This window comes from Mercenaria mercenaria, chromosome 6, assembly GCF_021730395.1.
Source record: "Mercenaria mercenaria strain notata chromosome 6, MADL_Memer_1, whole genome shotgun sequence".
NCBI lineage: Eukaryota > Metazoa > Mollusca > Bivalvia > Venerida > Veneridae > Mercenaria > Mercenaria mercenaria.
In genome coordinates, this window is record NC_069366.1 from 26,722,401 (window position 1) to 26,794,489 (window position 72,089).

General features: G+C 35.5%; 1 protein-coding gene across 1 annotated transcript; it reads right to left on the reverse strand.

Annotated features, from left to right (window-relative positions):
- Positions 1–16,932: 16,932 nt before the first annotated feature.
- LOC123549343 (probable E3 ubiquitin-protein ligase MID2) lies at positions 16,933–40,743 on the reverse strand. The gene is made up of 7 exons (XM_053546724.1): positions 38,923–40,743; positions 30,158–30,328; positions 26,757–27,322; positions 25,354–25,449; positions 24,395–24,558; positions 23,832–23,966; positions 16,933–19,756 (listed from the first exon to the last, which is right to left on the reverse strand). Exons 1-7 carry the CDS (start codon positions 38,936–38,938, stop codon positions 19,195–19,197), a joined length of 1,710 nt encoding a protein of 569 aa, XP_053402699.1. The 5' UTR covers positions 38,939–40,743; the 3' UTR covers positions 16,933–19,194.
- Between the last annotated feature and the right edge of the window lie 31,346 nt (positions 40,744–72,089).

The following is a 72,089-nucleotide window of genomic DNA, read 5'->3' on the forward strand; positions in this document are numbered from 1 at the left end:
AAAATGAAAAATATATGCATTTCGAGTTTTTGGGACTTAAGCAAATTGCTTAACTCCCTGTTTAAGAATAAACTTTTTAAAGATGTTGTCGGTTAAATGTTAAGAAATGTTTTTTCTTTACAGACGTTCTTTTTCACAAAAAAGGGAAAAAGGAAAAATAAAGCCCATGTGCAAAATTCGACAATGTTCCAGAAAAAAAAGCAGTATGGGTTGAGAAGTTTTTCGTGAAATTATGAAAAAGAACTTGCACGTGAATTTATTGGTTTGATTAAAAAAAAGTAAAAGAAAAGGTTTTTGTTGCACGTGGTTCTGCCGGCGAATTTTCTGAAGTACCTCCGCCGACAAGATCAAACTGTTTAGCTCAGTTAATAAAATCCTTTTACACCACGCTACGGCCCCCCCGACTTCACACGAAAATTTCGTATATAAATTTTGACTGTGTCTAATTTTAGGTTTTTCCCAAATGTGTTCGGATTGCTTTGATACGCCCGTATAAAATGAAAAATTTGTTTTAGTGCAGGGGCCCGTTTGTATTTGGCCCGGGTGTTTTTTTAAATTTTAAATTTGAAATGCACTTTAAAGGTTTATTTCAAGGGTTTTTATGTTTTTTTTAGAATGAGGGGTTCCCCGTACGCGTGTTTTTTTGGGAAATAAATATGTCTTGAATTTATTTTCCAGTCGTGTGCGCCCCGGGGCCCAAAAAACTTCCTGGGGTAACGAGTCGACGGGGAAACGGGCCCCCATCCTCCCTCCTGTTTTGCTCAAATTTGCGGAAAAAATTTCGGTTTTTGAGCATTTTTTTTCCCACCTTTTTTTTCGTCTGATCACTGCTTTAAAATATACATGTGTTTTAGGGCATCTACGAGTAATGCAGTAAGGCGCGCAAGGTGTTATTTTGCGCCTTTTTTTCCTCAAAAATTTTGGGGTCCTGAAAAAGGAGTTTTACCCCTTTTTTCATAGAAACCAGAACCGGCTAAAAAAATCTCTTATACAGTTTAAAAATTTTAATAATCCGCCAAAATTTACCTGGGAATTCTAATTTGGATTTTTAGCTTTTTTCGATGGGATCAAAGCTTTTGTGGAATTTTCAAAAATCTGTCCCTTGCCCCCATTTTCGACCTCCCTCTTTTAGAAAAGGAAAAGAAACGAATCTTCCCGGATCCCACCGACTTGCAAAATAAGATGGGGTCGTTACTGGTTCTCTATTCACACCTGAAGGAATTCGGGGTGAATGTGGCGATCATTTGGTGAAAATTTTTATTTTGATTACTGGACTAAAATTTCGCTAGTTTGAGTCAAATCAAACTCATGAGTGGTTCTGGGTTTTTATGAAATAAAAGGGGCGAAGTGACTAGGGGGGTTAGGGCATTCCCCTCGCAAACGCATTTAAAATTTCACCCCCTCAGGCTCGCGTCTGACTTTGTGAGTTTGAGGCAAAGACATTTTTAAAAACAATTTTTTTAATTTATAGTTTCGTTTTTTAAAAAGACTTGTCCAGCCTTTGGGGAAAACCTAAAAATAGTTAAATAAGTTTTGCGAGGTAAGCGAGCGTTAAAAATGGCTAAAATGATGGTGTTTTCCCCAATATACTTACAAATTTTCTCGACTATTTTTTGGGGGAAAAGGTTTCGCCGGTGGCCCCTCTTACACCCGAAACCCGCCCTTGAAAATTTCTGGGGTGCATTGAATGCGAAAATTTTTCCCAAGGGAAAATTTTAGTTTTGCCAAAGGGAAAAAACAAGTAGTTTAAACTTGTCCCGACCCCCCCCTCCTTTATATCAAAAAAATTTTTTTGGGAAACCCAAAAAAATCTATAATTATCATTTTATATTTTAAAAATATCTTGATTATGTTTATATATTCAAATTTAAAGGTGCATGCCGGGGTGAGCCGTAGCGTAGTGGATTAAAACCCACTCTTTCTTGGCCCAAAACAGCATGAAATCTGTCGTCGGGAAATTCGGTTGATCGTCGGGAAAAACCCTATGTTTTTTGGTCACCCCTTTTGTCATTTTGCATGCCCCCTAATCATTTTTTTTCAAATTATGTTTTCTTAATTTTGCGGTTAGGAACTTTTTTCTTTTTGCGCAAGCTTGTAAAAGCCTTATTCATTACTTTTTCTCTACCATATATACATTCTTTAAAATAGGAAGTTCTTACTGTAAACAAAAGGAACGCATCAAAAATAGATTGTTATTAAAAAATGAAAAGTTTGTTTGAAAAGTTTTAAAAATTTTTCGCTGTACACAAAGAGAAAATTCTTTACCATGAGAAAATTTTATCATGCAAATTTTTATCACAACCAAAAAGTTTGTTCAAAATTTCTTATTTAACTCACCCGAACTTTCTAAACATTCTAGGTTGCAAAACTGTGAAATAAAATTATTAAATGGTGGGGCGGCTTTCAAAATCGGGTGGTTTTGTGATTGAAAAATTCTTGTCACTTACGAAACACTCACAAAAAAATTTTCTTTTACTTTTTTTAATCACGGCAGTCCAAATTTTTCCTATTTATCGGTCTAAAATTTTGCACTAAATTCGCTGGTGTGAAGTGAAAAAATTTAAAAAATAAATTTTGTTTTATTTCTGATCTCATGTTTTTTAAAACCATACTGTATTTTTTGCCGGGGAATGTCAAAACTATTTCCCCCCGGCTTTTGACCTGGGCAATGTTCTGCTTTGACCAAAAGCTTTTGTAAATACATATGTTAGACGGTCAGTCTGAAAATATATGCTTATAGGGTTTGTGACTTCGCCTAAGTATGTGTAGCGAAATTATGAAGAAAAATCTTGCATGAAAATAGAAGTATTAGTTTGATTAAAAGAAACGAGCAAAAGGATGAGTGTCAAATTAGCACAGTGGTTCTGCCGGCGGATTAACCGAAGTACCTCCGCACGACAGAGATCAAGCTGCTTTTGTCTCAGTTGAAGTAAGATTCAGTTTTATCCACCATGCTACGGCTCACCCCGACATTGCACAACGAATATTTTGTATATAAATGTGATTGTGTCTATTTTTAGGTGTTATCGATTGTGTTCGGATTACTTTGGATGGAGATGAAAATCGTTAGGTTTTACGGCCTCCCATTGCTTAGAAACCGAAATGAAATCCAGTCATTTCTGCAGAGACTCCGAACGACCCTGCAGAAATGAACGATCGATGCTCACACTGTGTATATATCTCTGTTTCACATACACGAGCGGCAGGTTCGCGGGTGAATGCTGGACAATCTTTGGGTGATTTTTTTATTTCAGTTCTCATTGCTGTAGATTTAAAAAACATTTGCAGATATATTTTGAGTTAAAGTCATACTTTAAAGCAGTTAAACTCGGGAGTGGATCCAGGTTTTTGATTTAGAAATGAAGGTGCGGAGTGACTAGGAGGTGCAGGGGCATGCGCACTCGCAAACTTTTTGGCAATTATACCTCACCTCAATCGGTGCAGTCTGACGTTTCGTTGAGAATTTGAGCACAATGTCTTTTTTAAAAATCTGTCTGAAAAAGCAATTTCGCTAATTTTATAGCTTTCTAGAACAACTTCTCCCAGCACTTTCGCAATCCTAAATACTAATAAAATAAAGTTTTTGCGAGGTAAGCGAGCGTAAAAATGACTGATATCTAAATAGAACGCTATCAAAAGGTTTTAGGGTGAAGGGATACGCGATAGCTTAGCCACCACCCCTCTCCACCGGAAACCGCCCTTGAAACTTTCACCTGTATTGATTTCATGGTTTGTATATGAATGGCGAAAATTATTCTTAAGGACAAATTCTGAGACACACGACCAATGAAAATTACAGGTAGCCTAGTACTATATGCCAGACCCAAGCCGGAAATGTTGAACTACAAATTTGTTAAATGACCAAGAATTCCGAATCAGTCCTGTCTATTTGATAATTTCTAAAAATAGCCTTTCATTAATGTTATATATTCAAAATGTATTGTGCAATGCCGGGGTGAGCCGTGGCGTAGTGGATAAACCTACTCTTTCATCTGAGCCTAAAGCAGCATGGACTCTGCCGTCGGGAATACTTCGGTTGATCCGTCGGTAGAACCACTATGTTAATTTGATACTCACCCTTTTATTATTTTATATGCCCTCGCATCATTTATTTCTCTAAAACTTAATGTTTTCTTACGCGGAGCGGATAGAGAACATTTTTCATAATGGGCCAAACTTGTCAAAACCTATATTTATTACTTGTTCTCGTCACCACTATATACATTCTTGGACACTGAAGATCTGTATCTTACTCTATAAACAAAGAAAACGGCATCAGAAATAGATGTGTCAAAAAAATGAAAAGTTTATTTTAAATGATTTATAAATGTTTTCGCATGTACAAAGATGAAACATTCTATGAATGAGAAAATAGTTCATATCTGCAACTTTGCTGTCGTAACCGAAGCAGTCGTTTAAGTTCACAGATTTAACATTAGCTCCGACATTGTTCTAACCGAAAAACATGCATCATTTCTAGGTTGCAGACCCGATTTATTTAACTCATATAAATGTGTTTGACGGCCTCCAAGTTCGAACGGTTTTCTGCCAGAGATGAGCATCATACCATGTCACGATTACCGAGACATTATCACAAGACTATACATCTATCCTAATTCTATCACATGACGCCAGTCCATATTTTGCGCTATTGGCTGGTCTACAGTTCAGTGGAGTAATGTGAAAACTTGAACAAAATAATTTTTATGAAAGGTATTTCTGATGTCATGTTATTAAACTCTTATTGAATTGGTTTTTCCGGCGAATAGTCAAAACTATTTGCCGACAGTCTTTCGGTCGGACCTCGGACAATAGTTCTAACTATTGACCAACAAACCATTCAATAAGTGTATAATATTAGAATTGCCAAACCTGAAAAATAAATGCATTACTGATTTTACAGCAACTTTGCCTAACACACTATGTTTAAGAAACAAATTTAATACGGATGTTATGCAGTTATAATGTTCGAAGTCAGTGTTTTTAATTTACAAACGTTCATTATTTCAAAAGAAAAAAGGAAGGAAAAAATAAAGACCCATGTGCGGGATTCGAACCAATGCTACACACACATATAAAATGTATAGCGAACGTTTAATCGTGAAATCATGAAGCAAAATCTTGCATGAAAATAGAAGTATTAGTTTGATTAAAAGAAACGAGCAAAAGGATGAGTGTCAAATTAGCACAGTGGTTCTGCCGGCGGATTAACCGAAGTACCTCCGCACGACAGAGATCAAGCTGCTTTTGTCTCAGTTGAAGTAAGATTCAGTTTTATCCACCATGCTACGGCTCACCCCGACATTGCACAACGAATATTTTGTATATAAATGTGATTGTGTCTATTTTTAGGTGTTATCGATTGTGTTCGGATTACTTTGGATGGAGATGAAAATCGTTAGGTTTTACGGCCTCCCATTGCTTAGAAACCGAAATGAAATCCAGTCATTTCTGCAGAGACTCCGAACGACCCTGCAGAAATGAACGATCGATGCTCACACTGTGTATATATCTCTGTTTCACATACACGAGCGGCAGGTTCGCGGGTGAATGCTGGACAATCTTTGGGTGATTTTTTTATTTCAGTTCTCATTGCTGTAGATTTAAAAAAACATTTGCAGATATATTTTGAGTTAAAGTCATACTTTAAAGCAGTTAAACTCGGGAGTGGATCCAGGTTTTTGATTTAGAAATGAAGGTGCGGAGGACTAGAGGTCAGGGGCATGCGCCCTCGCAAACTTTTTGGCAATATACTCACTCAATCGGTGCAGTCTGACGTTTCGTTGAGAATTTGAGCACAATGTCTTTTTTAAAAATCTGTCTGAAAAAGCAATTTCGCTAATTTTATAGCTTTCTAGAACAACTTCTCCCAGCACTTTCGCAATCCTAAATACTAATAAAATAAAGTTTTGCGAGGTAAGCGGCGTAAAAATGACTGATATCTAATAGACGCTATCAAAAGGTTTTAGGGGAAGGGATACCGATAGCTTAGCCACCACCCCTCTCCACGGAAACCGCCCTTGAAACTTTACCTGTATTGATTTCAGGTTTGTATATGATGGCGAAAATTTTTCTTAAGGACAATTCTGAGACACAGACCAATGAAATTCAGGTAGCCTAGTACTATATGCCAGCCCAAGCCGGAAATGTTGAACTACAAATTGTTAATACAAGAATTCCGAATCAGTCTGTCTATTTGATAATTTCTAAAAATAGCCTTTCATTATGTTATATATTCAAAATGTATTGTGCAATGCCGGTGAGCCGTGGCGTAGTGGATAACTACTCTTTCATCTGAGCCAAAGCAGCATGGACTCTGCCGTCGGGAATACTTCGTTGATCCGTCGGTAGAACCACTATGTTAATTGATACTCACCCTTTTTATTTTATATGCCCTCGCATCATTTATTTCTCTAAAACTTAATGTTTTCTTACGCGGAGCGGATAGAGAACATTTTTCATAATGGGCCAAACTTGTCAAAACCTATATTTATTACTTGTTCTCGTCACCACTATATACATTCTTGGACACTGAAGACCTGTATCTTACTCTATAAACAAAGAAAACGGCATCAGAAATAAGATGTGTCAATAAAAAAATGAAAAGTTTATTTAAATGATTTATAAATGTTTTCTGCATGTACAAGACTGAACATTCTACTGAAATGAGAAAATTCATATCTGCAACTTTGCTGTCAGTAACCGAAGCAGTCGGTTTAAGTTCACAGATTTAACATTAGCTCCGACATTGTTCTAACCGAAAAACATGCATCATTTCTAGGTTGCAGACCCGATTTATTTAACTCATATAAATGTGTTTGACGGCCTCCAAGTTCGAACGGTTTTCTGCCAGAGATGAGCATCATACCATGTCACGATTACCGAGACATTATCACAAGACTATACATCTATCCTAATTCTATCACATGACGCCAGTCCATATTTTGCGCTATTGGCTGGTCTACAGTTCAGTGGAGTAATGTGAAAACTTGAACAAAATAATTTTTATGAAAGGTATTTCTGATGTCATGTTATTAAACTCTTATTGAATTGGTTTTTCCGGCGAATAGTCAAAACTATTTGCCGACAGTCTTTCGGTCGGACCTCGGACAATAGTTCTAACTATTGACAACAAACCATCATAGTGTAAATATTAGATTGCCAACCTGAAAAATAATGCATTACTGTTTTTACAGCAACTTTGCCTAACACACTTGTTTAGAAACAAATTTAATACGGATGTTATGCAGTTATAATGTCGAATCAGTGTTTTAATTTACAAACGTTCATTATTTCAGAAGAAAAAAGGAAGGAAAAAATAAAGACCCATGTGCGGGATTCGAACCAATGCTACACACACATATAAAATGTATAGCGAACGTTTAATCGTGAAATCATGAAGCAAAATCTTGCATGAAAATAGAAGTATTAGTTTGATTAAAAGAAACGAGCAAAAGGATGAGTGTCAAATTAGCACAGTGGTTCTGCCGGCGGATTAACCGAAGTACCTCCGCACGACAGAGATCAAGCTGCTTTTGTCTCAGTTGAAGTAAGATTCAGTTTTATCCACCATGCTACGGCTCACCCCGACATTGCACAACGAATATTTTGTATATAAATGTGATTGTGTCTATTTTTAGGTGTTATCGATTGTGTTCGGATTACTTTGGATGGAGATGAAAATCGTTAGGTTTACGGCCTCCCATTGCTTAGAAACCAATGAAATCATCATTTCTGCAGAGACTCCGAACGACCCTGCAGAAATGAACGATCGTGCTCACACTGTTATATATCTCTGTTTCACATACACGAGCGGCAGGTTCGCGGGTGAATGCTGGACAATCTTTGGGTGATTTTTTTATTTCAGTTCTCATTGCTGTAGATTTAAAAAAACATTTGCAGATATATTTTGAGTTAAAGTCATACTTTAAAGCAGTTAAACTCGGGAGTGGATCCAGGTTTTTGATTTAGAAATGAAGGTGCGGAGTGACTAGGAGGTGCAGGGGCATGCGCACTCGCAAACTTTTTGGCAATTATACCTCACCTCAATCGGTGCAGTCTGACGTTTCGTTGAGAATTTGAGCACAATGTCTTTTTTAAAAATCTGTCTGAAAAAGCAATTTCGCTAATTTTATAGCTTTCTAGAACAACTTCTCCCAGCACTTTCGCAATCCTAAATACTAATAAAATAAAGTTTTTGCGAGGTAAGCGAGCGTAAAAATGACTGATATCTAAATAGAACGCTATCAAAAGGTTTTAGGGTGAAGGGATACGCGATAGCTTAGCCACCACCCCTCTCCACCGGAAACCGCCCTTGAAACTTTCACCTGTATTGATTTCATGGTTTGTATATGAATGGCGAAAATTATTCTTAAGGACAAATTCTGAGACACACGACCAATGAAAATTACAGGTAGCCTAGTACTATATGCCAGACCCAAGCCGGAAATGTTGAACTACAAATTTGTTAAATGACCAAGAATTCCGAATCAGTCCTGTCTATTTGATAATTTCTAAAAATAGCCTTTCATTAATGTTATATATTCAAAATGTATTGTGCAATGCCGGGGTGAGCCGTGGCGTAGTGGATAAACCTACTCTTTCATCTGAGCCTAAAGCAGCATGGACTCTGCCGTCGGGAATACTTCGGTTGATCCGTCGGTAGAACCACTATGTTAATTTGATACTCACCCTTTTATTATTTTATATGCCCTCGCATCATTTATTTCTCTAAAACTTAATGTTTTCTTACGCGGAGCGGATAGAGAACATTTTTCATAATGGGCCAAACTTGTCAAAACCTATATTTATTACTTGTTCTCGTCACCACTATATACATTCTTGGACACTGAAGATCTGTATCTTACTCTATAAACAAAGAAAACGGCATCAGAAATAAGATGTGTCAATAAAAAAATGAAAAGTTTATTTTAAATGATTTATAAATGTTTTCTGCATGTACAAAGACTGAAACATTCTACTGAAATGAGAAAATAGTTCATATCTGCCAACTTTGCTGTCAGTAACCGAAGCAGTCGGTTTAAGTTCACAGATTTAACATTAGCTCCGACATTGTTCTAACCGAAAAACATGCATCATTTCTAGGTTGCAGACCCGATTTATTTAACTCATATAAATGTGTTTGACGGCCTCCAAGTTCGAACGGTTTTCTGCCAGAGATGAGCATCATACCATGTCACGATTACCGAGACATTATCACAAGACTATACATCTATCCTAATTCTATCACATGACGCCAGTCCATATTTTGCGCTATTGGCTGGTCTACAGTTCAGTGGAGTAATGTGAAAACTTGAACAAAATAATTTTTATGAAAGGTATTTCTGATGTCATGTTATTAAACTCTTATTGAATTGGTTTTTCCGGCGAATAGTCAAAACTATTTGCCGACAGTCTTTCGGTCGGACCTCGGACAATAGTTCTAACTATTGACCAACAAACCATTCAATAAGTGTATAATATTAGAATTGCCAAACCTGAAAAATAAATGCATTACTGATTTTACAGCAACTTTGCCTAACACACTATGTTTAAGAAACAAATTTAATACGGATGTTATGCAGTTATAATGTTCGAAGTCAGTGTTTTTAATTTACAAACGTTCATTATTTCAAAAGAAAAAAGGAAGGAAAAAATAAAGACCCATGTGCGGGATTCGAACCAATGCTACACACACATATAAAATGTATAGCGAACGTTTAATCGTGAAATCATGAAGCAAAATCTTGCATGAAAATAGAAGTATTAGTTTGATTAAAAGAAACGAGCAAAAGGATGAGTGTCAAATTAGCACAGTGGTTCTGCCGGCGGATTAACCGAAGTACCTCCGCACGACAGAGATCAAGCTGCTTTTGTCTCAGTTGAAGTAAGATTCAGTTTTATCCACCATGCTACGGCTCACCCCGACATTGCACAACGAATATTTTGTATATAAATAGTGTGTTTAATGATTGCGTAGCCACGAGTGAAAATGGCTTTTTTTTGATGCTCACGAGAAAAATCAACAGAAAGCATAACACAAATGACGTCATCCTAACGACGTCATCGTCATTATGGTCCCCGGTATTCATAACGCTCGGTATACAATTTGACTTCAGTCGCGGCGGAGGACCGGAATTAGTTCGGCAAAAACAGTGAAAAATAAAAATGATAATCTACTGTTTCAAAACTGTGGATTATCACTTTTATTTCACTGAGAAAACTCTATAATTCACTGGAAAACATAAAATAAACTAGTGTAATTATCATTTTTATGTAATGGCTTTATTTCACTCCCGCGACGTCACTGTAATCCGAATATATTTCCCTAGTTTTCAATGTAACATTCTGTGTAAGTTTGCACAAATATGTCCTTTTTTATTACTCACAAACATTACCATGCTGATGAAATACGCCCATACTAAGTATATTAAATGTTGACCCGGGTCATTCATCAGAAGAGACCAAATGGTTCCCATGCTGATTCCAAAGGGGTCTGGCACGTGTGGGCCACTTTAATACAGCATAATAAATAGTCCTAAGCCACTGGGTCAATGCATATATCACAGTTACATATGCTTTGACCCATAGCTTAGGACTGCTTATCACGCCGTATTAAGATGATACCCCTTTGGCTGATTCCTAGTAGATCTACAGCGGGCGGACAGTGGTCTTATACAGTCATCCGGTGCATGCACATCGCTAGAAGGAACAGGATGCATTGAAAGAAAAAGATCATAACTATATTGGATTCCGAAGTCAAAGGCCTGACAGAAGCCAGAGGGAGTGACTTTTATACCTACTTTTAGAGATCATTACAATTTACAAATTAACTAGATCCAGTAAATTATCACCTCCAATCCACCCCACACAATATGTTTACCATTCTTATTTCCAAGAAAAAAAGGAGCTGTCAGAAGACTGCATCGTTCGACCACTTCAAAAGGTTTACCCGCGAACGAAATTTATGAACACCAAAAGTAACAAGAGCTGTCACAAGGTCACAGGAGACTGCGCGCACGACTATTTCGATGCTGGATAGTGAAACTGGGCACATCTGGGGAAGCTGGAGATGTCAATGGAGTGTTTAATGGTGGATGAAGATACTCGGCACAATAGCTTGATTCTGTGTCAAAAATATGAAGTTATAAGAGAGATAAAGATAAAGTGTATCAAAACACTAAATAAGTACAGTCGAACTTCGATGGCTCGAACTCGAGTGTCCAGTGGAAATTAGTTCGAGTTTTCCGTTGTTCGAGCCATCCAAATGGCGGCCATTTTGAATTCGGGAATTCGAGGGCATGATATGTTACAAATTTTACGTCGTAATATATTGTCATATTGTACCTAAATATGTGTATGATGTGATAATAAATAAAAAACAAACGCTGCAATATGCTTTATTATTTATTTACAAACATGACATAGATACGAAAATAAAACACAGATAAAACACTAATATAATTATAAGAATTTGGTGAAGACAGCATCAAATAAGAAAGACATGAATAGCAAACATTTATGAATCATAGTTCAGTACAAATATTATCAAATATATTGCTTTCCAGTAGCCGACTTAGCTATCCGCCCGTTTCCAGGTCCTTTACTAAGTTGTTCAGACATGCTAAGCCGACGCTAATTACATAAGCGTGTGAAAATTACGCACGCGCCGGTTAAAGGGGAAGCTTGGCGAATGTAAGGCATAGGTGTGAAAAACTTTGTAAACACAAGCCATTCCGGCGACAAATTTTCTGTTCGACAGAATAGGTGTAATTATCACTGTAATTAAGCCAAGGGGGCCACCAAATGTGTTCGAGAGTTCGAATTTTCGAAGTTCGAGCGATCCGAGGTAGAACTATATAGAATAAAGAAGGAATAAATTCGGGACCGGTCGAAGAGTTCGAGCGATCCCGGGTGTTCGAAAGATCCGAGTTCGAGCCATTGAAGTTCAACTGTATAATTCTAAGCAAAAAGGGGGCATAATTTATAAAATATTGGTGCAAGAGTTATACACCTTGTGTCATATGTGGATGATGATGTGGAACAACTACTTTCAGTTTAAATCAAATCCATTTAGTAATAATTAAGATAGAGTGAAAGTGCATCAAAACTTTAACCTGAAATTCTAAGAAAAAAAGGGGGATAATTCATGAAATACTGATGTGAGAGTTATGGCCCTTGTGCCATATGATGTGGGTGATGATGAGGAATAACTATTTTAAGTTGGAAACAAATCCATCAAGTAATTACAGAGATAAGGAGAAGAAAAAGTGTAATTTTTTTATCCAAGGTGGTGACGCAGAAGGACGCCGACGCCGGGTTGAATGGGATAGCTCTACATATACTTCGTATAGTCAAGCTAAAAAGTGGAATAACGTTTAGAAAAAGCCAATCTGACTAAAGTACATATCCTATAACGCTACGCATAGGATCTGAGAACGACCTATTCATTGCCTCGTTCTGACGACCCTTTCGCTAACCAATCAGAGCCTAACTTACAACATCTTGCAAATCTACCTGTAGCCTTGACTTTTGATATTTACAATTCTTATATCATAATGTATCAGATAGCCGGTTAGCTCAGTCGGTAGGCCACTTGCTTTGGAAGATAGAGGTCCCGGGTTCGAGCCCTGAAAATGATTGCACATTTTTCTTACTCTTTGACATTCGAACAAGTCGTCTGATTGGATAAAATAAAAATAGCAATACTGGAAATCCAAAATATACAGAAGACGAATGTGAATGTGTCGTTTTCAGATCTTCGTTTAGAAGATCAAGTACTTAAGTCAGATTGAGAAAAAGCAAAATAAGAGTTATAGAACCAGAATATTGCAAGTCAGACAATAAGACTGAAAAGCAGCAATTCCCACTGGAGGATACTGCGACATCAGCATACAAACAAAAATATAATAAAATAGCTAAGTAGAGAAAGGAGGGAACATTGTCAAAATGCAAAACAGTTACAGAACCTGTGCACTACATGTCAAATCTTTGCAGTGAGCAAGTGTGTGAAGTTTTCAATTCATTCCCACTGGTGATTTATGGTGAGATACAAGCTTACATACAAAAACATAACCCAAAATAGCTTAGTCAAAAATAGGATAAAACCTTATCAAAATGCATAACAGAATTATGGAACCTGTTCACTGTTTTTACATAATCACCATAAATGATTTAATTAAGTTTTAATTCATTGCAGCTAGTGAGTACCAAGATACATGTACCAGTCTACTGCAGAAATTTAACCAAATTAAGATGTGGATGCAGATGAAAAGGTGAGCTACATTAGCTCTACCTATTCTTCAAATAGTCCAGCTAATGAAAGTAACTGTGACCTTTAACAGTGACCTTGACATTTCAGCTTATAGTCTTGGTTTTATACATGACACATTGTATTATTCAGACAATAATTTGCACTAAGTAATGTTAAAGTCACTAAACGGATGGCAGAGTTATGGCAGTTATCATAGACCCCATTAACCTTAGACCTTCAAGTGTGTCCTTGACCTTCGAGGTACAGGCATAGTACACTACATCATTTTGTATATCAAGTTTCATTTGAACTGAATGGAAACTGGAAGTTCAGTATATAAGAGAGTGCGAGGAACGGCAGAATGGAAGACAGAGGAACAATTCAAGCACTATATGCCTTCATAAATATAAGAGAAAAGAAAACTCATCAGAAACTAAACAAGAGTTGTCACAGGAGACAGCGCGCTCAACTATTTCATGCTAGATAGTAAAACTGGGCACATCTGAGAAAACTGGAGCTGTCACTGAGTGTTTAATAACTCCAATAGCCTAGTGGATGAAGATATTGCACAATTACTCGAGTCTGTGTCAAAAATATAAAGTAATAAGAGAGGTAAAGACAAAGTGTATTATAACACTATATAAGTATAATTCTATGTTGAAAAAGGGCATAATTCATAAAATATTGGTGCAAGAGCTATGCAGTTTGTGTCATATGATGTGGGTGATGATGTGGAACAATTACTTCAAGTTCAAATGCATTTCGTAATAACATAGTGAAAATGCATCAAAATTAACCTTAAATTCTATGTAAAAGGGGGCATAATTCATGAAAAAATAGCACCAGAGTTATGCACCATTTGTCATATGATGCGGGTGATAAGGCAGAACAACTATTTCAAGTTTGAATCAAATCCATTTAGTAATAACTGAGATAGAGTGAAAGTGTATCAAAACATTAACCTGAAATTCTAAGTAAAAAGGGGGGATAATTCATGACATATTAGTGCAAAAGTTATGACCCTTGTGTCATATGATGTGAGTAATGATTTTGAACAAATATTTTAAGTTTGAATCAAATCAATTTAGGGATAACTGAGATAGAGTGGAAGTGCATCAAAACTTTAACCTGAAATTCAAAGTAAAAAGGTGGACAATTGATATATGGCCCATTTTCTGTCCAGTTTGCCAGGAACCTACATATTGTAAGAATACTAAATTCAGTTTGAATCAAATCAATTTAGGAATAAATGAGATAGAGTGAAAGTGTATCAAAACTTTAACCTGAAATTCTAAGTAAAAAGAGTGGGTTGGTGAGGGGGTTACTTCATAAAACAAGAGCACCGCCTTGCGGGTGCTGACGCTCATCTGATTTTTTTTGTGTAATAGAAATATTGTCCTACCCACGATTTTCTAAGTATAAAATGGGCCATCATTCTTGCAAAAAGCAGGATAGAGTTATGTTTCTTGATGTACAGTGTCCACTTATGATGGTGAAAAACTGTTGCAAGTTTTAAAGCAATAGCTTTGATAGTTTATGAGAAAAGTCAACTTAAACATAATACTCAACCAAGAAAATGATTTTCTAAGTCCAAAAGGGGCAATAATTATTGCAAAAAGCAGGATGGAGTTATGTTGCTTGCTATACAGGGTCAGCTTATGATGGTGAACAAGTGTTGCAAGTTTCAAAGCAATAGCTTTGATAGTTTAAGAGAAAAAGTTGACCTAAACATAAAACTTAACCAAGAAATCTGATATTTTCTAAGTCCAAAAGGGGCCATAAATCTTGCAAAAAGCAGGATGGAGTTATGTTCCTTGCTGTACAGGGTCAGCTTATGATGGTGAACAAGTGTTGCAAGTTTTAAAGCAATAGCTTTGATAGTTTAGGATAAAAGCTGACCTAAACATAAAACTTAACCAAGAAAACTGATTTTCTAAGTCCAAAAGGGGCAATAAATCTTGCAAAAAGCAAGATGGAGTTATGTTTCTTGATGTACAGGGTCTGCTTATGATGGTGAACAAGTATTCCAAGTTTCAAAGCAATAGCTTTGATAGTTTAGGAGAAAAGTTGACCTAAACATAAAACTTAACCAAGAAATCTGATATTTTCTAAGTACAAAAGGGGCCATAAATCTTGCAAAAAGCAAGATGGAGTGATGTTTCTTGCTATACAGGGTCAGCTTATGATGGTGAACAAGTATTCCAAGTTTCAAAGCAATAGCTTTGATAGTTTAGGAGAAAAGCTGACCTAAACATAAAACTTAACCAGGCAACGCCGACGCCGACGCCGATAACCGCTCAAGTGATGACAATAACTCATCATTTTTTTTCAAAAAATCAGATGAGCTAACAAGAGCACCGCCTTGCGGGTGCTGACGCTCATCTGATTTTTTTTAGTGTAATAGAAATATTGTCCTACCCATGATTTTCTAAGTCTAAAAAGGGCCATCATTCTTGCAAAAAGCAGGATAGAGTTATGTTTCTTGATGTACAGTGTCCACTTATGATGGTGAAAAACTGTTGCAAGTTTTAAAGCAATTGCTTTGATAGTTTATGAGAAAAGTTGACTTAAACATAATACTCAACCAAGAAAATGATTTTCTAAGTCCAAAAGGGGCAATAATTATTGCAAAAAGCAGGATGGAGTTATGTTGCTTGCTGTACAGGGTCAGCTTATGATGGTGAACAAGTGTTGCAAGTTTCAAAGCAATAGCTTTGATAGTTTAAGAGAAAAAGTTGACCTAAACATAAAACTTAACCAAGAAATCTGATATTTTCTAAGTCCAAAAGGGGCCATAAATCTTGCAAAAAGCAGGACAGAGTTATGTTTCTTGCTGTACAGGGTCAACTTATGATGGTGAACAAGTGTTGCAAGTTTCAAAGCAATAGCTTTGATAGTTTAGGATAAAAGCTGACCTAAACATAAAACTTAACCAAAAAAAACTGATTTTCTAAGTCCAAAAGGGGCAATAAATCTTGCAAAAAGCAAGATGGAGTTATGTTTCTTGATGTACAGGGTCAGCTTATGATGGTGAACAAGTATTCCAAGTTTCAAAGCAATAGCTTTGATAGTTTAGGAGAAAAGTTGACCTAAACATAAAACTTAACCAAGAAATCTGATATTTTCTAAGTACAAAAGGGGCCATAAATCTTGCAAAAAGCAAGATGGAGTTATGTTTCTTGCTATACAGGGTCAGCTTATGATGGTGAACAAGTATTCCAAGTTTCAAAGCAATAGCTTTGATAGTTTAGGAGAAAAGCTGACCTAAACATAAAACTTAACCAGGCAACGCCGACGCCGACGCCGACAACCGCTCAAGTGATGACAATAACTCATCATTTTTTTTCAAAAAATCAGATGAGCTAAAAATGGTGCCAGAGTTATGACCCTTATGCCATATGATGTGGGTGATGATGAAGAACAACTATTTTAAGATTGAATGAAATCCATCAAGTAATAACAAAGATAAAAAGAAAGACGGAAAGTGCATCAAACTTTAACCAAAATGCGGACGCGGAATGACTCTGACGATGAGTCGTGTAGGATAGCTCTCCATACTTCGTATAGTCGAGCTAAAAAGGAAAACAACTCCTTAGTACTCGCATAAAGGAAATGTAATTTAGGAGCTTGTATAAATATAGGACTTGATTCTGTCTTATAAATCATAAAGAAAATGTGTCTTCAACTTTGTACATATTTATTCACAAAAATGCATACAGGCCAAATGAAAAAAGAACAAGTATAAATATAGCACAAATGAATACTGTAAACCAGATATATCTGCAAGGATAAAAGTTTGTTATGATATATACTTTTACTGATTTGTGTTGTATAGTAATCACACTATATGACCAACTAGTGACAATATAGGGCATTTTATAACAAGAATAACTTCTGCAAGTTTTTACCTATTGGTGATTACAAATGGTTACAGAATATAGTTAAAAAAATCAGTGCAAAAATTCCCCACTTTACAGTATCTGACAGAAACAAGAATTTGGCAGTTCAAAAACAGTCAAGGCAGAATGCCATCTTAGATATCATGTGACATAATGTTATACAGTAAAAGAGATTAACATGTAAATTCCACGGAACCTGTTTCTAATACCATTACTAGTACAATCATGTAGCAGATTGTCTGTTTTAATTATATTACTATACCAATTTCATTACTGCGAAATCATTAATATTCGTGGGGGACTAATTTTCGTGGATTTCGTGGTTGAGTCAATCCACAAAATTTAATCCCAACGAACAAATAAAATTCCCATTCTTTTTATGTTCAAAAGTTGAAAGCCACGAATTCATATCCCCAGGAAATTGCCATTTTGAACAAAACCACGAAATTTCATGCCCATGAAATTAAATGATTTTACAGTATGTTACACGAATATGTTACACAAACTCAATAACATATCTAAATCTGTGGAACTATGTAGAATAAGAAAAGTTTTTGTCTTGATCTGGAGTGATAGTTTCTTTAAATGTAATAGTCTTACTAAACCAATTATAGCATATGCATGCTGACCTCCCAGAAATAGTAGAGTGCAAGTGAAAAACTGTAGAAAACTGAAGAAAAAAACCCTGCTAATTTTGTTTTACAAATTTCTCACTTAAATGTTCCTCTCCATTTTGAAACCTCATACCTAATGCTTTTAAATACTAAATGTACCAACTATCATATAGACTGTTTTGAAATGTAAGGCTGTAAGTCTGAAGAAATTATATAGCACTTACAGCCTTATATTTCTAAGGCATCGATATATTTATTGAGCTGAAGTTATTAAGGAACTTTGAAATATGAGCCATGTCATGAGAAAACCAACATAGTGGTTTGCGTCCACGCAGACTGGTCAGGATCCATGCTGTTCGCTTTCAAAGCCTATTGCAATTAGAGAAACTGTTAGCGAACAGCATGGATCCTGACCAGACTGCGCGAACGCGCAGGCTGATCTGGATCCATGCTGGTCGCAAAGCCACTATGTTGGTTTTCTCATGGCACGGCTCATATGTCTTTTGCACAACCATTTATAATAATGAAAGGTCATATCTGCTACTTATCACCTTGTTTTTTACCATATAATTTTTGTATCTAACAGCATATAATATACCATTTTACAAGTTCGTAAATGGCAGATACAAACTTTTTTTCAATAGATATTTCTCAAACTGACAAAAAAATCCCTAAACTTTTTATCTTAAAGAAATGCCATTTTCAATTCAAAATACAAGTCCAACAAGCACGACTCTATGTTACACCTTTTTGTACCTTTTTTTGAAAATCAGAAAATTAATATAAATTGTAAGATTAACGGAACTTCCTTGGTTCTCTGCAGAGATATTTAAACAGCAGAAAGATAATTAATGTGTTTATTATCAATATATGACCATTTAAATAGAAGTAAAAAGGCTAATTTTCGAATTAAAAGCCATGATAGTTCATCTGAAAATAATTTGTTAACCACATTTCAGACAATGGAAACTAAAAAAATTATTTCTGGAAAAAAATCTGTGGTAAAATGATATCTAAATGTTGTCACAGCTAATTTCAGACTCTGTATTGCCCTAACTAGTACATAAATAATAATAACTAACATAATAATTACTGTGAAAAACATGAAGCACTGACTCCCTCATTTCTGTGTTTATTTCTTGCCTTACAGTTTAAATAAGTTGTCTCCCTTTACATGTAGATAAACCATATTCATTCAAAACTGACATAGACTGTTGCGGTGAATTAAAATGAGTTATCCAAAATTGGCGGAGAATGTCCCCATTTTTTTGATGCCATATTCGAAACATTCTTAGGTATTTCACCCCATAAACACTTAATAATTAACGAGGTAAGACACCGATTCTAACAGGAAAACAAGAACAGTTATAATCTCATGACTTAGCAAGAACATTTTTGACTATCAGTGAAAAAAAACAAGACATTGCACTTAAACATAAGTTGGAAATTGCATCTTCACCCTTTGGCTGACAGTAAAAACAGGAAATACTTCTTTCCTAGAAAACTGGTCAACTAGAATTTTCTTCCCATGTAGTGTGTCACCCCATGATGCATCTGTGATTGTATATGCAAGTAAAATTCCCTCTGATTGGTCTATTGTGCAGTAGATTGTCACAGATAGAGGTAAACCATCCAATGGCATTAGTTGTTCTATTTTACCATTGTGTGAATACACAAGATTCCCACCAGTGCAAACTATACCATGGGATAAACTGTTCAATCCAACTTGATCCTTTAAGCTTAGTTTATCGAAAGAGATTCCAACTCCAAATATATATCCATTTTTCAAATCTCCCATCTGACTTGCATTCTTTTCCACTGTCACTGACCACATGGCATTAAAGCTAAGCGGTTCAGCTGTAAAACTTGAAGAGTTGAAGCCCCATGTAGTTAAGCACTTGTTGCCGACCCTTGGAGCATCTTTTCCCGGTGAGGCAGGTGATTTTATCACTGGAATAATGCTCTGACACTGTTCAGCCTCGTCAGCTGTAATGAAATATCATTTCAGGATTAATAATTCATTAACCCTTACCCTGCTAAATTTCTAAAATGAACTTGTCTGTCTTTCAATTTGGACAGTACCATTAGCTGTTAAAAGGGGTGCTTACTAAAAAGATACTGACTGAATAGCGAACAGTGCAGATCTTGATCAGACTGCACAGATGTGCAGGCTGATCAAGACCTACACTGGTCGCAAAGGCAGATTCAATCGTGTCCACCATGATACGGGTTAATACTACAATCTAAATTACAAAATCATAATAATTGATCTTAATGACACAACAATAGTGAAACACTGCAAAATCATTAAACTATGTGGCCATTTCATTTTGTGGTTTTGTCAAAAACAATTATATTAAAGAGAGGTGAAAACTGGAAATTTCAAAGACAAAATACACAGAAAATGGCATTAGGAAATCCCTGAAACCCCCACAAATAACAGCTTTGACAACTCATGAAATTATATGTGACAATGACACTGTATCTTGTTCAGTATGTAAAACTGAATATGCCGAGGCGTGCCATGAGAAAACCAACATAGTGGCTTTGCGACCAGCATGGATCCAGACCAGCCTGTGCATCTGCGCAGTCTGGTCAGTATCCATACTGTTTGCTTTCAAAGCCTATTGCAATTAGAGAAACTGTTAACGAACAGCATGGATCCTGACCAGACTCCGCGGATGCGCAGGCTGGTCTGGATCCATGCTGGTCGCAAAGCCACTATGTTGGTTTTCTCATGGTGTGGCTCAAATCAGATGTTTAAGTTTTCTTTTTCTCAAGATTCATACAATTCTGAATAGTTGAGTTGAATAACTGTTGCCGTGGAAACATTCTGTCAGTATTTATTTTAAGAAAGATACCAAATTCATTTCATAGAAATATTTTGTGCCAATCAATACAACTGAGTTTTAAGAATAAGAGTAACACATCTGATTATAACGAAAAATATCTATTAATCTTAATTATAATTAACTGTATCCTTGAAGCCCATGCTTGCAAAATGGAAAATGAACTGGTCTTTGTTTACAGGTGGTCATACAAAACAGGTAAAAAAACTGCATATATGTTTTAACCCTTAACATGCTAAATTTCTATAATGAACCTGTCCATTTTTCAATTTGGACAGTACCGTTAACTCTTAGAAGGGGTGCTTACTAAAAAGGTACGGACTGAATGGCAAACAGTACAGATCTTCCATGCATTCTGATCATTCTATACTGATCGCAAAGAAAGAATCAATCGTGTCTATCATGAAAAGGGTTAACAGAAAGAATAAATCAAGCTTTTGATACAAGTTTTACATCTGTGTCCTTTGTTTTGAGGTAGTGTTAATAAACATGTATAATAAATGAGCCGTGCCATGAGAAAACCAACGTAATGGGTTTGCGACCAGCATGGATCCAGCCCACCCTGGATCTGGCGGGTCTGGTCAGGATCCTGTTTTCCCAAATGGTTTCTCTAATTGAGTAGGTTTTAAAAAGCGAACAGCAGGATCCTGACCAGATGCGGGAGGAGGCTGGTCTGGTAGCGGGTCGCAAACCCACTATGTTGGTTTTTCATGGCCAGTCAAATACCTAGAAACAAACACTATTTCCATCCCTGCATATTTAAGAAGGACAGGGAGGAAGTTTTAAACTCCCCCAACCCCCCGCTTCTTATGTCCTGTTGGCAACTTTGTTGACATAACTCCTGGAAAACCTGTTTATTGTTTGAACCCTAGGAATAAGCAAATGTATGAACCCAGGAATTGAATTTAAAAAAAGAAAAGAGATACGAGTGTCTTGGGCCCCCCAAATGTGCCTTTTTTGGGTTTTCCCCAAATTTAAAGTCTTAATAAATAGTTAAGGTAAATTTTCTTTTCCCTCCCCAACACTGTGCTGTGGCCCAAATTCGAAAGTGTAGCTTGGAAATGTAAAAGTGGCACTAGATCAATTTCAAGGACAAATTCTTGGTCCCAAAATATGCTGGCCAAGTTGCAGGCTGTTTTTGGAAATTTGAAGTAGGTCATGGCAATTTAAGGTCAAAGGTTTTTTCGGACACAAAACTATGCAAGGGGGTCCAAATTTGAGGCGTACTTGGAAATGTGAAAGTTGGTCACTAGGCCAAAAAGGTAAAATTACACTTCAGAACAAATTTTTTGCATGTAGCCCAAATTTTAAAACCCTGTAACTTAAAAAAATGTGAAAGTAGGCACTAGGCAATGTAAAGGTCAAATTTTTGTTCCGGTACAAACCCCGTGTGGTCAAAATTTTGAAACCGTAGTACAGAAATGTGAAAGTAGGTCACTGGTAATTTTAAGGGCAAAGTTCTTTTCGGACACAAAACTAGCAAGTTGTCAAAATTTGAAGGCTGTAGCCCGGAAAAATGTGAAAGTAGGAATAGGTCAAATAAAGGTAAAATTTTTTATTTCTAAAAACCAAAAAACTATGCATGTGGTCCAATTTTGAAGCCTGTACCTTCAAAAATGTAAAAGTAGGTACTAGGTCAATGTAAAGGCAAGGGTTTTTTGGGTACACAAAACTATGCCTAAGGCCCAAATTTGACGGCTGTAGCTGAGAAATGGGGAAAGTGTTCACTAGGTCAAAAATAAAAGGTAAAATTTCATTCAGAACACGAAAATATGCATGGGGTCAAATTTGGGCCTTCCCTTCAAAAATGGGAAGAGGCATGGTCAATGTAAAGGGTCAAGGTTTTTCAGTGCACAAAATATGATTGGTCCAAATTGAAGGCTGTGCTACAGAAGTGAAGTAGGTCACTAGGTCAAAATAAAGGTAAATTTTGCAAGGTTCATTTTGCCACTAAAAACCCCATAATGGGGTCAAATCGATTTTGTAGGTTATTGACAAAAAGATTTTAAAAAAGCTTTTCCCTTTAAAAGTCTATATAAACCCAATGTGACCCCCAGGGCGGGGCCATATTGACCTAGGGGGTAATTTTAAACAAATTGGGTTTGGGAACCACTAGATGATGCTACATTCAAATCCCAAAGCCTAGTCTTTGTGGGTTTTGGGCAAGAAATTTTTAAATTTTCCCTATATAAGTTATGTAAACCCTGTGACCCCCCGGGGCGGGCCCTATTTGACCAGGGGGTAATTTTAAAAATCTTAGGAAAATCACTAAATGAGTCCCTAAAAAATACAAAGCCTAGGTCCCGGGTTTTTAACAAGGGTTTTCAAAGTTTTTTTTCCCATATAAGTCCAATAAACCAGTGCCCCCCGGGGGGGCCTATTAGACCGGGGGAAAACTTTGAATCATCTTGGGAGAGGACCCCTAGATGATGTTCTACCCAAAAATCAAAGCCTGGGTCTTGGGTTTTTGGACAAGAAGATTTTCAAAGTTTTTCCCTATATAATCTATGTAAATTATAGAAATAAACAAAGGGCTATAACTCATTCAAAAATTGTTGAACCAGTCTGATTTTCAGCGGGACACAACTAGGGTACCAATACATCATTCTGACAAAGTTTGGTCAAAATCCCCTTGGTAGTTTCTGAGGAGATGCGATAACGAGAAATTGTTAACGGAAGGACGGACGGACGGAATGACGGACGGACGGACGGAAGGACGACGGACCACGGACGCAGAGTGATTTGAATAGCCCACCATCTGATGATGGTGGGCTAAAAATCACAGACTAAATGCTAAATAGATTATTCTCAACAATATAATGAATAAACTCTAAACCAATCATAAAATGATGTCTTTAATTCTTAATTGGCTTAAACAGAGCAGCCCTCCTATGTACCGTAGCTAGCCTAATTATAGAAAATTTCTTTACAATAAGTAAATAATTCAGTGTTTTCATGACTTTGTGATTATAACCCATACCTACAAAGCTGGAAAATTCTTAAATATGTGCTTGTCACTTAACATTTTGGCAACTGTCAAATAACATAATTACAGTCACTACTTTCAACAGGTTCTAGGTAAAGACGACAATAAACCACTTTTTTAAATCTGTCGAGGTCTAAGTTTCAAGTTTTTGTCAGAAGTTATGAAGAAGAAGAGAAAACTCCCTTAAGTTTTATTAATTTCATTTAGCCAAATCCAGTACTAGCTAAATACCTGTCTGACACTGCCTCTTGTTTCTGTACCAGTGGTGCCACATCTGAGGCTCTCATTAGTAAACCCTTGGTATGATCCTCATCCAGGAGCTTCTTACAGGACTCCATCAGGTTTTCCATAGTCTTCAACTGTTGTCTGTAAAACCAAGTATTCAGTATTAACATATGTTTTGGCCCATGGCATACTTATTGAAGTATAATATATATGATGGTGGGATGAACAATTAGTATAGTATTTAATTTGTTTTACTGACACATAAAACCTTTTTCAAGACATTACACTGATTCTTAATGTGAAATATCTTGGAATATAGCCTACAGCCCCTCTAGAATATCAAGATTTTCCTCTTCAGAGATACAATTAACCCTTTACGCTAGCAGATATTCAATGAATGAATAATATGTCATGATTTCGCATAAAATTTTAAGGTAGAGATACTAACCCCTTTCCCTAAAAGTTAAAAAAAAATCAGTCTGTTCAGTTTACAACTTCTGAAATTTATTACCTAGTTTGTATTACTTGAATATTAATCAAGTGTATCAGTTTAAAGAATATATTCTCACCTATTTTCCTCAATCTGTGTTCTTAGTTTAGCTAGTATTTTTGACTTGCTCTCAGACAAACGGTGAAGTGTGGCATGACGATGTTGACGTAGACTGGATGTGATGTCATCTATCAGTCTCTGATATTGCAGATCAATTTTTTGACTAGCTTGTGCATGTATACTCTGAAACAATAGGTAAAAGAATATATAAATGTATTTTGAAATCGTTTTATTTACGTGTGATGAAATTTTGTGGTTCTGAACAAAATGGCTATCTTACATGGATTGTGGAGATACACTTAATGGGATATTTTTACTACGGGATATTTATTTGAAATCACAAAAGTTAAGTGTATGATGAGGCCTAGATTAGTAGTTCATTTCTGGGAGACACAGTGGTACAGGAGTCCTTTGATACAGAAACAGAAATTAACATCCAGATAACATTTAAAATCCCTACACCCTAGAAAGATTTTACAAGTGTACATTTACATTTTTTCTTTCAGAACCCAAGTCAGTGAAGTCCTTTACTTATAGAAGATTGACAAACTATGTCAGTAATTTATAATTTACAATTTACCAAAACTCTACATTACTCGCGAGATACAATTTCATGTTTATCTCAAATTGTGTCGCCTGAATTCTGCTACCTCTTCTGTATATACCTATTTTTCAGTGTACATTTTACACTTACTAAAAATTTTGCCATTCAATAGTCAAAACTAATCCCCTTGCAGTCCAAAGGACAAATGGTAAATAGCTCTGACTGTAACTAGTAAGTCATTCAGTGTTTTAATACATGACATCAAAAATAAAATTCAGAGTTACATTTCTTTAATTTTAACTTTACCCCTGCAAATTTATTTGACAGGTCAATAGCGCGAACTACTGACTGTCGATTTATATATGGAATCATGTAACAAAGTGTATTAAGAACCTTTCACCAATACAGAAAATAATATAGAAGTTTAATAATACCTCAATATCCTCGGAGATTTCTGCCATTTTAGCACTTTGGTCTGACAGAGTGGCCACCATGTTTTCCAGCCTCTCCTTGGTATGTGATACTGTCTCCTATAATCAATTGACATGTACATGTAACAAACATATAATATCAACTTAATAACCATACTTTCACAATAATTTATATGGTCTGTCAAACTGCTCTCTTTCAATATTAATCTCAAATTTGTTTTTGCAATTTTCTCAGTAATAACCAAAATTTGAAATATATGATTACAGGTCTTACTGGTTCTGTGTGCAAAATGTTAACTTTCAGAGTCATTACTTACTTACTCCCTTTTAACACAAGTGTGTGAAAAGCATTTTTATCTGATGGCCAGATACATTCCTAACAACTATATTATAAGAAAATTAGAAATTAATGGAAGTATGTGTTATTCTGATTTACCCCAAATGGCTCTCTGATTGTAGCTGGATGTTTCAACTTAGCTTATTTCAGAGCATAAACTCAGATATTCCATTAACTAAAAGCTTTTTTTGATAGAAAAATATCTGGAAAGTATTCAGTTGATTATAAAATTGTGACTATGCTTGTTTATGTTTAAGTATCATTTTTAGGATCTTAAGATGTTCATTTCAATGAGGCATTTGATGGTGGGGGAAGACCCCAGGTGCCGCATCAGGTATTGTTCCAGGCATGGGCAGCCACCTTGGTAGAACTCTCAATCTTGCACAAGCCAGGTCGATGGTTTCCTCACATGAAGAATTCAACACCCTGAGTGAGGCTCAAACCGACATCAGTGACGGGCAATTGATTCAAAGTCAGCATCCTTAACCTATTGGACATGGGAACCCCTTTTAATTAAAATAATCACAGAGGTTTTTTTATAACTGAGAATACATATACATTTTAATAAAATAATCAAGAGGTTTTTAACTGAGAAAAGTTTTAAGTCATAATTAGGAAGGTGTTTACCTTGGCGCTGTCGCCTTTGCGACCAGTGCAGACCAAGATCAGCCTGCACATCCGTGCAGTGTGATCATGGTCTGCACTGTTCGCTATTCAGTCAGTAAGTTTTCAGTAAACACCCCTTCAAATGATAAATGGTACTGCCCAAATTGAATGATGGACCAGTCCATTAAAGAAATTTAGCAGGCATATTAACAATTCCTGCTGTAAAAGCATGGGGTTCAGAAATTGAGAAAAAAAATTATAGGGTGGTCTTCACATCTGATAACCATCTATTACTATATATAAGTACATCAAAAAGTTATAGGTAACAAAATTCATATGCTTGGACAAGTTAATGTACCTAAAATCCAAATATGAATTTAATGATATTCAAAAGATCATTAATTTTTATGTTTGTCAGTATTTATTTTTTTATCATGTGCTTACAGTCATACACATAACCTACCTTGGTTTGAACTAATGCTGTATCCAGTGATAGGATTTTGTGTTGTGAATGTTTTCCCACGCCCTCACATACACACAAATGACAAACCAAAAGTTGGCACTTATCACAGAAAATTGCTGCAACCTCCGCCTCGTGATCACAACAAAATGCCTGTTTTCCCGAAGAACTGTCTTTAACCGGTTTTCTCAGTTTGTGATGCGCTAGAGGTCCACGTTTTGGATGAAAATTGTCTAGGCATGATTGACAATATGCAACGCAGCACTGTTCACAGTACCATGACGCTTTTTTACCTGAGTTTTCCTCACAAAGGCCACACATTTCTAATACATCTTCACTGAAAACAATGTTTTCAACCTCAGGTGAAAGAGGGCTTGCACACTGACTAGGTGAGCTAGGTGATGGAAAATCTAACGTGAGGTCGAGACTTTTACGCGACCTTGTCATATTCTGACTCTGTATCTCCTGATATCGAAACACAATATTTTCAAGCGCTAAATTTCGAGGAAGTTTTCCAACTTTAGTTCTGCTGACTGGATGAGATTTCCGACATGATGGACAGTCTAGCCCTGAAAAAAGACACAATAAGACATTTCTTACAATTTACAAGGAACATATGAATAGCTTTGAAATTTTTCAACCCTTACACAGCTGTCAGTCAGCAGGGTTTTATTTTGGTTCATTTTAGACCTTAATCGACATAATTTAGGTCATATGGTGACTTTTCCAGCTTCTGATGGCAGGGGAAGAGCCCAGGTGCCCCTCCGAGCTTTCTTCCAGGCATGGGTGGGAACCTGGGTAGAACCACCACCTTCCACAAGCAAGCTAGCATAATGCTTTCCTCACACAAAGAATTCTACACTCCAAATGAAGGTTCAAACCTGCATCAGTTAGGGGCACATTATTCATAGTCAGTGACCTTAACCACTCAGCCAAGGAGACCTAGATGTACATGAGAGCAAGCATTTCATGTAATAATGTAAAACTTTGTAAACAGGTAGTTTTGAAATTTTCCTTAATTACAGAGTCATTAAATAAAACCAACTCAAGAAAGTGTCACAATAAAAATTCCTGCAATTTTTTTATATTTGAAGAGAATTTTTTCATATTTGAAGAGTAATAACTCACATCTGCATTTTGCATAATCAGTTAGGCTTTCATGAAGCACAATGTTACATGTTTAGTGAATCAAATGATAAAACAATCTGTATAAATGTGGACACTTAGATGACATGGGACTGAACAGGCAGACTGCCATGGATGCAATTTCAATTTTTGCTTCAATTTTTAGACTTTATGTTCTTGCACATTTTCTTATAGATTTAACAATCATGGTGTACGTGTGTCCTTGAACAAATATCGGAAGTTGTAATTGTCTGACCAACTATCTGTATTGTTTGTTTGTATTAACCTTAAACATCAGACAGTTCAAATATTTACAACTGTGAAATTATATCAATACTACATTAAAGTTTGTACACTGAAAATATTTGCTATTTTAACAATATTGTATTAATCCTATCTAAACAATTAGATTTTAACTGTTAAAGGCGCATGTGAATGACAGAGATGTACATCATAACTTGCGTCACAAAAAGTCACCTTGGCAGCGAAATTTCAATTTATATGAAATAATGTATCACAGGATAATCAATAAGAATCTATCACTATTACATACGCATTTCTATTCCCCTTTAAGTTACAATAGAACGGGAAACGTCAATATTTTTCTATATACTGAATTTCATATCGGGTGCATGACGTAATTAAATTTGTATCGTTGCATTAATTCTTTTATTTAGTTCAGTATTGTCAATTTTATTCAGGCTATTGAACAAATTTATAATATTTATATATATTATAATACATTTATACGTGTAGATATATATGTAATTAAAAGGATATTATCTTTGCATCAAGAAATATGTACTCGCTTTTCAGCGGAATAATATTGTGCTCCTTTCCGCTGCAGAACATGTGCACATAATTATGTAGCCTATAACTATGTGATAATCTGTACAATTTAAAACATACAAAATGGCCAAGCTTGATTATTTACCATGCACCAGCCTGTATTTTTGAATAAATGTTGGTTCCATTTTTTGAATTTAAGGTAATGGACCCATAATGAATATCGGCAATTTATCTTACATAAGGTAGGTATTCTCCAAATGCTGCTAAGGCATTTATCGACTGCTAATGTAGCTCAATTGATCAACCAGACTGAGAATACTGATCTTCGTTACCGCAAAATTGCAATTGCATGAAACTGCCAATATTCATTATGTGTCCATTACCTTAAGCTCATTTAACACACACCTTGACATTATCAGGATCTTATGTGACTGCACGTGTAAGACAGGGTTTTCCCAAACCCAAGGGCCAGCAATGAGTGGAAAACCGAGTCTTTTCCCCCCCACAGTCCCGAGGGTTGGAAAACACCTGTCTTACTCGGGCAGTCACGTTAGAACATTTTTCTTGCTTACTGTTGATATAATTGCAATAGTTTCAAGATGTTATAAACTGTCATAATATGGCATCAAATGAAGTCAATATGCGCACATGTGGCTTGCCTTTTCCCTAGAGGAAATATAAGATTGATCACCTATGCAAATAATCTTGTCTATTCCTGCTAGGTTGGCAAGAATTAAAATACTCCAATCTAACCAGGCCCAAAGTAAGATTTTTTAAACCTACTCTCCCATAGTTGGGATTAAATTTTACAACAAGTTCTTTTTCAACAAGTTTGGCATAAAATGCATATGACAAATGTTAATATTGTTAAAAAGACAAGGGTGTTGGTATTTTCCATTATTCCAAAAGTTTTGTGACAGTTTACTCCCTAAAACTGCACAATATATTTGGTTATTTATTAGGATACCTTGCACAAGTATTATGCCAATAAGTTTATACTGCTGATCCACATTATATGGATTTTTAAGAGAAAAAATGTTTCGCTTAACCTTTAGCATGCTAGATAAATTGTCGTCTGCTGGAAATGTCGTCTGCTAAAATTGTAAAGTTCATTCAATTTGCTCCAAAATTGGAAGAAATATTGTCAGAGTAGCAAACAGCTTGGAACCTGATCAGACGCCGATTTAATCGGCGTCTGATCTGGTTCCAAGCTGTTTGCATAGGCTGTTAAATTCGCCTGCAGCAGGCTAAGGGTTAAACTTTGTAGATGAGTTGCTTTAAATGAAGACTAACTAATAGAAAGAGTAGGGATTCACGAGAATAACCTCATTATTTGAGTGGCCCCTACGCTTTCTGTTTATTGTATCATGGTTTACCTGCAGTGTCATTATAACTGTTAACTTCTATCTGTAATATTTTTCAACTGAGGAGAAGCAATTCGCTATAAGCCCTACTCTAACTGATACAAGTATAATTTATCAATGTACTACCATCTTTTCCAGACTTGTATCTGTTGTCAACAATATCCTGTAGGCATTTTTTACAGATGCTGTGAGAGCAAGGCAGGAGGAGGGGGTCAGCATACAGTTCTAGACATACTGGACATGTCAGCTCCTCTTCCATTGTAGTCGAGTGATGGCTATGACTTTTAACACTCAAGTCTGAAAAGATAAGAACAAGACAAAATTAATAAAATAAAAAAAATTCCAGTTAAAGTATCCTTAAATGATAATTGTCATGAAAATTATACTGTATCTTGTTGCAGATGACATCTTTCAGACATTATCTTTCGCGTGATGTAGTTTCTTTCCTTATTTCTCCTTACAACATTAATGATACCACTACCCTGCTCATCACACAGGTACCAGCATACTACTGAAGTGTTATTTTTCCTGTGGTTATTCTTAAAACGAAAGATGGAACTATTTTCATTCCACTACCCTACTTGTACTCATTCCAACTGTTCTTGTTAAGGTAGCGGACCTGTAATGACAATCGGTAATTTCTGTGCACTTGGAAATTGCCATTCATCAATAGGTCCCGGTTACCTTAAATAAAATAATGAACCCCTATAAAATAATGTATACCTCTTGTACTTCCATATTTCCAAAAGAGTTGACATGCAAACACATGATGTTATACTCAACGATTAATACATCAATTCTGAACAGCACTGCATCCCTTCCTACTCAATCCAAGAAATGTGGCATTTCCCTTTTTATTTACAAGTATATACATTACAAATAAGTGAAAAACCTCATGGTTTTTATGTACCAATTAGTTCTCTAAGACTCCACTTCTACTACTAACAAAACTGATATCAAAATTACACTATAAATCATACACAACAGATGCTTATAGAAATGACACTGATCCAGTGGCAATATAATAGCAGTAACAAATCAGATGCCAATAGTTCATGAAACACAGGTGAAAGCCTGTTTTATATAATTATTGGTAAATCGACATATGAGCTGGGCCATGGGAAAACCAACATAGTGGCTTTGCGACCAGCATGGATCCAGACCAGCCTGCGCATCCGCGCAGTCCTGTCAGGATCCATGCTGTTCGCTAACAGTTTCTCTAATTCCAATAGGCTTTGAAAGCAAATAGCATGGATCCTGACCAGACTGCGCAGATGCGCAGGCTGGTCTGGATCCATGCTGGTCGCAAAGCCACTATGTTGGTTTTCCCATGGCGCGGCTCATATTTTGCTTTCATGCTTTAATATTTTCATTTACCCAGGAGGACTTGCAACCTTTAATAGCTTTCAGACAAAGTGTTTACATTTACATAAATTAAACACTCACCCTACCATTGGGAATGTACTGATGCTGTTGCCCTGGAGAAGTTAATTATTCAAAAGAGATTTGTCTATCTAGAAATAAAAGAAATAATGCCCTAGATGTTTGCTAATGAGATTTTTCCTTAAATATAGGTGTTACATTTTGCTAGTCAGACTCTGTCTCTTATATATATAGGTGATTGCTAGGCAGACTCCTGCCTTGTATGTAGGTGTTTGCTAGGTCAGACTTAGAATATTTCAAATACACTTTGGTGTGTTTTTATATAGTTTTCAAATACAGTTGTTTGCTAGCCAGGCTATATCTTAAACATAGGTGTTAGTTGCTAGTCAGATTATATCTGAAAGACAGGTGTTTGCTAGTCAGACTACATTTCAAATAAAGTTTTGGTTTTTAGATTCTGCCTAAAATATTGGTGATTGCTTGTCAGATTCTGTCTGGCTCATCAGATTCTGCCTTAAATATTGGTATTTGCTTGTCAGATTCTGCCTTAAATACATGTCAGAGTTATGGGACTTGACCTAGTGAGGTTTAGTGACCTAGAAAAAGAAAGAGTAAGTTTCAAAGCTATATGCCTTTAACATATGCACTTGCATGCAAAACTTTAACCATGGTGTGACGCCGACGCCAACCCCAGGGTGAGTTAAGAATAGCTTTACTATTCTTTGAATAGTCAAGCTAAAAATGGGCGGAGAATGTAAAATGATCACAATTATATCATTCCAATTTGTGATTTTAAAAACATTTCAACCCGACTGTAATTAACATAATTTTCTAAATGTATGCCAAAGTTCAAAACTATATCTGCACTCATTGTAAAGATATTATTATTATAACATTTTTGTTGTGTCACAAGATTTGTTAAGCTAACTGTAACAGACGTTTTAACTACCAGTAATTACTTATTTGCTGAGTCTTTGAACAAAATGTGTCAATATACATACAAGAGGGCCATGATGGCCCTATATCGCTCACCTGTTATCATTGCACTTGAGGACAAGAAGGTCCTCAGAAAAAATATCTAAGTCCAAAGGACAGGAACAACAAAGGAAAGAAATTTAACCAAAAAGAAAAACAAAATTCTTACAAGGTACAGATATGTCAAAATACACCTAAAAATTGGAGGTACCATCCATGTTGTACCACAGAAAAGTGGTCTCGGTTTTTCCCTACGGCCAATAATAAAAAAGTTACTAAAAATAGACTATTTATAGTAACGTAAAAGGGAAGTAATTCAAAAGAAAATTATTGTAAGTTAACAAAAGAAGGATCTGCCAAATAAATCTGTTGACATAAATGAAATTTCAGATCAGTATCTTCATTAGTTACGGAGATATACCCATTTTAATTTGAAATAAAGGGAGGTAATTTGACATAAAATCAGTCCATAGTTATCTACCCTGATTGGCTCGGTCCAACTAATGACAATAATGAAATTCCAAATAAGTCCTGTTGGTACTTACTGATATAAATCCATTTTGATTACAATCAGGGAGGTAATCAGATATAAAATATCTCTGGAAACCACGATTGGATCTGATTTGTCATGGAATCCAAGATTTATTGTTGTTGAAGATATTTTGGAAGTTTGTATCAAATAAAACCATAAATGAAGTCTCTATATGGCTGCAAAAGCCAAAATAGCCAATTTTGGACATTTAAGGGGCCATAACTCTGGAATCCATGATGGAACCTGGCCAGTTTAAGAAAGGAACCAAGATCTTGTGGTGATACAAGTTGTGTGCAAGTTTGGTTAAAATCAAATCATAAATGAAGCTGCTATTGTGCAGACAAGGGCAAAATAGCTAATTCTGGTCCATTCAGGGGCCATAACACTGGAACCCATACTGGAATCTGGACAGTTTAAGAAAGGAACCAAGATCTTATGGTGATACAAGTTGTGTGCCAGTTTGGTAAAAATCAAATCATAAATAAAAATGTTATTGTGCAGACAAGGTCAAAATAGCTGATTTTGGCCCTTTCAGCGGCCATAACTCTGGTACCCACAATGGGATTTGGCCAGTTCAAGAAAGGAACTGAGATCTTATGGTGATAGAAGTTGTGTGCAAGTTTGATTAAAATAAAATCATAAATGAAACCACTATCGTGCAGACAAGAAATTGTTGATGGACGGACGGACGGACGGACGCACGCACGTACAAATGACAGACGAAGGGTGATCACAAAAGCTCACCTTATCACTATGAGACAGGTGAGCTAAAAATAAAAAATTATATATCAAAAGGTAATTGTTTAAGAACTTTTAATTAAATTTAAAGAAGGTGCTTACATGTATACATGTATAAAACTTTCAACCCTTTACTTAGGATATTGGCGATGGCTGTATTGATACAGCACCAGACTGGTGTTATATGAACATTATCTGTATCAATTATTCAATTTTTTTCAGCAGTAGAATAACCACAGCACAATAAACCTACTGATTGTACCATAGATATATATATATGGGTTATGCATGAATATATGAGCTGTGCCATGGGAAAACCAACATAGTGGGTTTGCGACCAGCATGGATCCAGACCAGCCTGCGCATCTGCGCAGTCTGATCAGGATCCATGCTGTTTGCTTTTACAGCCTATTGCATGGAATTGGAAAAATTGTTAGCGAACAGGATGGATCCTGACCAGACTGCGCGGATGCGCAGGCTGGTCTGGATCCATGCTGGTCGCAAACCCACTATGTTGGTTTTCTCATGGCGTGGCTCAAATATGAATATTAGGCATAGTTTTAGCTGAACTGTCACAAAGTCTGAAAAGTAAGTACATCACGGTTGCACTGCATTTTGAGCTTTTTAGAAGTTTCACTGTTTAAGTTTGAACATACCTTTTTGAAATGTGGTAATAATATTATACCCTAAATCCAGGGAGAGGAACTATACAAGTTTTCTTACGTTCTAATCCCTTTCGTATTTGTATATTATATATATACTTGTAAAAGTTTGACGTGGTGTTGATTTTGAAATAAATAGGTTTAAACTAAATCCACTGATAGAAATCTTTTAAATCATACATTAAGTATTTTGTAATTCTGAAAAGCATAAAATAATCTATTTAAAGAATCTTCATCATTAAGTTTTGGCAAATTACGAAAAAATGTAAATGTTGTATTGAATTAAGCCGCTATATGAATGAATGTCATAGACTCTCCGGTGTTGTATTTAAAATCAATGTTCTCTGAAAGTAAAAATCATTTATTTCTTCAAAAAAGTAACTTCACAGTGTAATTTCACTCTTTACAGAACACAACTGAGTCATTTCATTGTATATGTGTTTAAAGTTTGCCGATTTTGAGCGAATTAGGAACACTATGCTCATTTCCTCTTTGAGAACATGACTGTTACCAATTCAAACTCTACAAAACTCAAATGAATGTAACACCCCTCTACCTAAAAACAGAAGAGTTTCCCTCCAACTTAAACTTGTATACAAGAAAGTTTTTCACATACTTAAATATTTAATTTTGATAGAGACAGACCGATTGCAAAAAGTTACCATTCAATTAATTCCTCTATAAGAAATCCTTTGGAACTCCTCTCCATATATATATACAGACAGTAACAGTTCTGCTCTGTAAGGAATCAGTGCAATATTTTAACCAAAATATGATCAATAATTAAATACCTATATAACCAATATCTACAATCTTGTCTATATTTGAACAATGGACATTTAATCTATATTTCAAAATTACAATTCATATTTCATTTTGGACTATTTAATGTATACAAAAGCAATATATTATAAAATGAAGAACATGGAGATCAAAAATTCGAGTCCAAGTGAAAAAGGAATTTTGGCTGTGGTCACATGACTCAATGGTCTGAGTCCACGAATCATGTCCACTTACATACCGTACTTTATCTTCACTAGAACCTAAATAAACTAAATCAGAAAAAAATGGGGATCACAGGGGGACAGGATGATACCTAGCGTTTTTATTTTAAAGTCCAAAATTTCAAGCCTATTCACAGTAGTAACAGATACAATGTAAATAGTGCTTCCAAACTTACTACTTCAATTACTTCCCTTTGTATAAACAAATGCCCTTAAACAAATATCCTGCTATGGCTGTCTGAATTAAAATGAGTTTTTTTTTATTTACATTTATTTCTTTCATTTTAGTACCTACATAATATCTGTATTTCTTTGCTAAAATAGAAGTTTTCACATAGCACACATTATCTCCCTTGGCTGCCAGGGGTCATTCCTGACATGAAATTAGACAAAAATTTCTCTGTGTCATGAAAATCTGTTTTAATACTGATAAAAAATCTTTTGTTGTATTATTGTTGCTATGTATATATTTTCATGTGTGAAGGATTATGACAAATTTCCTTCTGCATTTACTTTTATTGCTGCAATTGTAAATTATCTCTATTAGATATGTAAAATTTTGACCCACAAGACGGCCACTAGTTTTGTCATGGGAAATAAGTATTACAACAAGAGCTGTCACAGGAGACAGCACGCTCGACTATTTCGATGCTGGATAGTGAAACTGGGCACATCTGAGGAAGCTGGATTGTTTAATGACTCCAATGGTGGATGAAGATATTGCACAATAGCATGAGTCTGTGACAAAAATATTAAGAAATAAGAGAGATAAAGATAAAGTGTATCAAAACACAATAAATCAGTATAATTCTAAGCAAAAAGGTGGCATAATTCATAAAATATTGATGCAAGAGTTATGCACCTTGTGTCATATGATGTAGGTGATGATGTTGAACAACTACGGTACTTAAAGTCTGAATCAAACCCATCTAGTAATAACTAAGATATAGTGAAAATGCATCAAAATTTACCTTAAATTCTAAGTAAAAGGGGGTATAATTCATGAACAATTGGTGCAAGAGTTATGAACCTTGTGTCATATGATATGGGTGATAAGGTGGAACAACTATTTATGTTTAAATAAAATCCATTTAGTAATAACTGAGACAGAGTGAAAGTGCATCAAAACTTTAACCTGAAATTCTAAGTAAAAGTGGGAAAATTCATTAAATATTGGTACCAGAGTTATGGACCTTGTGTCATATGATATAGGTGATGATGAGGAATATTTATTTTAAGTTTGAAAAAAATCCATCAAGTAATTACAGAGATAAAGAGAAAGTGCATCAAAACTTTAACCAAGGTGAGGACGTGGAAGGACGCCGACGCTGGGTCGAGTAGGACAGCTCTCCATACTTCGTATAGTCGAGCTAAAAATCAGCACAGAAAACCAATGTTAATGCAAACAGGCCCTTGAATCACAAGCAAAACAAAATTAATGATTACTCAACTCCTTTAACCCTTAGCCTGCTGGCAGCAAGTTTGCCTTTGCAACCAGTGCAGACCATGATCAGCCTGCACGTCCATGCAGGCTGATCATGGTCTGCACATTTGCTATTCAGTCAGTAAATTTTCAGTGAACACCCCTTCAAATAATAAATGGTATTGCCCAAACTGAATGATGGACAAATCCATTTTAGAAATTTAGCAGGGTAGAGGTTAATTTTTATAAATCACCTGTCCATACTTAAATGTGCTATATAACTGGGCTATATTCAACAGAGTTTGCATCACACAAAAATTTAAAAATATAATTGTAAGAATTAATTTCTGACAGTATGTAATCAAACACTTATTGAATGCCTTGCCCATACTAACCCTTGACACTTCACCGGCAAGTATGATGTTCTTATTTTCAATGAAAAGTTAAACATTATTAAGAGTCCTTAATCCTCCACAAGTGAGGTAGTTGTAAGCTACTTACACAGAACACAGAAATCCAGAAACAGGAGGCAACTGAACAATTTACTATTTATATTCTAAATGTTATAATTTCCATTTTACACGTCCATCTCCTGATGCAATTACTAAACAGCTACAATCAATATTTTTCATCAAAATCAGCAGCGAAACAAAGAGATCAATTATGGTCTAGGGTTTTAAATTAACTCTAGACCCCCAGATCAAAGGTCCATTAAGCAAAGTACGACACCAATTACTATATATGGCTGTGCTTGTATACTTGTACGTAGATTTAATCAAACTTATATCTTTCAGATCTTGTTGTCGAGATGAAAAATGTACATGCATAAAAGAAATATATGATTACACTTACTTGACCATAAAATGTACATTCATGTGAAAGTTCCAAAAGGCTTTTAATTTTAAGTTAAAAACAAATAAAGCAGCTGTCAGAATTGATGCTATGCATTACTACATGGTAAGATAGGCACTGCTTTCAATACTACACATGAACTAACGGTTAGAACCATAAAGGGAGGTAATAAAAACAATGGATTCAGTTATATTGTTGGCTATACTAATCAGTATAAATATTTGAAACAAACGCTGTCATTATTGGTGACAAATGCCCCCGAAGCATGCCCAAGAATGCTACAGTTGTCTGCGTAAAATATGCCAGAATAGTTTAGGTATGAATCATTTTGTGACCTTGACCTTTACCTGAGAGACCCGGGTCATAAGTGCGACGCATCTTCTCAATATGGTTAACATTTGTGTCAAATTATTTTCAAATCCCTTGATAAATGGACCAGAAATATTTTCTTTCAAGACAAACGTCACACAAGTTTTTGGAACCTTAAACTTGTGTATGTTTGCATTTACCCTCGCCAATACCAAACCATATGGGTGAAAGCAAGGCTGAGCTGGTTATAAATGGATGTTATATTCTGTGTGAATGACCGAACATGCTAAACAGCTTATCCACCCTGACACCTGACAAATGTTTGTCGGGACCTCGTGAACCTTTGATGATCTACCATGCCACATGAACAAAGGAAACAATCTTCATAAAATAGCCATAAAACAATCTGGGACATACTAAAGTACAACAACCCCTGTAATCAAATTTGAAGGAGTACAAAACAAACAAAGTTTCCTTGTTGAACAACAAATATGAAATATTATATGAATGATATTTATTGCAAAGAATGGGTCATGGGTTCAAATTTGCATCTTTTTGGCAAGCAATTTCTTTAATACACAGATTCATTTAACATAACACGCTAGAATGTGTCTGTAGGACATGGGCTCACCTATTTTCAATTTTCATGAATTCACATCTTAATTATTTGTATGGGAAATCTTTACATGAAGTGTAACTTGAGTGTATTTTTTCTGGAAAAAGCTTCAATAAGCATTAGTTTGCTTTCACCTAAATCCTATTCATTTTTGTTGTGTACAATATTTTTTTCATGTTACATATAGCTGTATATAGACTAATAAAATATGTTTAAATCAATTTTAAGATCATCTTTTTTTTTAAATTTTACAATGTTTTTTATAGATCTTAAGCAAGACTGAGTTTATCCTTAAATTTCAGATTCTGAGATAACAAAAATCTGAACAATGCAACAAACAATCGAAGTACATGAAGACTTCTATAAAATTTGAATTAAAGAGCAACAAAGTACTAACTATGCACATTCCCCATTCTTGAGATCAGCCAGCCAGTATGCTTATCAGCAGTCAGAGCAGATCTTGGCGTTTCTCCATTATAGGTCTGTGATTATACAAGAACATCCAAAAACAAACTCTTTTTTTGTTTCTCCTTCTTCTATGCTACTATACTCGGCCGGTATTAAATTTAACACATCAATCTTAGCAGTTGTGTCCCTCTGGCATCCATTCTCTTTCTATGAAATTTTGTTATTGTTGCTGTTTTTCTACAACAGTCAAATTTTATTGATGCTAGTAAAACTAAAAGTTACCTGGAAACTTGTCTGATAATTTGTTTGGAAACTGACAACATGTATTCTGATAATTCACTTTTTGTCGAAAAATATACCTTGTCATTACACAATAGAAATCGAGGTCCACCTGTGTCGGCCCGGTGTTATCATTCTTTTACACAAAAGTAAATATTTCATTTCCGGATATCGTTGAATTAAAAGTTTGAGGAAAATAGAGTTTGTTTTTCCATCAGTACTAATTCAAACAAATCAAAAGCAGGTCTACGCTATTGCTGAAGATCATGGTTTTAATGCCTTGATCAATATCTCTCTATTTAAAATGCTGGCAACGTTCCTGCAAAATTACTCTCCTTGATATAAAAGTGTTCCTTCTACAAATGATAGATGTAATTGTAATAACTATTGAAATATAATAACACTTAATATTTCACTGGAAATAATGGAGAAAATATAACTGGAAATAATTCCTATCACTGGAAATTATCATTCAATATTTAACTGAAATATTCCTTCTATGTCTTGGCTTCTGGAAGTCTTCTAAGTGTCTGTAAACATGTCACTGTGGATATATCCAGGTAGCATAACAATGTGGAAGATATCCCTGCTGGAAATGAATTGTTTCTGGAAATCCTCCTACATCTGTCACATGTTTCTGACACTGGTTCATTACATCATTACTAAATTGTTCTGCAATATTTCCCCTAGTAAAGATTTGTCTGCTTGTATAGACATCATAAAATCCATCATCTACATATTTCACATTTGCAGTTCACATCAACTATATCATTCTGTAGATCCTTGATAGCACTGGTCTAATGTGATGTGAGGAAAAATCCATCCATTTGTCATACCTTGACAGCACTGGTATAATGTCAAGTGAGGAAAAATCCATCCACTTGTCGTACCTTGACAGCACTGGTATAATATCATGTGAAGAAAATCTACCCTTGTATATAGTGTGTTGGTTTAATATAATACCAGGAAAAATCCATCAACTTGTCAAGATTTATACTCTATCTTTATGTAGTATTAACCTAACACTCTTAACTTACACTAGGAACACTGCTGACCTATCCGATATCAATAAAAGTTCATGTTATTTGTAAGAGTTACCATGTCCAACTCATTAAATATCAAACTTGGTAGCAAAACACATAAATATAACAACTTATATGATGTTACTGCCTAAACGAATCTTGATCATGTCTAGCCCTGTCTCCTCATCCATTTCCATATTGATATTTTGCATGAGAAGACTTCCACATGTTGCAAGCAAACTCTGAAGCATCTCAAATTCTGTTTCTGTACAGTCCATAAATATTTATATTTATCCTGTATTTATCTTGAAATTTTGCAGCATTCTGTCTTAATAATGTAATAATGCCACCTAGATAGTCTGAGTCTTGAAGAAAATAGAGATACAATAATATCTGAAAATGACAGATTTCATTTTCCTCAAGAAGTCCGCTGATAACTATACAATAACAACACGGCTCAACTTTCAAGCCATATTTAACAATGGTGGAGTACCATATAAGGCTTAAAAAAAATTCTTTGTTTCCGGTAACATGCTCAAAAAAATTAAGGTAGGTATGTCGGAAAAACATTTTTTTTTGTGGGGGGGGGGGGGGGGGGGGGGGGGGGTGATTTTTTTTTTATTAAGGGAGATTTTTCGGAAATTATTTTTGTGTCAAACAAGAGCATCACCTTGCAGGTGCAGACGCTCATCTGATTTTTTTTTCTCTGTATATCGTCCTACCATGATTTTCTTATCCAAAAAGGGCCATAATTTTTGCAAAAAGCAATGTAGAGTTATGGTACTTGTTGTGCAGAGTAAGCTTTTAACAGCAAATGACTGCTTCAAGTTTTATAGCAATAGATTTGACCGTTAAAGAGAAAAGTTGACCTTAACATAAAACTTAACCAAGAAATCTGATATTTTCAAAGTCCAAAAGGGGCCATAATTCTTACAAAAAGCAGGATGGAGTTATGTTTCTTGCTGTACAGAGTCCACTTTGAATGGTGAACAAGTGTTGCAAGTTTGAAAGCAATAGCTTTGATAGTTTATGAGAAAAGCTGACTTAAACATAAAACTTAACCAAGAAATCTGATTTTCTAAGTCCAAAAGGGGCCATAATTCTTGCAAAAGCAAGATGGAGTAAGGTTTCTTGTTGTACAGAGTCAGCTTCTGATGGTGAACAAGCGTTGCAAGTTTCAAAGCAATAGCTTTGACAGTTTAGGAGAAAAGTTGACCTAAACATAAATCTTAACCAAGAAATCTGATTTTCTAAGTCCAAAAGGGGCCATAATTCTTGCAAAAAGCAAGATGGAGTTATGTTTCTTGTTGTACAGAGTCCGCTTCTGATGGTGAACAAGCGTTGCAAGTTTCAAAGCAATAGCTTTGATAGTTTAGGAGAAAAGTTGACCTAAACATAAAACTTAACCAGGCAACGCCGATGCCCATCAAGTGATGACAATAACTCATCATTTTTTTTCAAAAAATCAGATGAGCTAAAAATGAATACAAATAAGGTGGTTATGCTTTCAGAGCATCAGTAAGTTGATTTCTAACATCACTGGCCATGTTTAAAGCATCAAAGTGCAGTTTTGCAACTTTTTGCTAAAAAGTTGAAAAAAAATATTCTCCAAGGCCATAAAAACATTTAGGATCGGGCCAAAAATTTAGGGTAGGTCGGGATACCGGAAACAAGCAATTTTTTTTTACACCTAATCATTCAATTTTATAATCCTTAAAATTTATAGATGTTGCACAAGTTTAACTGGTTAGCCTGATTACAGCAGACTATATAAGGGGAGATAACTTTTAAGAAGCAGACTATATAAGGGGAGATAATGTTTAAGAGGCAGACTATATCAGGGGAGATAACCTTTAAGAGGCAGACTATATAAGGGGAGATAATGTTTAAGAGGTTAATTTGGGGGCAATGGGGATGATTAAAGGCAAATTCAATAGGGACGATTATAATAATGCTAAAATAAAGGCAGATTCAATGGGGATGATATACTAAAATTAAGGCAAGTTTATAGTGTGAAAGGAAGGTAAATATATGTCACTAAGCTTTAAAGTAAAAACAAGTAATAGTGTTATTGGGATTAGATGTTCATTACATCATTAGGTTTCTAATACCGGTTAGATAATTGTGCTGTAATCAAGCAAGTACTGTAACAGGATTTGACACAGAGTACACTGATGGCATTATCAATAAGTTTCTTACTCAAATTCTTGTTCAAATTCAAAACATGTCTTAAAGTTTAGCAGTATATCACAAAAAAATAGATTTTTTTTAGTAAATGAACAGCATCTTGACACACCACTTATCTGTCCAATACATGTTTTACTGTTCTGTCCCACAGAGTTGGATACTTAAAATATTCTAAATGAGTTGTCCCCCTTTAAATAAGAATGCCATTTGTAAGGAAATAAATGTAAACAATTGTCAAAAACGATGTTTTACCTAGTTATGTAAAGTTTAAACTCTCGCACGATGTTGCAAATGCATCAAAACGAAGACATGTAACAGCTTTTAAAAAATGGTGAGTTTTTAAAGGCGCTGAACTGTCCAGAAGTGTGGCCCCTTCATGCAGTCCCTTTCCAGAATTCAATACATATATCAGTAAATTGACAATGTTTTTGTAGAATAATATAAATGTTTTATACGCTGTTAAATTTTCATGTAAAACAATGCTTTCTTTCTATGATTTGATGACGTTCGAACTTTTTTCTCCGAAACCTGGACCTATACCTTAAAATTATCATGAACATCATCATGAGTAGACAATATCATCCCTTTATCATTTATCTGTAACTTGTCAAACAAAATCATCATATCTGTACTGATAACATAACAGTCATACTTCCTGGATGTTTGTAGTACAGTATACACATGTTCCTGTCTAAAGCAGTACACCATTGTCTCTGTGGAAAACATACAATTTGCTAATTAATTTTTCCATTAGCCTAATTAGAAGGTATGGACAATGTATCAATGTTAATTGACATTACTGTAAACTTGCTAATGTTTGTAAGTATCTGTACGCTACACGAAATACGTCATATCTAACGAGACCAACTTGTTCATTTATCTTCCCCTTATAATTATATATTTCAGCGAGTATGTCATAAATTTTTTTCTAACAGAACATTGGTTTTACAGCAAATGCTAAGAAAATTGTTCAATGCTCTGCAATTATACTGCCTGGCACTGAAACTGGGCCTGTGAAGTCTCACAGCCCAATGCCAGAAAAAGGCACTAAACTGGGCCTGAAGTCTCACAGCAACATGCTAGAATAACATGTCTGAAAACATAATGCCAGAAAAAGAAACTCACAACAAAGTGCCAAAATAAGGTATGCGGGTTTCAGTCTCACAAAAAATGGCAGAATATGGCATCAGGGCTTCAGTCTCACAACACCTTCCCAGAATAAGGCATCCATGCCACAATCTCACAATACAACGCCAGAATAAGGCACTTGATTGGGCTTGAAGTCTCAAAGCAACATGCCAGAATAACATGTCTGAAAACATAATGCCAGAAAAGACACCTCACAACACAATGCCAGAACTAGAACTATCACTAAAGGTGATGAATGTACCCCCCGCATGCACTGACACAGTACATTGCAATCTGACGCACACAAGATTGCATAATTATGTGGACTGTATGTATATAGACTGTATGTATACAGTATAGTAACAAAAAACAAAGTCCCATAACTATGCAGAATATTTATCTAAAAGAATGTAACATGCACCATGCACAACTAGGGTTGGTACTGATCGCTTTTGTGAAGTTTCATTAAATTGTGTGTAAGGGTTTGGTAGATTAGGCACGCACAAGATTGCATATGCAGACTGTATGTACATAGTATGTTAACAAGAAACAAAGTCCCATAACTCTGCAATTTTTGTCGCTGAAAGAACCTAATATGCCCCATGCACAACTACTGTTGTTACTGATCACTTGTGTGAAGTTTCATTAAATTGTGTCAAGGGGATGAGGAGAGATGGTGCGCACAAGATTGTGTCTATGTATATAGTATAGTAACAAAAAAACAAAGTCCCATAACTCTGCAATTTTTTTTTCTAAAAGAACCTAACATGCCCCATGCACAACTACTGTTGGTACTGATCACTTGTGTGAAGTTTCATTAAATTCTGTCAAGGGGATAAGGTGCGCACAAGATTGCGTCTACGGACAGACAGCCAGACGGCCAGACGGACAGACAGACAGACAACCTGAAACCAGTATATCCCCCCTTACAACTTTGTTGTCGGGTGTACAATTACAACTTTGTTGTCGGGGGGTACAATAAGACAAACAAGCTTCAGTCTCACAAAAAATGACAGAGTATGGCATCAGGGTTTTAGGCCAGAATAAGGCAACCATATGCTACAATCTCACAACACAATGCCAGAAAAAGCATATATCTCACAACACTATGAAAGAATAAGGCATCTGGGCTTTCTTTTCACAACACAATGCCAGAATATGGCATCTGCACTTCAATATCACAACACAATGCCAGAATATGGCATCTGCACTTCAATCTCACAACACAATGCCAGAATATGGCATCTGCACTTCAATCTCACAACACAATGCCAGAATATGGCATCTGCACTTCAATCTCACAAAAAATGCCAGAATAAGGCATCTGCACTTCAATCTCAAACACAATGCAGAATATGGCATCTGAGCTTTGAAATACGCTCTTGTTATTCTCAAAACTTTTTTTTTCACAATACGTATTAATTTATTTTGTTTTTAAATTTAGAAGTATTTTTCTGCAATAATATTGTACTTTAAGCTAAAATTCAAAATAGTTAAATCAACAAGAGCTGCCTAATGACAGTGAGTTCAACTATTTAATGTCTTTCCCCTGATACAAGCTTAAAGTTAAAAGCTTTAACAAGATTTTCTAAGTTGAAAACAGGGCATAATTTTGTCAAAATCTAAGTCAATTTTGTCAAAATGTAAGCCAGAAATTAAACTTGCCATTTGGGTTCAGCTCACAATGTTAAAGATATGTCTAGAATTTGAAAACATTTGGTCCAGTTTTTTTCTGGGAAACATGCTTACAGGCAAAACTTTCACAAAATTTCTATATAAAAAAGGGGCATAATTTACACAAAATTTCAGCTAAGATTATGTAACTTGCCCTGGAAGGTCATCTTTAACACAATGCCAAAGACATGCGTGAAGTATGAAGCCTGCTTACATGCAAAACTTTCACCAAAATTTCTGAGTTAAAATGGGGCATAATTCTGTCAAAATAAAAACTATTGTTATGTAACTTTTCCTGTGAGGTCACCTCATGACACCGAATACATGTGTGAAGTTTTGCTTAGAAGTTTTATTCACGCAAACTTTTGTGATACAGATGCAGATACCCATACTGTAAAATGGCAACAGAAGCTCTTACATTTTTTATCTCGAAAATTTCAAATAGTGGAGCTAAAAAAGACCACCTAAATAATAACCATTCAGGAAAATTATTTTATATGAATGTTATATTTGATATAATTTCTAACTGAACAATCGTGACTTAACTGTTCAAATTTCATTGCGCATATCCATTTCAGGTTTAGGAGTGTATCTTCAAAACACAGAAATATTTGATAAATGAACAACATCTTTACCAACAAACTACCTGACCTTTACATGTTCTGTCATACTGTAACGTACCATGGATACTTGAAATATTCTGAAAAAGTTGTGCCCTTTGAAGATGAATACTATTTGTAAAAGAAATAAAAATAAACAATTGCTGAACACTAGGTTCAACATAGTTATGTGAAATTTCAGCACAGGGACATTATTGCAAATGCATCAAAACGAAGATATGTAACAGTTTTTTGAAACTGGTGTTTTCAAAGGTGCTGAACTGTCCGAAAGTGTGCATCCCTTTTCCGGAATTCAATGTTTATATCAGTAAACTGACAGTTGTTGTGTAGATACGTTATAATTAGACGTTTTATATGCTGTTCAATTTTCATGTGAAAACTTTTCTTTCTATGATTTGGTGTTGTTTGGGTTTTTTTCTTCTCAAAATGTAAGGTTAAGTTTTAAAGTAAGAAGAGAAAATGCTATGTAAACAGTTTCGACATTTGATTAAAAATTGCAGCAGAATTATACAAGTGGAAATTTGCTGTCCAAGAATAGCAGCTAAAAAGTTACAAGCAATGTTTGAACTGTAGATGACAGATCTATTATAGGTCTTTAACCCTTAGCTTGCTGGCGGCAGATGATTCTGCCTTTGTGACCAGTGCAGACCAAGATCAGCCTGCACATCCGTGCAGTCTGATCATGGTCTGCACTGTTCGCTATTCAGTCAGTAAATTTTCAGTGCAAACCCCTTTGAATAATAAATGGTATGGTCCAAATTGAAAGATGGACCAGTCCATTATAGAAATACAGCAGGGTAAGGGTTAATGAAAGAAAAATTGTAACATCTAGACGAGAAATTTCTGTAGAAAATTTAAAGAGGATGTTTCTGTGCTTAGTGCAATGAAATAAAATTATTGTCATGAATGATTATTAGTTAGGTGGTCAATGTTATGTTGCTTATACTGTCAGATGCATGCATGATAGACAAGAGCACCGCCTACGGGTGCCATCTCTCGTCTGCAAGTGCTGGACAGTATGTAAGAAATGAGTTACAGTTCAGAATTTCTAAGGACAAAAAGGCCCATCATTCTGACAAAATACATATCAGAGTTATAGTTCTTGGTCTACACACAAAATAATATAAAATTGCACAGCAGAGAACTGGTATATTTTCTTCACATTTTAAGTAATCCGAACATTTTTTCCGATCAGTAATTCAAGGGCCATAATTCAAAAGTGCCTGAGCCGATTTGGCTAGTTATCGAACTTGGCCGAGGACTTATTGGCAAACACATTTTGATCAAGTTTGGTGAAGATCAGATGAGAAATTTTCGACTTAGACTAAGTTAGAGTGCGGACAAGATTTGTGACAGACACACACACAGACAGGAGTAAATCAATATGTCTCCCACACCACTGTGTGATGGGTCCGACATAATTATGTAAGGTGATATTGTTGAAGTAATCTAATGGGGTAACATTCCTTACTTTACATTCCAGACAAGTGACTGAAACCAGGAAGAAACTGTATCATTCTTACAGTTTATAAATAGATCTACATTTTCAAGTTTTCATGCCTGACATCATTGTAGGATTATGACATAACTGACTCATATAATGGATGCACAATCCCTTAACCTTTAGCCTACTGGTGGCAAGTGATTATTATGTAACCTTTGCGACCAGTGCCGACCAAGATCCGTGCAGGCTGATCATGGTATGCACTGTTCGCTATTCAGTCAGTAAATTTTCAGTAAACACCCCTTCAAATAATAAATGATATTGCCTAAATTGAATGATGGACCAGTCCATTTTAGAAATTTAGCAGGGTAAGGGTTAAAGGCCAAGGGCAGCAGCCTTAAAAATACCAGCACACCTGTACAATAAAGCCACACAAACTGTAAAAATTAAGCTACGACTACAGGTAAAATGTAGATCTATAATATGATCGAGAATAAAACCAAATCCTTGTTAAGTATATATAAACAAAGAAGTTTAAAATACAATTTATAGCTCTTTGGTATAAAATTATGTTAACAATTCACCTTGTGTTAACAGGACAATGGTCATATACTTTTCTATTACCAGAATAGAGTTATTCGGATCTAACAGAATCATATTTCTATAAAACAAAATCTCACCTGCTTTCATTTAAACCATTATTTCCTGTGCTTTCATTTTTTTCTTAATCTTCAACATTATAATCCCACTTGTTCTTTAATCTTGACTTTTTAATCACATGGTTTTCTCAATCTTAGCCTGAAAATTTGAAAATGTGTGTGTCAACAATATAACACAAAATTCTCGTTCAAAACTTTAATCCCCTGACTTTACACACCATATTGTTACAATCCCCTGAGCGTATCATACGGACAATATAAACACGACATTTACTTTGATCATTCGGTGACACTAAATGCTACCCCTAAAGGCAAAAACGTTAATCAGAGATAAATTATATCTCTTTGCGGGTACAAGCACACGTGGCTACATCGCTTTTCTTTTGTTTGTTTGATGATAGTAATTTATGTACAATGTAATTAATTCGTGTAATCATCATAATTAATGTCTGTATTACTGTACTAGGTTTAAATCTCCTTCTCATACAAAATGTCACTGAATACATAAAATGATACTCAAACTTAGTCAAATGTAAAATGCAACAAAATTTTGTGGTTCAGTAGTGTATGAAATTTTACCGCAAAATAAAAATTGGAGGTATAAAATAACAGGACCTATAAAGTAGTGCAATTCACGAGACTGTCTCTACCATTATCGCATTTTTTTGTTTATTTATCTGTCTGTCTTTATTCAATTAATATATTGTTCACAAATGATTGTTCAAAATTCATTTACCTAATATATTCTAAGTTCAAAGTTGAACAAAACTTTGTAACCAATATTAAAGTACTAAAGTAATAATGGGCAAAAATTATATCTTAAAAGGGATAATAGTTCAAACATGTATATAGATCTAGCTGTAACTTCAATTAATTAATGCACATGAACTGGAATAAATCTGCAAATATAACTTATCTATATAATTATGATATCTTTGTACAATACAAAAAAATTCAGTATAAGATGAATGTTGAAAATTTTGAAATTAAATTGTGACACACCTGAGTGCGGTCATGAGCAGTAACTGTGGTCATATTATTGAACTAGTTATGGGTATAGAAAAAATTGTTATATGCAGGTAGAATATATTGTCCTCAAAAACATTGCTTTCTTTATTGGTGTGATAAGGTATAAATTATATAGCTTACAGTAATATTAATTTTGTGTGTTTTTTTTTTTTTTTAATAGATGTAAGTAAAAATTTAATTTTAGTGTTGCTATATGTATGCATGATTCACATTTTAATCCGGAAACATGTACATTGCAGAAGTAATATTCAGGTAATATTCAGTGAACAAATGATAACTGGGTACCGGTATATGTATTGGTACATTAACTTCCAACATATGGCATTATATATTACCTGCTTCATCTCAAGATCTTTAAATTCTCATATTTCCCTTCACAACTTCGTTTTATTAGGTACAATGAGAAAAAAAAACAAAAACAAAAAAAACTTAAGAATAACATTACATATACGGGTAACTAAAGAAAGCTATAGCCACAAAACAGCTGGCTTATGGCTTACAGTAATAAAATAAGAACATCTGAAAATCAATTTCCTTCTTGTTACTTACATGTACATGTAATTGAATTACATTGATTTAATACAGGTGGTAAAATTTGTTCTTCTGAAGCTGTATTGATCACAATTTAAACTAAATTGAAATATGGATTTTATCTTAACTTTGAAAGCAAATGCTGAAAACAAGCTAAGTGACCATAAGTAGATCTCATCTATATGTCAAACACCTGAACATTCTCAAAGCAATAAATATAAAGGAAATTGAAATTAAGATAACATAAATATAGAAACTGAAATAATGCTATAGAAATTAAATAAACAGTGTGGAAAAAGGCTACTTTAGAGATTACAAGTCTGTCTCAATACCCTTCAACACAAAACTTTACGCCCCTTGCTTTGACTGTTTGTTTGTTCATTTGTTTTGGGTTTAACGCCATTTCTCAACAGTATTTCAGTTACATAACGGCTTGCAGTTAACATAACCAGAGTTCCAGCTACATGTCGATGGGTCAGTGCAACACGGTCGTAACTCATTTTTTGAAAACTTTACAGGAGAAGCAAAAAACATTTTTGTATTCAAATGATGTAATGAAAAACAATACAATCTATATTATTTTTATCAAATAACAATAATAACTACAATACTATGGGAAAAAATGTCAAAAAAATGTTCACTGAGGAGTTATTTGAAAGTTTTCCAGTTACGACTATGTTGTGCTGAAATGTGTGGAAATTTTGTCAAAAACTTAGTGCAACAAGGTCGTAACTAAATGATAACAAATAATTTATTGGAGATAATTCATAACAGAGATGTTTATTCAAAAGACTATTAATTCAATATTTTTAAGCATATCCATTTATCTTTTTCTGTACTTTCATTGACTTGTTTTACTCGCAAAAATGTCCAAAAAAAATCATATAATATGTAGAAATAAAAATGTACTACTACAAAAACACATTTTAAATTATTAAAAGTATTTTACAGTAAAAAGACAATAAGAGCTTGACTTGGTCCAAGATATTTGCATATTTTACTGAATGTAGGCACTGAGAGTTTTAATATTCAAAGTTATTTCAGTATTTTACAGTAAATGGACATAATATAAGAGCTTGACTGATCAAAGGTACTTGAATATTTTACTGAATATAGGCACTGGGAGCCTTTATGGTCAAACTTATTTCATTATTTTACAGTAAATGGACAATAGAAGCTTGACTGGTCCAAAATATTTACATATTTTACTGAATATAGGCTCTGAGAGCTTTTATGGTCAAAGTTATTTCAGTATTTTACAGTAAATGGACAATAAGTGCTTGACTGGTCCAAGGTACTTGAATATTTTACAGTATGTAGACACTGAGTGTCTTTAAAGTACAAGATATTTGCATATTTTATAGAATATAGGCATTATGAGCCTTTAAGGTCTAAGGTATTTGAATATGTCTGTGTTTAGTTATTAGATTTTCATCAAGAAATATGCACCGGTTCTGCAGCATGAATAACGCATGCCCCAGGAGCAAAATACTATTCTGCAAAAAAAACAAAACATGTGCATGCTTCTAGATACAAGTCTAAATGTCTTTTTATTACATAAAAATCTACACTTAAACAATTATCAATGGTATAAATTTGTTCTTTAGCTTGAGTAAAACTGAAAATGTTATAATTAAAGAACATGATAAACACAACAACACAGTCACATGAAACTAACATAAAAAAAATGCCATACACCTGATGTAAAATTTGAAAGTCAGTATGGTCTGTTCCTGGAAAATTTTGTATTATATGTATGAAGTGGCAGCCTCTGATGCATATTTTTTGTCTAAATTTTCAGGTATTTAGAGGGTCCCCACTTCCTATTAGGTTGGTCAGGGAGGTCTCCCTCTGGAATATAGGTATAAAATGGAAGCCTCTAGTGCCTTTTTGGGTCACAACTTTGAGGTACATGATGGGATACCACCCTCCTGTTAAGGGGGTCAGGTGGTTCTCTCCCTGGATTTTCTTTTTTAATATAGGTATGAAATGGTGGCCTCAGGTGTGATTGGGTTTAAATGTAAAGGTATAGAAGGGGTTCAGAGGGTTTTCCCCCTAGAAATATTTTAAACATAGTTATGAAATACTGGTTTCTTGTGCATTTTTGGGTCTGAATTTTGAGGTACAAGAGGTTAGCCCTCCCTACTGTTAGTAAGACTCAAGTGAGGAGAGAGGGGAAGGGCTCTCCCCTGGAAATTTCTGTAATTTAGGTATGAAATGGTTGCCTCTTGTGCATTTCTGGGCCTAAATTTTGAAGTACAGGAGGGGAAAACGCCTTCCTGTTTGGTATAATACCTCCTTCCTATTTTGGGAGGGGGAATGTGTCTCCTCTGGAAGTTTTTGAAAATTAGGTATGAAACTAGAGCTGCTTTTGAGAACAGCACATGTCTCCCACAACTGCCAAGTCATCAGAATAGTAGTATGAGATCGGATGAGAAATGTTCAAGCGTAAACCCTTCTCCCTATATATTCTTAATTCCCAATCAGACTTCCAGTTCTTTGATTATCAAAAACAACCCAATCAGACTTTCAGAGCTTTGATACAACCTAATCAGACTTCCAGAACTTTGATTATCAAATACAATCCAATCAGACTTTCAGTGCTTTGTTTATCAAAAACCAATGTTTCAAGGGCCATACTCCCAAAGTGCCTGGGTTGATTTGGCTAGTTATCAAACTTGGATGAGGACTTATTGGCAAACACATTTTTTCAAGTTTGGGGAAAATTGGATGAGAACTGTTCGACTTAAGAGTGTGGACAAGATTTGTGATAGACAGATGGATGGACAGACAGGAGTTAATCAATATGTCTCCCACCACACAGTGGTGTGGGAGACATAATAATGGCCTCTAGTGCATTTGCATCGGTCTATATGTTGAGGTATAGAGGGGATACTTCCCTCCTGTTATGGGCTCGGGAGCATCTCCCCTCCCGGAAATTTTGAAATGCAGGCATGAAATGGTGGCCTCTGGTGCAGTTTTGGGTCTATATATTGAGAAAATATTATTTTGTTTGCATGCAACTTCGATGAGTTTAAGTCACTGTGGGGTGGGGGATATAGGGGGAGCATGGGCTCTCTTGGCCATGGCCCTTGATCAGCCAGGCCTTTATGTTGGTGTTTTGCAACATAAAAATCAAGTAAAATCATTCATTAAATTTAAATGTAAAATTATTAATGCTGATCATTTATGTTTTAGTGGTTTAACGACTTATACAAATATTCGATATACTTAACAAAATCTTCTGTATATCCAAATAAAACTTATCGGAAAACGAGCTTTACAAGCAGAAGTCCTGCTTCACTTATAGCACAGAAAAATTTCCACCTTTAATACCATTTTGTATTTTACACAGTTCATGGAAATATGCATACAGAAGTAAAAATGTTCATTGTTATCCTTTCACAGTTTTACATGAAACTTGCATAAAGGAAAGTTTATTTAATAATTACAAGTATAAAAAGCATAGCTGTCAAGGCTCCACAAAGGCCACGAGTGTGATCGGGGTTCAAAGGGAAGGTTTTCCCCGGTGGGGGTCTAGAGGGCGATGATCCCTAAAAGCCGGAAACGCCCTCACATGGAAAATATAGATTTTTAACACAAAATATATCTGGTTTTGAATAGTCTCCCTCCGTGTTTACTTTTTGTGACGTTTATTCATGCGGTAGAAATAACACATTGCACCGGTGAATGTAAAAGCTGTATTATACGGTATGGAAACACCGTGTCAATGTTGCCTCGCATGTTTGATTCAGTATTATTATAAATTTTCTACGAAAAAAACAACAATTGATTTCTTTATTTCTTTAAAATGCGTGTGACCTTGAATAGAAGGCGTGTGAGCGTGATCTAGGGCCGAAATGCGTGTGTCTTGACAGGTTTGAAAAAGGTGCATTTTTTCCTCTTAAAATTAAGTCAAGACATTATGAAAAGGGCTTCTGATGCTAAAAACTGCTGAATTTGGAAGAGGTTTTGCTGAGAAATAGTTAACAGAGTATTTTTTTAACAGAGTAACCTTTTTAATGTTTTGGTAAAATTCTAAACATGTTGGTCAATAAATTCTTAACATCACTTTGCATTGATAAAATATGAAATATGGTAATAATATTAATTTTGTAGTATAAATACCTTTTCTAAGTTGTTTAAAAACAAAAATCATCCTTATTTATCATTTAACTATTGTAATATGTTACACTTTGTGAGTTACAACCATGTTGCACAGAAATTTCAAAGTGAAATAGCATATTTACTGTGTGCAACAAAGACGTATGTTGAGTTACGACCATGTTGCACTGACTGAAAGTGTCTTCCTGAGATACAACCTTTTGACAATTTTACTTTTTTCACTTTTATTTTAAGAATGTGATTTAGATATTTTAACAAGTGATGTATTTCTGTTAAATAAGGCAAATTATGTAAAAAAGTGTATTTGGTAAAAAAATCAAGTTACGACCATGTTGCACTGACCCATCGATGTACGTTATGTCGAGCAGTTAACTTAATCATGCAGTGTTCTTGGATTCTGTACCAGTACAAGCCTGTTCTCCACAAGTAACTGCCAACTACCCCACATGTATCAGGGGTGTAAGACAAATGATTTCAGACATAATGTCTTTTTGTCAAGTCGTCATGGAGAACATTACGCCATACACGGGATCAAACTCATGACCCCTTGATGCATATATCTGCACTCTCTATCCATATTGAGCTAGTGGGCTTGCTTTGACTGAAGAGTAAGGGTAGATAAGTGTAGGTCCTGTAGCATATATTGTAAACAGCTTACATTGTAATGGTATGTTTCATGTACGGCAAGTGGAGAACACTCGTCTAAATCAACCCTTAATTACTCTGCTGAATTTCTATAATGAATTTGTCCATCTTTCAATTTGGACAGTACCATTGACTGTTAAAAGGGGTGCTTGCCAAAAAAGATACTGACTGAATGGCGAACAGTGCAGATCTACACTGGTCACAAAGGCAGAATCAATCGTTAAGTTTGAACTACATGCAGCAATGTTAAGTTTGAGGAAACTTAATAAAAATCAGTGTAATTGCAATATGACTTTGGAGACCATTGTGCTAGACTTTGAATGCAGTATAGGTGTGAAAACTTTTATACAGTTTAAATCGGCCCAAAGTCCATCATTAAAACACTGTATAGACTTAGTAAACCAATTTAAAACATTCCAAACTAGTATAAAATTTACAACATTTATTATTGAGACTGAAATTCAGAAAAAAACAACTTACAATATTAGGTGGTTAAGAGATATACAAATTGTATTTTCATCTACAAATTCCATAAAGTTAAACACACAATTACTTTATCCACTTAAAACCAAGACAGTCTTTAAACAAAAGGAAATATTTACTCCTTAATCCGGCTTAATTCACATAATGTAAATTTAATCTAATGCTCTCACAAGTATTTCTTACTATTCAACCTCACTACTTAAGGAATAAAGAATGCTTTCTTTCCTTATTCATAGCAAAAATATGTCAATGTGATAATTTCAAACAATACACATACATTTACAATACAGCCATAGTTATCTTTTCAGATCTTCAGGTCCTATTTTCTTATGCTTGCATTTATGTATAGTTATGACCTTGAGGCGAGAAAAGTCAATTGTGAGAAAAGTATCCATTTTATCTGATAAAACATCTATTATTGACATGGCAAACATCTGCTTGTTTTTATTAATTTATTGATATCTAAGAAATTAAAATACAATACCAAGACGCTCAGTTGAATTATAAAACAGCCAAAAAATACTGCTAATACAGAAAGCTTTATGAATAACATTTTTTTGCAATGGATAAGAAAGCCCGATTTAAAATGACTGGCAAAAATAGCAACATTGCACTTGATAACTCCACCATTATATAATTTCCCAACCAAAATGAAGGGATCAGTCATTAATCTTTAAACTGTGCTAAATTAGAAAAACTTACCATCCATTTTAGAAAATCAAAATTAAATGCACATGCTGAAATTAATATTTATCTTTTATATTACATGTTCCCCAGTAAATTGTTGAAATATTAAGAGTGAAATATACCTCGTATTTAGGACCTGTTAACTGTGACCTTGGAGCTAGGGGTCTCGGTCTTGGGTAAACATTTATGCCAAGTAATTTCAAAATCTCTTATTGGATGGCAGAGTTATGGACCGGACACAAAACAAACCCTGTTAACCTTTAACCTCTAAGTGTGACCTTGACCTTAGAGCTAGGGGTCTGGGTCTTGTGCATGATATGTCGTCTTATTATGGTGAACATTTATGCCAAGTTATTTCAAAATCCTTTCATTGATGGCAGAGTTACAGCCTGGACAAGAATTTACACAGACACACAAACAGACGTCCCACCGAAATGAAGGAGGAGGCCATTTCTTTTGTTATTTTCTTTTGTTTGAATAGGGGGCCCTGGTCCTATGATCTATTGTTAACGGATTAAAGCTATTATTCTCTTTTGTTCTCTTTACTGTTAGATGGCCCTCTCTTTCGTTTAAGTTGCTTGGACTTAAATGCATGCATGCACGGGCAGTGTGAATTTAATATGCCAACCTTCAGGGGGCATAATTCAGCCAAAATACTCAACAGAGTTGTCTACTCTCGCCTACAGATGGAGATCATGACAACAAGCAAGTAATTCAGTCAAAATGCTTGATAGAGTTGCCTCCTCTTTTTTACAGACTGGGGTCATGATGGTAAACAAGTATGCAAAATATGAAAGCAATATCTCAATGGACTTTGAAAATATTTGGGTTGGTACGCAAACTTTAACATTTATTCTAAGTCGAAAAGGGGCCATAATTCAGTCAAAATGCTTGATAGAGTTGCCTCCTCTTTTTTACAGACTGGGGTCATGATGGTAAACAAGTATGCAAAATATGAAAGCAATATCTCAATGGACTTTGAAAATATTTGGGGTGGTACGCAAACTTTAACATTTATTCTAAGTAGAAAAGGGGCCATAATTCAGTCAAAATGCTTGATAGAGTTGCCTCCTCCTTTTTACAGACTGGGGTCATGATGGTAAACAAGTATGCAAAATATTAAAGCAATATCTCAATGGACTTTGAAAATATTTGGGGTGGTACGCAAACTTTAACATTTGTGTGACGCTCACGCTCACGCTAACACTCACACTGACGCCGGGGCGAGTAGGATAGCTCCCCTATTCTTTGAATAGTCGAGCTAAAAACTTTAACAAACATCGATGCCAGGGCGAGTAGTATAGCTCTCCATATTCTTCGAATAGTCAAGCTAAAATTGAATAAATTTTTCAAAACATGAAATAAAAAGATTTTTTTTGTTGTTGTTTTCGGATAAGATCAAAATATCTTTCACTCTGACACTGAAGACATAAAATGATCTTACATTTTCACTTGTGGCTATGTCACTCCTGAAAATATTGCATCTGGTGCTTTAACTCCTGAAAGATACTTCCAACTTACACTGATACAAACAAAATATCCTCTATGTAACAATGTTTTTTATCAATCATTTAAGCCATTAAAAAAGGGTGTAACTGCTACAGCTAAGATAGGTGCACCATGAAAGTAAGCCAACAGCAATTCATGTATTTGTTAGCAAATTAGTTCTGAATGATTTGACAAGAGTTTCATTTTATGTGTTTAACCTTCAGCCTGATGGCGACAAGCGATTTTGCCTTAATGCGACCAGTGCTGACCATGATCAGCCCACCATTCATGCAGGTTGATCATGGTCTGCGCTTTTCGCTATTCAGTCAGTAAATTTTCAGAGAACACCCCTTTGAATAATAAGTGGTACTGTCCAAATTGATGTTGGACCAGTCCATTTTAAAAATTTAGCAGGGTAAAAGTTAAAATAGATCTTAATGATAAACTAAAGTGAAACAATTTACCGAACAAAAATTCTCATTAGCTAGGTACAATCTACATTAAAGGCAAACAGGTCATATAAAACTCGCATAATTTTAGTGCACATTATCTGCGCATCTCATGACAATTTATAGCCCAAAGACAAACAATAAAATCATTATTATCACAAGCCTTCATGATACACTTTCAGACACCTATCATGTCTTTAATTAAGTAACCTTAGGCAACAAAAATAATAAATGATGTCTCAGGTCTACAGTGACATTACTCCGAACATTGATTTTTTTCATTCTTAAATTAAAGGGACATGCATCAAGATCAAAATCAAATTTATTTGAGCCGTGCCATGAGAAAACCAACATAGTGCGTTTGCGACCGGCATGGATCCAGACCAGCCTGCGCATCCACGCAATCTGGTCAGGATCCATGCTGTTCGCTTTCAAAGCCTACTGCAATTAGAGAAACTGTTAGCGAACAACATGGATCCTGACCAGACTGCGTGGATGCGCAGGCTGGTCTGGATCCATGCCGGTCGCAAACGCACTATGTTGGTTTTCTCATGGCGTGGCTCATTTGTTCAAGACAGATAGCAACTGATATTACATTATCAAAACAGAAAAACCAGCGGGTTTGTATAATATTTTAATGTGTACGAACTGCTAAATTTTAGGGAATTACCTTCATATTTTATCAACTAAAAAGATTGTTAGAGTACCGGTAGATTAAATGTTCCTAAAAGGCACATGATCGCTTTAAAAATTCTTTCTACTGACTAAAAAAAAGACTTTTCAATGACAATGCAGACCAAACCAGAGGGCTATCTAACTTAGTCTGAGAATGTTTAGCAACTACCTACCTAATGGCAATGCTCGGCTCAACTAGCTCTTTCAGAGAGGAAGTTGTTCAAAACATACTGGTAGATGTTGCTGAATAATGAATTATCAAAGTTAAACATCTTTCTATACTGCATAAACATGCATATACTGCATAAACCCCCCCCCCCCCAGTAATGACTGTTAGATTAACTTGAAGACAGTGCAAAATTTACATATATACAAGGGAAGTAACTGAGGTAAAAATGATTATCAATTGTCAATACATGGTTAGAGGACTTTGAGTTCCAACTTACATTTTAAACAAGCACAAATGCATAGAAACATTTAAGTGAAGGAACCCAAGAAATATTGACTATCTACTGCTGACCAGGTTACAAAATTCCTGACCAAGTTACAAAACTATCTGGTAAATGTTTTAGAACTACAAATGTATAATTATAATTGAACTATATTTACCTAAAAAGTGTGCATTCAGTATTAGCATTTTCCAGCCAGATAAAACTGCAGTCCAGATGTATCTGAAATAAGAAGCTGCATCTTGTCCATATCATCATAAATTCAATTAACAATTTAATTCATTATGACAAATTGACCAGTATCTATGACATTTCTTGATTAAAGAGAGGGTGATTCATCATATTCCGTTACAAAATGACAAAACTGAGTATCACTGTTATGCAGATTGTTCATGATTAGCAATATATGGGATGGATAAAAGGTTATATATATATATATATACACAGATAACTCGCCAATAGCGGGTCACTATCAACACTTTTAGCATGTGGCGAAGAATGTTTAGACTTTCATGATATCTAAACTTACTAACACTTAAAACTATTGCTCACATTCATTTAAATGTTTGATTTATTTGAATCTATCTTTTATGTCTGAAGTTATGATGAAATATTTAAACCTGTCCGATTCACCAATAGGGGGTCACTTTTGCCAATAGGGGGTCACCTAGTTTATCATATTTTCTATCCATTTAAAGTGGCCTTTTTTTCTGACAAAACATGACTGTGGTATTGGAAATATACATTTCAAGGCAGAATATAATGAGAATCAGTATGTTTACATTTCAAACGGGAGATACTAGGTAAAAGGAATAAAGCGCTAGTTTTCACAGTTGTATTTCTAAGCATAATTAGCACCAGCTATATCTAAAACTAAAATCAAAATATTGATGCACAGAACCTTATTTATTTATCTAAATTTGCCAGTTCAAACCATTATTACATCAAATCAACCATTGATTTGTATTTTTAAGCAGAATAAATTTAATAATCTTTTGATTATCCCTGATATAGGTGATTCTTTATTAAATAAAAATAATCTTTTGATTATCCCTGATATAGGTGATTCTTTATTAAATAAAAATAATCTTTTGATTATCCCTGATATAGGTGATTCTTTATTGGCTAAATGGCTGCTTTGCTTGATGGCACTTTTTTTCGTCAAAGTCAATCTAAAATTCATAATCATATTATTCCTATGAAAGTGTGTGTCTCACTCTTCAAAATGGTACCAAATTTGTGTGGTTTTATCTAAGAAACTGTGAGGTATGCTCAAAAATATCCTACTTCGAAGAATTCAAGAGTGCTAAAATCCAAGTCAGGAAACATGGTTGCAAGAGTTATCTACTAATGAAACTCAAACTCATTAGATCAGATCCATCTTCTTTTGTGTAATAATTGCTAAGTGATAGGTTTACATTACTGGATACTTAAACATTGTATACTCTAATATGTATAAGAGAGATTCACATTTTATTTTCAAGTGACCCGCTATTGGCAGTGATTCTCTATTGGCGAGTTGACTGTAACACAATAATGTACAGCGGGTATATCTGTAACTTAATGTATTTTTAAGAAACTTTGAACAACCAGAAAGTCATGATGGCTGCCAACATTAAATCGCCCCTACTTGATGTACGCACTAAAGGTCAGGGTTAAGTTTAACACACATAGGGTTAATAGTGTACATTCAATGCCTGCATACACACTATGTGGGAGAATTAATGCCGACCTCATGATGGCCCTGAATGTCTTATCTGACCATCACAGCTCAAAAAGGTAAAGAGTTTGCAAATAATTATCAAGAAACATTTCTGCCGAAAAAATTGGAAATCTCAAACAAGAAGAGTTTTAATGTTTTTCACAGTAAACATATTTGAAAAATGACTTTGGTCCTTTACAGTTTTTGATGAATAAAAGAAATGAACATACTTGGTTAAGGGTCTGTGAAATTACTTCAAATTTGGTCCAGGTGTTGGAGATGTTTTTTCTGAGATTTATTTTCTTTATTTTCAGCTCTGGTTGCCTTATTTTTACATTCACAACTTTTAACACTCTGGTCAAGGGTCATCTGAAAGTATTTTTTGGAAATTGTTTTTAATTTTTAATTCAAGTAAGAAGTACCTGGCAAGATGAATTTCTTTGAAAGATTCAACTTTATACATTACACCTGTAGGAAAACTCACCCAGTTCACTGGTGGCAACTTTAAGAAAAATTAAAATAATATGAACAATGCTGGTAGAGGGTTACCAAAGGGTCATTTTTGTGAAATTCAAAATCTGGATACATTTAGGGAAAAATAACTATACCACATCGATCTTGTTTTTTATGAATCTATATAACTAATTTCAATTGTCTTGGTAGCGAGTTAGGAAAGTCCAGTTATGTGAAATAAAGTTGTTTTTTTTCGTGAATCAAAACAATTTGAACATCTTGGACAGTGATGGAATGTCACCCAAGCAACATTTCAGTAAACTTTACAAATCAGACCAGCAGTTTATTTTGTTTTGGGTTTAACACAGTTTTTCAACAGTCTTTCAGTTATGTACTGGTGAGCAATTCTGTACCAGTACAAACTTGTTCTCTACAATCGAACTCATCTGAAATCTTATGCTTAATATACACATTCTGTATAAATACGATTTGGATTATTGAAGGAATGAAGATGTTATAGCATAAACAAGGTATATAGGGATTATTGCAAAATCAAGGGCCCATATAACTCGTGTCCATATAACTCGTGTCCTACTTCAAAATTGAACTCATCAAAGATCTTATGGCAATACATATACTATGTAAATATGTTTCAGATTGTTTTTGACTGGTGAAGAAATGGAGGTGATAGAGTGTAAACAACGTAAAATATAGTAATTTTTGTAAATCAAGGGCACATAACTCTGATCCTACCAGCCCGATTTTGCACATAATTGAACTCATCCAAGATCTTGAGGTCATGCACATACTGTGTAAATATGATTAGGATTGGTGAAAAAATGAAGATGCTATAGTGTAAGCAAGGTGAAATACAGCAGATTTTGTCAATTAAGGGCAAATAACTTTTGTCCTACCAGCCCAATTTCGCTAATACCCTAACTCATCCAAGATCTTGAAGTCATACACATTCTATATAAACATGATTAGGATTGGTGGAGAAATGAAGATGTACAAATTGTAAATAATGTGAAATACAGTATAGCAAATTTTGTCAATCAAGGGCACGTAACTCTAGACATACTGATCTGATCTAGTCCATAATCGAACTCATCCAAAGTCTTGTGACCAAACAAATTGTGACCAAGTTTGATTAAGATTTCTTCAAAATTGTGGATGATAAGAGTGTAAACAAACTAATTGTGGACAAACATACAGACAGACATTCATCGATCCCAATAGCTCACCATGAGCCTTTGCCTCAGGTAAGCTAAAAAGTAAGTCAGAACATTTTAATGAATATTTACCTTTATTCTTGCCATTCTTGTATCAGTCAAATTGACAAAATACTGCTTTGGCCTTAACATGCTGGACACGCTTGATTCTGCCTTCATGTGACCAGTGTAGATCATGACCAGCCTGCACATCCATCAAACACCTTTATTCCTTAACTGATATTAATTATATTTGCAAGGGAGATGAATGCCTATAAATTGCAGTCAATTTTGATACTGGGCTAGTATTGATCAGTAGGTCTAGCGTTATGTGCCCTTTTTAATTGCAAAGGCCATGTTCACATTCTTGCAGCCTTTCTTTCAACAACAATTCTAGCCATCTTTACAAAGAATGTAAGATCCTTTTAATTGCATTATGGGTAAAATTGGAACTGAAGGCCGAGAGTTATGTCTGCTATTTTTTGCTATTTTAACACCTTAATTTCCTATATTTGCACATAAGGTGTATATAAATAAAATCTGTCAAGTAAGTTGATTGCAGGTCTAGAGCACTTCATTTCTTTGTCAATCCAAAGATGTTCATCACTTTTTACAACATTCTATTTAAGTGAAGATTTTATGCATTATTAAAGATTGCGATAGAGCCTGAATTATTCTGATTTTTCATTTTAGACAAATCGCAATGTAAAAAAACCAGTATTTTCAGTTTGGCAATTTCTGAGCAATTAATGATTTCCACATTATATCAATAAAGTCTAAGCTGAGCTCAGACAAAATCAGACCATTTGGCATTGAGTAATGATCCCTTTAAAATATATAATAAATGTGTATACTTAATTTCTTCCCCAATCCTAACCTGTTTTATGATTTCTTTTTACTCTTGTTTCATATACCCTGTTCTTGAAGTCAGTGTATTAGTTTTGGAACTAGACGGAGTTGGAAAAGTTATGCATGAAGAAGACTACACAGCTATGTGCCAGTTTGTTCAAGGACATTTTAATTTACCAGTGAATGAACAAACAACAAAAGTTAAAACAGTAGAATCCAACAAGAAAGTTCTATACAAATAAAACAAATAATTCCATGGAACATAAAAATATAAACCAAATTGTTTTTTAAAGGAAAAAATACTTAAAATATTTCAGTGCAATAGGTTGTTTTAGAGTGGTTAAATATTCAACATGGTAAAGTTGTATTCCTGAACAGTATTACAGAAATTCTTTTTAAACCAAAGGAATACAGGAAAGAAACAGCTGAATTTTATAACAAAGCTCCCCTCAGACATGTTACTAGCAGGAGTATGCAGAGTATCTTCCAAACTGACCTTACAGACATCAAAAGATGCATATATAAATACATTTGAGCCGTGCCATGAGAAAACCAACATAGTGGGTATGCGACCAGCATGGATCCAGACCAGCCTGCGCATCTGCGCAGTCTGGTCAGGCTCCATGCTGTTCGCTTTTAAAGCCTATTGGAATTGGAGAAACTATTAGCGAACAGCATGGATCCTGACCAGACTGCGCGGATGTGCAGGCTGGTCTGGATCCATGCTGGTCGCATACCCACTATGTTGGTTTTCCCATGGCACGGCTCATTTTTAGTGCCTTGCACATATTCAGTCAGTATGTGTAGTGACGAGCTATGGAAACTTAATGCTCTTCTAAAGTAATTTAAATTATGCAACAAGTAGTGTTATGTATTGTAAAGTACTTGGAATTTTACATTAAACTTCAAAACCACAAAGGGGAAGGATTCAAAAAATCTTAAGAACAAGCACGTTAAACGTCAGAAGACCTTTTCCCCCACAATCATAAAAGGAAACAAAGGTAATCTGTCATTTATAAAAATAATGATAATTTGAGAAGAGGAAGCATATGGGTGATTGTGTGGTAAACATTGTATTTAGAATGGTAAACATGCTCTTTAAATGAAAAACCTAAAAACTACAATGGAACACATCATTTTAAGTTTACTTCGTCTGGGATTATGTTCAATCAGATAAAAGAAAAAAAGTTTTTGACATCTGAATGGTTAAATGCAAGTAATGTTAGATTACTTAAAAGTACTAGAAGATTTTCCTGAAATATTGAAAGTAGTTACACATCTTGTCACACTCATTTATGCTGTCAGTATGAGCAAGTACAGGAAGTTAATGAAATGAAGAGAATATTGGACTTCATAAAAATCTTAATCAACCTGGACACTGAACCTCAATGCCAGGGCAAGTACAATAGCCCTTCTCCATCTTCTATCATAACTGACAATGAAGAAATAAGAGGATCATGATGACCCTGAATCGCTCACCTGAGTAATATGAGCCACATGTTTCAAACGGAAAACTGACGTTAAAATATTAGAAAGTAGGTCAGTAGGTCACATTCATGGTCACTGAAAGACAGTTTTAAGATTGGTGTGCAAAACTGTCCATGTCATCCAAATTTCAAGGCTGTATCTTAAAAAACAAGAAAGTAGGTCAGTAGGTCAAGGTCAAAGTCAAGTGATCCTTAATCACTTGGGTCATCTGATAATTATAATTAAACAGTCTAGGAAATATGACCTGATAATTTTTGAAGTATTTTTTTCTATATAACTCAAAATCATAACAAGTGACCCCGAGAGAGGGGCCTCTTTTCACCCCAGGGGCATAATTTGAACAAACTTGTTAGAGATCCACCAGGCAATGTTACATACCAAATATCAAATGCCTAGGCCTTGAACTTTCTGACAAGAAGATCTTTAATTTTTTTCCAATATAAGTCTATGTTAAACTTGGTACCCCAGGGCAGGGCCTCTTTTCACCCTAGGGACATAATTTGAACAATTTTGGTAGAGAAACACTAGGAAAGGCAACATACTTAATATCAAAAGCCTAGGCCTTGCAGTTTCAGGCAAGAAGATTTCTAAAGTTTTTTTCCTACATAAAGCTATGTAAAATACGAGACCCCCGGGGCAGGGCCCCTTTTCGTCCCAGGGGCATAATTTGAACAATTTTGGTAGAGGACCACAAGGCAATGCTACAAACAAAATATCAAAGGCCTAGGTCATTTGGTTTTAGACAAGAAGATTTTTAAAGTTTTTTACTATATAAGTCTATGTAAAACTTGTGACCCCCAAGGCTGGGTTTCTTCTCACCCCAGGGGCATAATTTGAACAATCTTGATAGAGGACCATAAGATGATGTCCCATACCAAATATTTTGGACAAGAAGATTTTTTAAGTTTTTCCTTTTGGTTGCCATGGCAACCAAAGTTCTGCATGGAATTGAATTCTTTGAACAATTTTGAAAGGAGAACCCAAGGATCATTCCTGTGAAGTTTGGTGTAATTCTGCCATGTGGTTTTCAAGAAGATTTTTTTAGAAAATGTTGGCGGACGCACGACTGACGACACACGACGCATGACGGACATTGAGCGGTCACAAAAGCTCACCATGAGCCTTTGGCTCAGGTGAGCTAAAAAGGGTTGAATAAGTGATACATATATTTAATTTCATTGATTACACATAATTTGACAAGTGCATTTGCTTTTTGAGTTCTGATTAAAGTAAATCTATGAAATATTGTCAATATATACTTCCCATTTGATGTAATTAAATCTTTGTCAGTTATCTTAGGTGGCAATTTTGGCAATGCAGAAAGTCTGTTTTTCAAATAGAAAAAGGACCAACATTTTTATTTCCTCATTTTTTTTAAACATATTTTCATGTCCGATAATGATGATACATACATTAATGTAAAGCTCTAAAAATTCATATTTTGAGTTATTTATAATTTTCATTTCCGCTCCAGTTCAGCCAATAAAACAAACAGCACACCTGCTTATCCTGATCTAGACAAATGAAAACAAGAGGGCCATGATGGCCCTGTATCGCTCACCTGAGTACCATTGCTCAAAATGATATGATCAAGTTTTGACATAGAGCACATAGGCATACACATTTTAACAAGATTTGAACAAATTTTGTAGAGGTCCACTAGGCAATGCTACATGTCAAATATCTAAGATCTAGGCCTTCTGGTTTATTTTTAGAAAATTTTGAAGATTTTTCTATCTACAATCAAGTAACCCCATGGGGCGGGGTCAATTTGACCCCGGGGGTCATGATTTGAATAAATTTTGTAGAAGTCTACTAGGCAATGCTACATGTCAAATATCTAAGATCTAGGCCTTCTGGTTTATTTTTAGAAAATTTTTGAAGATTTTCCTATGTAAAATCAAGTGACCCCTGGGGCGGGGTCAATCTTGATCCCGGGGGTCATGATTTGAATAAATTTTGTAGATGTCCACTACGCAATGCTACATGTCAAATATCTAAGCTCTAGTCCTTCTGGTTTATTTTTAGAAAATTTTTGAAGATTTTCGTATGTAAAATCAAGTGACCCCTGGGGCAGGGTCAATTTTGACCCCTGGGGTCATGATCTAAACAAATTTTGTAGAGGTCCAATAGGCAATGCTTCATGTCAAATATCTAAGCTCTAGGCCTTATGGTTTATTTTTAGAAAATTTTTGAAGATTTTCCTATGTAAAATCAAGTGACCCCTGGGGAGGGGTCAATTTTGACCCTGGGGGTCATGATTTGAACAAATGTTGTAGAGGTCCACCAGGCAATAGTACATGTGAAATATCTAAGCTCTAGGCTTTCTGGTTTATTTTTAGAAAATTTTTGAACATTTTCCTACGTAAAATAAAGTGACCCCTGGGGCGGGGTCAATTTTGACCCCGGGGTCATGATTTGAACAATTTTAGTAGATGTCCACTAGGCAATGTTACATGTCAAATATCTAAGCTCTAGGGCTGCTGGTTTTTGAGAAGAGGATTTTTAAATATTTTCCTATGTAAAATCAAGTGACCCCTGGGGCGGGGTCAATTTTGACCCCGGGGGTCATGATTTGAACAAATTTTGTAGCTGTCTACTAGGCAATGCTACATGTGACATATCTAAGCTCTAGGTCTTCTGGTTTATTTTTAGAAAATTTTTGAAGATTTTCCTATGTAAAATCAAGTGACCCCTGAGGCGGGGTCAATTTTGACCCCGGGGCTCATGATTTGAACAAATTTTGTAGATGTCCACTAGGCAATGCTACATGTAATATATATCTAAGCTCTAGGTCTTCTGGTTTATTTTTAGAAAATTTTTGAAGATTTTCCTATGTAAAATCAAGTGACCCCTGGGGCGGGGTCAATTTTGACCCTGGGGTCATGATTTGAACAAAATTGGTAGAGGTCCACTAGGCAATGCTTCACACCAAATATCTAAGCTCTAGGGCTTCTGGTTTTTGAGGAGAAGAGTTTTAAAGTTTTTCCTTTCTGTTGCCATGGCAACCAGAGTTCAGGCCCCGTGTTCACAAAACGTTTTCAGTCTCAGCTGAGTTTGATAATGAAACTTAAATCCTCATTTATATCAAAAGAGTATGTTTAAAACTTAATTTTATGCTCAACATTATTTTCAAGTGGCTCTTCAATATTGATGGTCTGTCTCAGATTGAATTTAACCTTGAAGTTTTAGTAAAACTGATATTAAAATATCAAACTCAAACTCAGCTGAGATCGAAAAATGTTTTGTGAACACGGGGCCTGCATGGAATTCAATTCTTTGAACAATTTTGAAAGGGGGCCACCCAAGGATCATTCCTGTGAAGTTTGGTGTAATTCTGCCCAGTGGTTTTCAAGAAGAAGATTTTTTTAGAAATTGTTGATGCACAACGCACGACGGACATCAAGCGGTCACAATAGCTCACCTTGTCACTTTGTGACAGGTGAGCTAAAAAGACTTCTGGGCACAGGACAACGTTTGAATTGACTGGAAAAAGATCGTCCATGGCTTAAACGTGGAGTACAGTTGAGCAATAATGGAATTCCATATGAAGCCATGTTCTGTACCTTGTGTACCCAGTAGAGAGTATGACAGGGCAATGGGTCGGGACAGGATGCACACAAACACGACTCCATACTATCAACAATCACGTTGACACAGCTAGACACCAGGGCACTCTGTCTGATGGTCCCAAGTTGATGCAAGCAGTCAAACTTGACTTACATTCAAAAGAAACCATCAAATCGACACACAGAAGGTTTTATACATGCTAATCCAGCAAAACCTGCCTCGCACCACACTTTTCAAACCCCTAGCTGATCTCTGTGTCAAGTTAGGTGCAACAAATCTACATTATCTAAACAATTTAAGCTCGTAGAACACGAAATGCCCCCCTTGATGCATTCAGTAACTGCATAAGGAACAGGAATTATAATAATATTTGGTCACTGTGAACCGGACGTTTGATGTACCGACATCAAATCAATAATTATGGTTCATATTGAGTGACCTTCGTATGAATAATATATAAGACCAAAGCATTCTCTAGTTATTTGGCAAAAAAGTTCTACTGTTCTGGGTCACTGTGACCTTGACCTTTGACCTACTGATCTCAAAATCTGTATGGGTCATCTGCTGGTCATGATCAATCTCCCTACCTAGTTTTGTGATCCTATGCCTAAGCATTTTTAAGTCATCATCCGGAAACCATTTAACTATTCCAGATTCAATGTTGACCATGACGCTACTGATCTCAAAACCAATAGGGGTAATCTGCTGGACATGATCAACCTCCCTATCAACTTTCATGATCCCAGGCCCAAACATTCTCGAGATATCATCCGGAAACAGTTTAACTGTTCCGGGACACTGTGACCTTGACCTTTGACCTCAATATCAATAGGGGTCATCTACTGGTCATGACCAACCTCACTATCAACTTTCATGATCCTAGGTACAAGCGTTCTTGAGATATCATCCGGAAACAGTTCAACTGTTCCAGGATACTATGACCTTAACTTTGACATTAATAACCTCAATATCAATATAGGTTATCTGCTTTTCATGACCAACCTCCCTATAAAGTTTCATGATCCTAGGTCCAAGCCTTCTTGAGTTATCATCCGGAAACTATTTAACTGTTCGGGGTCACTGTAACATTGACCTTTAACTACTGACCTCAAAAAATCAATAGGGGTCATCTGCTGGTCATGACCAACCTCTCTATCAACTTTCTTGGCACTAGGCCCACGCATTCTTGAGTTACCATCCAGAAATGGATTGGTCTATGGACCGGCCGACATACTGACTGACTGACATATCTACCGGCCTACTGGCGGACCTACACTGCTACAAACATCAATAAGGTCTTGAATTGTCAAGCTGAAATGTTTGAGGAGAATGTTGTGAAAAAATTAAAGGGCAGAGAAGAGAATGGAACAATGGCTGATGAGTATATGGATGTTACTTAGTGTGAGAAAACATCTTGCCATTGTATGGAAGTACATCAGTAGTGGAGTCAACTTGCATTCCTCCAAGACATTCAGCTTTTTACAGCAATGCACAAACTAGGATGTTTTTGTAGAAAAGCACATGTCTCCCCCAATGCATAGTCGTTCAGGCAACAAGTCAATAGGGGACAGGAGCGAAAGTCAAAGGGAAACTGATGGTTGGCTGCAATAGGGATCATCTACTTGACATGTCCAATCATCCCACAAAGTTTCAACATTCTAGGCCCAGTGGTTCTCAAGTTATTAATTGGATACGATTTTGCATGTTCAGGCCCCTGTGACCTTGACTTTTGATCAAGTGATCCATCATCCTATGAAGTTTGAAGGTTCGGGGTCAGAAGGTTCTCAAGTTATTGGTCAGAAACCATTTTCAATGCTCTGGTCCCTGTGACCTCGACTTTTGATCAAGTGACCCAAAAAGCAATAAGGGTCATCTACTCTACAGTAAATGTGGTCATCTACACTTAAGTCCTACCACCCTATGAAGTTTGAAGGGCTCTAGGTCAAATGGTTCTCAAGTTACTTACTGGAAATAGATTTCCATGTTCTGTCCCACTGTCCGCTGTGACATTGACCTTTAATAGAGTGACCCTAAAATCAATAGGGGTCATCTACTCTGCATGTCCAATCATCCTAAGTTTCAACATTATGGGTCAAATGATTCTCAAGTTATTGATCGGAAATAGTTTTCCATGTTCAGGCCCCAGTGACCTTGACCTTTAACAGAGTTACCCCAAAATCAATAGTGGGCATCTACTCCAAAAGCCCTGCTGCTGTATGAAGTTTGAAGGTTCTAGGTCAAATGGTTCTCAAGTTACTGACCGGAAATGGATATCCATGTTCTGTCCGCTGTGACCTTGACCTTTAATAGAGTGACCCCAAAATCAATAGGGGTCAACTATTCTGCATGTCCAATCATCTTATGAAGTTTCAAAATTCTAGGTCAAGTGGGTCTATATTGATCGAAAATGGTTTTGGCCTCTGTGACCTTGACCTTTGATTGAGTGACACAAAAAACAATAGGGGTCATCTACTCTAAAAGCCCTGCCACCCTATGAAGTTTGAAGGTTCTAGGTTTACTGACTGGAAATGAAGTGTGACGGACAGATGGAAGGATGGACAGGGCAAAAACAATATGTCTCCCCCAGTGGGGTGGGAGACCTAACTTCATTGTTATCTACAACTCCCTCCTTGAGTACCTCAACCCCTTCAGAATTGAGTATAGAGAATATGACTTCACTCACCAGTGATTTGCTGTCAGTGATGACAGGCAAGAAAAACAGAGTTGCCGCTCTGCTGAAAGAGACAACACAAAGGTCATCCCTGAGACTGCATGAATCACCGTCTGCAGTTAGCTGGAGAGTCAAAGAGATAGACAATATTGACAAATTACTGACAAGCTTGTGAAAGTATTACCACTACAGCAGAGTGAAATCATGGAGTTTTAATGCATTACTGGACTTAATGCATTTAATGGGCACTTAAAGACTCTGACAGCAATCTAACACTGAAAAAAGCCATCCTTGCCCCCTGGCTCAGCTACGAGAATGTACTTCAAAGTATCGGGAAAACGTACGATCCAATTTGTAAAGATCTAGAAGACACTGTCACCTCTGGATGAGACACAAAGTCAGGCCAGAAATCAGGTACCTCTGCAGCTGGATTACTGAAAATGATGAAACAGTATGTGAAATTACCGGGTCTATATTATATTCTTCTCTTGTGTGACGTGTGCTACCCTTGCTCGACTGACCCTACTAATTAAACAAGACAATGTTGACTTGTCATGTGTCTATCCTCAAGTACAATCCACAATCTACGACATTGAGAAAATGAAAAGATGCCCAGGACCCTACCTGTCCAAGGAAAACAGCATGGCAACTTCACTTGGCACAGAAAACAGAAATGAAAAGAATGTTAATGTGAGATTGAACAGCATAGAAAATGTATAAACTCAAACTTATGCATTTGTTAAATATTTGTTCAATTACTTTGCAGTTAATTTAAAGTTGTTGAATAAAACTTGTTGCTTATTAATTTTCATTCAAGATGATCAGTTGTTATCTGTCTTTGACAAATGTAAGCCAACACTTTAAGATGGTAACAGAAAGAGAATGTTTGAAAGAATGAATCATCAGTGGCATTTAAAAACCTTTTATCTTTGAACAAAAATAAGGAAAGCTCATTCTAATATCCTTGTCTCTGTTAAAACATGCTTATATGCTAGAATGATGTCACATTAACGTGCGGTGACGTCAATGTTTTTGTTGCGACTAAGAAAGAGCGCTTCTATATTTTATCTACTGTTTTAAATTAAGGGCAAATTAGAATCGAAATAATTTATACAAAACCATGTTTTAACACTATTTATACACTCGGGCGGTAATACGTCGAACAAATAATTTCACTCGGGCTGCGCCCTCATGAAATTTTTACGCCCGACTTATAACTGCCCATTGTGCATAAATAGTGTTAAAACACTCTTTTGCTATAAATTATTTCTTAAATTTCAGGATTGGCATTATTTGGTGAGAAATACTAAATATCTTCCTATGAGATATGAATGACTTTCGGAGTAAATGATTCTGGTAAGCACACTTTGACAAACGCCCTTTCAATGCCAAAGTGTGTGCTAAATGTGACCCTTTTTTCTGGGAACGCACTCTGACCTTTAAAGGGCCTGGAGGAAACACTTGACGACTGTCAAGCTAACAAAAGTTGTCACTGGACAGCAACACTAAAACTATTCAACAGCCTTGTTACAAAAGAAGGTTAAATGAAATGGATATTTGAGTCTAAGGGACATCATTTTGTAAACATTAAACAAACAAGCTTTTGAAACCTGCACACTTAATGTCAGTTCACCACAG

What these genes read in the sequence shown, in the direction of transcription:
- LOC123549343 (XM_053546724.1), bottom strand. An exon ending in ACACAGATTGAGGAAAATAG is followed by an intron (nt 23,967 to 24,394) that starts GTGAGAATATAT and finishes TTGGTTTTACAG; the next exon opens with ACAACAGTTGAAGACTATGG. An exon ending in CAAGAGGCAGTGTCAGACAG is followed by an intron (nt 19,757 to 23,831) that starts GTATTTAGCTAG and finishes ATGATATTTCAT; the next exon opens with TACAGCTGACGAGGCTGAAC.